Source organism: Pleurodeles waltl, chromosome 2_1 (genome assembly GCF_031143425.1).
Source record: "Pleurodeles waltl isolate 20211129_DDA chromosome 2_1, aPleWal1.hap1.20221129, whole genome shotgun sequence".
Taxonomy (NCBI): Eukaryota; Metazoa; Chordata; class Amphibia; order Caudata; family Salamandridae; genus Pleurodeles; species Pleurodeles waltl.
In genome coordinates this window covers 818,139,203-818,211,291 of record NC_090438.1, presented here as the reverse complement: position 1 = coordinate 818,211,291, position 72,089 = coordinate 818,139,203, and positions in this window count along the sequence as shown.

The following is a 72,089-nucleotide window of genomic DNA, read 5'->3' as shown; positions in this document are numbered from 1 at the left end:
CTGTGCATTTCTGAAAACTAGAGACCTAGGGGAATCCAAGATGGGGTGACTTGTGTGGCTCGGACCAGGTTCTGTTACCCAGAATCCTTTGCAAACCTCAAAATTTGGCTAAAAAAACACATGTTCCTCACATTTCTGTGGCAGAAAGTTCTGGAATCTGAGAGGAGCCACGAATTTCCTTCCACCCAGCGTTCCCCCACGTCTCCCGATAAAAATGATACCTCACTTGTGTGGGTAGGCCTAGCGCCCGCGACAGGAAACGCCCCAAAGCGCAACGTGGACACAGCCAAATTGGTGAAGGAAAACAGAGGTGTTTTTTGCAAAGTGCCTACCTGTAGATTTTGGCCTGTAGCTCAGCCGCCACCTAGGGAAACCTACCAAACCTGTGCATTTCTGAAAACTAGAGACCTAGGGGAATCCAAGATGGGGTGACTTGTGTGGCTCGGACCAGGTTCTGTTACCCAGAATCCTTTGCAAACCTCAAAATTTGGCTAAAAAAACACATGTTCCTCACATTTCTGTGGCAGAAAGTTATGGAATCTGACAGGAGCCACGAATTTTCTTCCACCCAGCGTTCCCCCACATCTCCCGATAAAAATGATACCTCACTTGTGTGGGTAGGCCTAGCGCCCGCGACAGGAAACGCCCCAAAGCGCAACGTGGACACAGCCAAATTGGTGAAGGAAAACAGAGGTGTTTTTTGCAAAGTGCCTACCTGTAGATTTTGGCCTATAGCTCAGCCGCCACCTAGGGAAACCTACCAAACCTGTGCATTTCTGAAAACTAGAGACCTAGGGGAATCCAAGATGGGGTGACTTGTGTGGCTCGGACCAGGTTCTGTTACCCAGAATCCTTTGCAAACCTCAAAATTTGGCTAAAAAAACACATGTTCCTCACATTTCTGTGGCAGAAAGTTATGGAATCTGACAGGAGCCACGAATTTTCTTCCACCCAGCGTTCCCCCACATCTCCCGATAAAAATGATACCTCACTTGTGTGGGTAGGCCTAGCGCCCGCGACAGGAAACGCCCCAAAGCGCAACGTGGACACAGCCAAATTGGTGAAGGAAAACAGAGGTGTTTTTTGCAAAGTGCCTACCTGTAGATTTTGGCCTGTAGCTCAGCCGCCACCTAGGAAAACCTACCAAACCTGTGCATTTCTGAAAACTAGAGACCTAGGGGAATCCAAGATGGGGTGACTTGTGTGGCTCGGACCAGGTTCTGTTACCCAGAATCCTTTGCAAACCTCAAGATTTGTCTAAAAAAACACATGTTCCTCACATTTCTGTGGCAGAAAGTTCTGGAATCTGAGAGGAGCCACGAATTTCCTCCCACCCAGCGTTCCCCCACATCTCCCGATAAAAATGATACCTCACTTGTGTGGGTAGGCCTAGCGCCCGTGACAGGAAACGCCCCAAAGCGCAACGTGGACACAGCCAAATTGGTGAAGGAAAACAGAGGTGTTTTTTGCAAAGTGCCTACCTGTAGATTTTGGCCTGTAGCTCAGCCGCCACCTAGGGAAACCTACCAAACCTGTGCATTTCTGAAAACTAGAGACCTAGGGGAATCCAAGATGGGGTGACTTGTGTGGCTCGGACCAGGTTCTGTTACCCAGAATCCTTTGCAAACCTCAAAATTTGGCTAAAAAAACACATGTTCCTCACATTTCTGTGGCAGAAAGTTCTGGAATCTGAGAGGAGCCACGAATTTCCTTCCACCCAGCGTTCCCCCACGTCTCCCGATAAAAATGATACCTCACTTGTGTGGGTAGGCCTAGCGCCCGCGACAGGAAACGCCCCAAAGCGCAACGTGGACACAGCCAAATTGGGGAAGGAAAACAGAGGTGTTTTTTGCAAAGTGCCTACCTGTAGATTTTGGCCTGTAGCTCAGCCGCCACCTAGGGAAACCTACCAAACCTGTGCATTTCTGAAAACTAGAGACCTAGGGGAATCCAAGATGGGGTGACTTGTGTGGCTCGGACCAGGTTCTGTTACCCAGAATCCTTTGCAAACCTCAAAATTTGGCTAAAAAAACACATGTTCCTCACATTTCTGTGGCAGAAAGTTATGGAATCTGACAGGAGCCACGAATTTTCTTCCACCCAGCGTTCCCCCACATCTCCCGATAAAAATGATACCTCACTTGTGTGGGTAGGCCTAGCGCCCGCGACAGGAAACGCCCCAAAGCGCAACGTGGACACAGCCAAATTGGTGAAGGAAAACAGAGGTGTTTTTTGCAAAGTGCCTACCTGTAGATTTTGGCCTGTAGCTCAGCCGCCACCTAGGGAAACCTACCAAACCTGTGCATTTCTGAAAGCTAGAGACCTAGGGGAATCCAAGATGGGGTGACTTGCGTGGCTCGGACCAGGTTCTGTTACCCAGAATCCTTTGCAAACCTCAAAATTTGGCTAAAAAAACACATGTTCCTCACATTTCTGTGGCAGAAAGTTATGGAATCTGACAGGAGCCACGAATTTTCTTCCACCCAGCGTTCCCCCACATCTCCCGATAAAAATGATACCTCACTTGTGTGGGTAGGCCTAGCGCCCGCGACAGGAAACGCCCCAAAGCGCAACGTGGACACAGCCAAATTGGTGAAGGAAAACAGAGGTGTTTTTTGCAAAGTGCCTACCTGTAGATTTTGGCCTGTAGCTCAGCCGCCACCTAGGAAAACCTACCAAACCTGTGCATTTCTGAAAACTAGAGACCTAGGGGAATCCAAGATGGGGTGACTTGTGTGGCTCGGACCAGGTTCTGTTACCCAGAATCCTTTGCAAACCTCAAAATTTGGCTAAAAAAACACATGTTCCTCACATTTCTGTGGCAGAAAGTTATGGAATCTGACAGGAGCCACGAATTTTCTTCCACCCAGCGTTCCCCCACATCTCCCGATAAAAATGATACCTCACTTGTGTGGGTAGGCCTAGCGCCCGCGACAGGATATGCCCCAAAGCGCAACGTGGACACAGCCAAATTGGTGAAGGAAAACAGAGGTGTTTTTTGCAAAGTGCCTACCTGTAGATTTTGGCCTGTAGCTCAGCCGCCACCTAGGAAAACCTACCAAACCTGTGCATTTCTGAAAACTAGAGACCTAGGGGAATCCAAGATGGGGTGACTTGTGTGGCTCGGACCAGGTTCTGTTACCCAGAATCCTTTGCAAACCTCAAGATTTGGCTAAAAAAACACATGTTCCTCACATTTCTGTGGCAGAAAGTTCTGGAATCTGAGAGGAGCCACGAATTTCCTCCCACCCAGCGTTCCCCCACATCTCCCGATAAAAATGATACCTCACTTGTGTGGGTAGGCCTAGCGCCCGTGACAGGAAACGCCCCAAAGCGCAACGTGGACACAGCCAAATTGGTGAAGGAAAACAGAGGTGTTTTTTGCAAAGTGCCTACCTGTAGATTTTGGCCTGTAGCTCAGCCGCCACCTAGGGAAACCTACCAAACCTGTGCATTTCTGAAAACTAGAGACCTAGGGGAATCCAAGATGGGGTGACTTGTGTGGCTCGGACCAGGTTCTGTTACCCAGAATCCTTTGCAAACCTCAAAATTTGGCTAAAAAAACACATGTTCCTCACATTTCTGTGGCAGAAAGTTCTGGAATCTGAGAGGAGCCACGAATTTCCTTCCACCCAGCGTTCCCCCACGTCTCCCGATAAAAATGATACCTCACTTGTGTGGGTAGGCCTAGCGCCCGCGACAGGAAACGCCCCAAAGCGCAACGTGGCCACAGCCAAATTGGGGAAGGAAAACAGAGGTGTTTTTTGCAAAGTGCCTACCTGTAGATTTTGGCCTGTAGCTCAGCCGCCACCTAGGGAAACCTACCAAATCTGTGCATTTCTGAAAACTAGAGACCTAGGGGAATCCAAGATGGGGTGACTTGTGTGGCTCGGACCAGGTTCTGTTACCCAGAATCCTTTGCAAACCTCAAAATTTGGCAAAAAAAACACATGTTCCTCACATTTCTGTGGCAGAAAGTTATGGAATCTGAGAGGAGCCACGAATTTCCTTCCACCCAGCGTTCCCCCACGTCTCCCGATAAAAATGATACCTCACTTGTGTGGGTAGGCCTAGCGCCGGCGACAGGAAACGCCCCAAAGCGCAATGTGGACACATCACATTTTTTCATTGAAAACAGTGCCTACCTGTAGATTTTGGCCTCTAGCTCAGCCGGCACCTAGGGTAACCTACCAAACCTGTGCATTTCTGAAAACTAGAGACCTAGGGGAATCCAAGATGGGGTGACTTGTGTGGCTCGGACCAGGTTATGTTACCCAGAATCCTTTGCAAACCTCAAATTCTGTCTAAAAAAACACATTCTCCACACATTTCGGTGACAGAAAGTTCTGGAATCTGAGTGGAGCCACAAATTTCCTTCCACCCAGCGTTCCCCCAAGTCTCCCGATAAAAATGATACCTCACTTGTGTGGGTGGGCCAGGTGCCTGCAACAGAATAAGGCCCAAAACTTGTAGAGATAGAGGGGATAGCACAGCAAGTTTATAAGGAAATATTCTTTTATACATCTTTAGACTGACTCTGCTTTGGGGACCCACATAAGTGAGGTGTCATTTTACTTGGGAGGCTGAGGGGAACACTGGGGAGTAGGAATTTTGTGCTGGAGTGGTGATCCTACGAAGAAAAGTCAGGCAAATATGCTTTTTTTAAGCACATTGAGGTTTACAGAGGAGTCTGGGTAAGAAAATGTTGGGGGATCCACGCAAGCCACACCTCCCTGGACTCCTTGGGGTGTCTAGTTTTTTAAAATGTCTGGGTTTGGTAGGTTTCCCTAGATGAAGGCCGCACACAGGACCAAAAACATAGGTGCCCTCTCCCCCCCAAACACAGGTAGTTTTGTAATATATCGTTTTGATGTGCCCACATACGTCCGTGATGTGCCAAACACAAACATTTTGAAAATAAACACAGTTAGGTTATGTGAAAAAGACCCCTCACCCACCAACCAAGTTGGTGGCATGCTTCATCATCGGGGTCCCACCTGAGGCACCTAGCGTGTCACAGGTGTGCTGCGACGCCTGATTACAGCGGAGCAGGTTTTGTCATTTTTACCACACATACTGGTTGGATTTGGCACGAGGGTGAGTGATGGTTCAGTGGATCAAATGTTACTAACAAGAGCTTTCACAAAAATGAAATGCACTGTTAGTAACTGAAAGGCAAAAAACTGAACCAATGACTCACAGCTCGTGAGCTGTAAAGCCGCGACAAGGCACCAACCGGTTTACAGTCCATTCACACAACTTTCATACATGACACACACAAGGCCATTCACACCGCCAGCCACGGGCCCAGCACATTACAACACTCACATCGACAGACAGCGCCACTCAAGGGCCCATCACTTACATACGCCCACGTGCCTGATACAACAATCACACCAGCTGATGGCAGTGTTTGGACTGGTGTTTTGCTGGCAGTGTGTTGCAGTAGCCAACAGCAAGTCAATATGTACACTCTCAGCCAAGCCCCACTCCACCCACAATGGCATCATTTTTTTTTTTTTTTTTAACAGAGGAACCCCTAACTAAGTAGAAAGAATTACAAAACTACAAACACAAAAGCTCTAACTAAGAACATGACAGAAATGCTAACCATGAAACTAAACACATGAAAATACAAAACAGACATGAGTTTACACTCATGGTTGTTCCCAGAAATTCTTCTGGGTGTGGTAATTCTTAAAACAAGCACCGACACACAGCCCAGGCTTTGAAGGACAATCCGGGCAGTACATTCGAGACTCCCTCCGGATACCTCTTCGAAAACACACTCTACATTTCTTAGCTGGAAAGTCTTTTTTGGGTGTGGGAGGAATGTGCTCAGCAAAGTGGCGATCTTTCAATCTAGCCACATCCTCCACCACTGCTTCTCTAGGAACTCTGGCCTGTTCCACCACAATAAGGCTCTCTATCACTGACTCCTGAAATTTCACAAATGTCATCTTTGACTCTGGAGACCTATCCCTAAACACAATAAAAGCATTGAAGGTTGCTAAGTGGAAGAGGTGAAGTGCTAACTTCTTATACCAAACGTAAGACTTACGAATAGCAGTATAAGGTTCCAACCTCTGGTCAACTCTATCTACACCTCCCATGTGCTTATTATAATCTAAAATGCACACAGGTTTGCGCACTTCAGCAACCTGGGCCCAAACAGTCACAGGGGAAGTACTCTCATCATGGATGGTACTTAGCATGTAGTCATCCCTCTTATCTGAAAATTTCAAAGCTAGCAGCTCCTCGTTCCGCAAGGCACAGCACTGTCCTCTCTCAAGTTTTTTACAGACAAGCTCCCTTGGATAGCCTTTCCGGTTAGAACGGATTGTGCCACAAGCAACTGTGTCCACTCTAAACAATTCCTTGAACAATTGCACACCAGTGTAGAAGTTATCTACATACAAATGGTGACCTTTGTTGAACAGTCGTCTACCAAGATCCCACACAATTTTCTCAGTAACTCCAAAAGTGGGAGGACAACCAGGGGGGTCAATATTGGAATCCCTACCAGTGTACACACGGAAACTATACACATATCCTGTCCTACTTTCAGACAGCATATACAATTTAATTCCATATCGTGCCCTTTTGCTAGGAATGTACTGCCTAAAAACCAAACGACCCTTGAAGAGGACCAAAGACTCGTCCACACTTATCTCTTTGCCTGGAACATAGACCTCCGAAAACCGATCTACAAAATGATCAAGGACAGGCCTAATCTTAAAAAGACGGTTAGAATCTGGGTGATCTCGTGGCAAGGCTAATGCATTGTCAACAAAATGCAGCATCCTAAGAAGAAGCAAATACCGATTACGACTCATGGTCGCTGGAAATATAGCTGTTGCCATCAAGGGACTAGTAGACCAATAAGAAGCCAGTGACGGCTTCCTTATCAACCCCATCAAAAAAGTCAAACCCAAAAACTTTTTTAACTCCTCCAAATTTGTGGGAATCCACTGGGCAGCTCTAGAGAGTGGCCTAAGTCTAGCAGCGTTGTCCCTCAAATGCTGCTCCGCATACAAATTAGTCTGCTCAACAATCTCTTCCAAAAACACATCATCCATGAATAACTCAAAGAAATTGATAGGCATAAAGTTCTCTGTATTGGCGTTACACCCCGGGAGACCAGTAAAGGCAGGCAACTCTGGCTGCTGCATGTTTGGGGCAACCCAGACATCAGGTCTTATAACGGGAAACCTTTCAGCCCCAGGTTGCTGCACTATTGGCACATCAATGTCCTCCTCTACAACAGGCCCTTCATCTGCACTGAGTGTGGCTTCATCATCAGAAGATTCCCCTCCAAGAGAAACATCACTGCCAGAATCTCTGACTTCCTCCTCTGCCTCAGATGCAGAGTCTGTCTCATAGTCATGATCAGACTGTGACTCAAAAAGCATACCAACCACCTGCTGAGCGGTCATCCTGCGGCTAGCCATGATATCTCCTGCTAAAATTAACTGGACAAATTCACCACCAACAACCAGCACTGTGTAAGACAAGTGACAAAGTGTAGCTTTGTTAGTAAGAGTTATAAACTCAAAAACTATACCGCTCACTTGCCTGAAAAAGCTTGATTCACCAGCAACTACACAGCAATCACCAATGAAATCCCACTAAAAATAAAGAAAGAAAGGCAAATTAGAAATAAGACAAAACAAATATCATTGTGCATAAACCTAAGGACAATTTCACACACAATCCTGCATTTAGTACACCCCCTACAAACATGTCATTCATGCATGGCAACAATACTCCTTTGGAGTAAATTGTTTTTACTTACCTAAAACATGCAACTGTGCAAACTGCAGGTCAACCACCGCCAAAACCGCAAGGAGCCACAGCAAATAAAGCAAAAGCTTTGAACTAGAACAAAAAGGAGGAAAACATTTTTTATCACAAATGCAAAGACTTCTTCAGTTGACAAACACCCCACCATCAAACATTTAGAAATTGGTGCCTAAGTGCATTCTGCCATAGGGGCAGATGGGCCTACTAATAAAATAGACCTGTCTACCCCAAGGAAGCCAGAAAATACCTTTAGTAGTGTGTCCCCATGGAGAGCGACCCTTGCCAAAGGGGACAGCCCTAAAAAAAAAAAAAAACACACACAACACTATCCCTGGTGCCTAAGTGGCTTCTGCCCCCCTTGGGGGCAGGTGGGCCTAAGAAAATAGGCCCATCTGCCCCCAGGGGGTGTAGAAATGGGCAACAGGTCAATGCCCCCCTTGGGGGGGCGCCCCGTGACCAAGGGGACGCCCCCCCAAAAAAATAAACAAATAAAAAAAAATCCCTGGCGTTCTAGTAGTTTCTGCCCCCCTTGGGGGCAGACCAGCCTAAAAATAATAGGCTGATCTGTCTCCAAGGGGTGCAGAAATGGCCTGGGTACATGTGCCCCCAAAGTGGGGGGCGACCCTTGCCCAAGGCCCCACCCATCCACTAACACACACACACACACACACACACACACACACACACACACACTATCCCTGGTGTCTAAGTGGCTTCTGCCCCCCTTGGGGGCAGGTGGGCCTAAGAAAATAGGCCCATCTGCCCCCAGGGGGTGTAGAAATGGGCAACAGGTCAATGCCCCCCTTGGGGGGGCGACCCGTGACCAAGGGGACGCCCCCCCACAAAAATAAACAAATTTAAAAAAATCCCTGGCGTTCTAGTAGTTTCTGCCCCCCTTGGGGGCAGACCAGCCTAAAAATAATAGGCTGATCTGTCTCCAAGGGGTGCAGAAATGGCCTGGGTACATGTGCCCCCAAAGTGGGGGGCAACCCTTGCCCAAGGCCCCACCCATCCACTAACACACACACACACACACACACACACACTATCCCTGGTGTCTAAGTGGCTTCTGCCCCCCTTGGGGGCAGGTGGGCCTAAGAAAATAGGCCCATCTGCCCCCAGGGGGTGTAGAAATGGGCAACAGGTCAATGCCCCCCTTGGGGGGGCGCCCCGTGACCAAGGGGACGCCCCCCCACAAAAATAAACAAATTTAAAAAAATCCCTGGCGTTCTAGTAGTTTCTGCCCCCCTTGGGGGCAGACCAGCCTAAAAATAATAGGCTGATCTGTCTCCAAGGGGTGCAGAAATGGCCTGGGTACATGTGCCCCCAAAGTGGGGGGCGACCCTTGCCCAAGGCCCCACCCATCCACTAACACACACACACACACACACACACACACTATCCCTGGTGTCTAAGTGGCTTCTGCCCCCCTTGGGGGCAGGTGGCCTAAGAAAATAGGCCCATCTGCCCCCAGGGGGTGTAGAAATGGGCAACAGGTCAATGCCCCCCTTGGGGGGGCGCCCCGTGACCAAGGGGACGCCCCCCCACAAAAATAAACAAATAAAAAAAAATCCCTGGCGTTCTAGTAGTTTCTGCCCCCCTTGGGGGCAGACCAGCCTAAAAATAATAGGCTGATCTGTCTCCAAGGGGTGCAGAAATGGCCTGGGTACATGTGCCCCCAAAGTGGGGGGCGACCCTTGCCCAAGGCCCCACCCATCCACTAACACACACACACACACACTATCCCTGGTGTCTAAGTGGCTTCTGCCCCCCTTGGGGGCAGGTGGGCCTAAGAAAATAGGCCCATCTGCCCCCAAGGGGTGTAGAAATGGGCAACAGGTCAATGCCCCCCTTGGGGGGGCGCCCCGTGACCAAGGGGACGCCCCCCCACAAAAATAAACAAATTTAAAAAAATCCCTGGCGTTCTAGTAGTTTCTGCCCCCCTTGGGGGCAGACCAGCCTAAAAATAATAGGCTGATCTGTCTCCAAGGGGTGCAGAAATGGCTTGGGTACATGTGCCAACAAAGTGGGGGGCGACCCTTGCCCAAGGCCCCACCCATCCACTAACACACACACACACACACACACTATCCCTGGTGTCTAAGTGGCTTCTGCCCCCCTTGGGGGCAGGTGGGCCTAAGAAAATAGGCCCATCTGCCCCCAGGGGGTGTAGAAATGGGCAACAGGTCAATGCCCCCCTTGGGGGGGCGCCCCGTGACCAAGGGGACGCCCCCCCACAAAAATAAACAAATTTAAAAAAATCCCTGGCGTTCTAGTAGTTTCTGCCCCCCTTGGGGGCAGACCAGCCTAAAAATAATAGGCTGATCTGTCTCCAAGGGGTGCAGAAATGGCCTGGGTACATGTGCCCCCAAAGTGGGGGGCGACCCTTGCCCAAGGCCCCACCCATCCACTAACACACACACACACACACACACACACACTATCCCTGGTGTCTAAGTGGCTTCTGTCCCCCTTGGGGGCAGGTGGCCTAAGAAAATAGGCCCATCTGCCCCCAGGGGGTGTAGAAATGGGCAACAGGTCAATGCCCCCCTTGGGGGGGCGCCCCCTGACCAAGGGGACGCCTCCCCACAAAAATAAACAAATAAAAAAAAATCCCTGGCGTTCTAGTAGTTTCTGCCCCCCTTGGGGGCAGACCAGCCTAAAAATAATAGGCTGATCTGTCTCCAAGGGGTGCAGAAATGGCCTGGGTACATGTGCCCCCAAAGTGGGGGGCGACCCTTGCCCAAGGCCCCACCCATCCACTAACACACACACACACACACACTATCCCTGGTGTCTAAGTGGCTTCTGCCCCCCTTGGGGGCAGGTGGGCCTAAGAAAATAGGCCCATCTGCCCACAGGGGGTGTAGAAATGGGCAACAGGTCAATGCCCCCCTTGGGGGGGCGCCCCGTGACCAAGGGGACGCCCCCCCACAAAAATAAACAAATAAAAAAAAATCCCTGGCGTTCTAATAGTTTCTGCCCCCTTTGGGGGCAGACCAGCCTAAAAATAATAGGCTGATCTGTCTCCAAGGGGTGCAGAAATGGCCTAGGTACATGTGCCCCCAAAGTGGGGGGCGACCCTTGCCCAAGGCCCCACCCATCCACTAACACACACACACACACACACACACACACACACTATCCCTGGTGTCTAAGTGTCCAAAGAAAATAGGCCCATCTGCCCCCAGGGGGTGTAGAAATGGGCAACAGGTCAATGCCCCCCTGGGGGGGCGCCCCGTGACCAAGGGGACGCCCCCCCACAAAAATAAACAAATAAAAAAAAAACCCTGGCGTTCTAGTAGTTTCTGCCCCCCTTGGGGGCAGACCAGCCTAAAAATAATAGGCTGATCTGCCCTCAAGGGGGGCAGAAATGGCCCTAAAAGACATGCCCCCCAAAGGGGAGCGACCCTTGCCCAAGGGGGCGCCCCCTCATCCACTACACACACAATCCCTGGTGCCTAAGTGGCTTCTGCCCCCCTTGGGGGCAGATGGACCTAAAAAAAAAGGCCGATTTGCCCCCAAGGGGGGCAGGAAAGGCCAACAGTTCTCTGCCCCCTTGGGGGGGGCGCCCCTTGCCCAAGGGGGCACCCCCCCCCACACAAATACACATAAAAATAAAAAACCCTGGTGATCTAGTGTTTTCTGCCCCCCTTGGGGGCAGATCTGGCTAAAAAGTAGCCAATCTGCCCTCAAGGGGGGCAGAAATGGCCCGAAAAGACATGCCCCCCAAAGGGGAGCGACCCTTGCCCAAGGGGGCGCCCCCCCATCCACTACACACACAATCCCTGGTGCCTAAGTGGCTTCTGCCCCCCTTGGGGGCAGATGGACCTAAAAAAAATAGGCCGATCTGCCCCCAAGGGGGGCAGAAAAGGCCAACAGTTCTCTGCCCCCTTGGGGGGGCGCCCCTTGCCCAAGGGGGCACCCCAACACATAAATGCAAAAAAAAAAAATAATCCCTGGTGATCTAGTGTTTTCTGCCCCCCTTGGGGGCAGATCTGGCTGAAAAGTAGCCAATCTGCCCCCAAGGGGGGCAGAAATGGGCGTAGTAATTGCCCCCCTAAAGGGGAGCGACCCTTGCCCAAGGGGCCGCTCCCCGCGTGCCAAAAACAGTAAAAAAACAATAAAGATAACAAATCCCTGGTGTCTAGTGGGCATTCCTGCTGCCCGATCGCAATGCGATCGGGCAGCAGGAATGCTCAAAGAGACACCGGGGAAAAGGAAAAGCCTTTCCTTTTCCCCGGTGCCTCTTTAGCCCCAACCCCCCACCCACCGGGAAGAGGAACTCACCTCTTGACTCGTCGCCGCACAGGAAGCAAATGGCTTCCTGTGCGGCGAGGATCCCATAATGAAGTCAGCGCGCGATTGCGCTGGCTGACGTCATTATGGGGAGGTGGGGGGGGGGGTCGGGGGTGGAAGAGGAAGGGCTTCCCCTTCCATCCCCGACTTTGGGGGATGGGAGGGAAGCACACAGAGGGAGCGAGAGCGCTCCCTCTGGGCTGTGTGCCGAGGACGTAGTGGTTACGTCCTCGGCACAGCAGCACTGTGCCGCGGGACGTAACCACTACGTCCGCGGCACAGAAGGGGTTAAAACACAGTTACATTTCTTTAAAAAAGTATTTTGAAAGGCAATCAGACTTGCTGGTCTTCTGACCCTACCCCTGTGATGGCCTCCAAAAGTAGTGACCCACTATTTGTGATCTACCTCATTAATATTCATGAGGAACATTGGATTCTGACCCACTACAACTGGAATTTTAAGAACTGCTCTATTAGTTCATGGGCCACTTCTTAAAATGATTCACTAGTCGCAAAAATACTGTCTGCAAATTGTGGCCACTGTTTAGCCACCGTACAATAGTACATCTGGCCTTATGAGGTTTAATATTGTCTAATTATTTTCTAGGCTTAAGGACCATAACTGTGGCAACCAGCCTCACATGGAAGTCTCACTACAGACTCCCAGGAGCCTTTCTATTAGTATACTAGAATATGTTTGGTAGAACTCTGTTGAGAGTTCATCCGGTCCGGGTTTGACCATTTTAGAAGTATAACGTAAACACAACGCAATTTGTCTGTGGCTCACTTTGAAGAGGAATAACACATGCCAAAGATTCTTTATTCCACCCAATTTGATTTACTCACAATGCTGTAGAGTGTTTCAGAGCACTCCCACATGAATATTTATCCCTGAAATCCTCAGGAACTAGGGAAGAAAATGTTTCCAGGATTACATCATCCCAAGAGGTAAGTTCCTTACAAAGGATGGTGGTCGATCATCCTCAGCTAGCATTATGTCATGTTTGACAAATGTGACCAGATAACTACTTTTATAATGTGCCATATATCACTCTCAGTTTGTATTTCCACACTATATAAACTTTATCAGGACAATTTACTTATCCATCTGGTGTTTCTAGCATCTACTCCTTAATAGATGTCAGGAGTAGATGCTCTTCGAGAGTCTAACAAAATGCTGTCACATCTGCTGCGCTGTCTAGAAGCACAGCAGCACATGTCCTATTCTACAGTAGGACTCTCATTCTCTGAGGCATGTACCTTCATTTTAGTGGTCAAGCCTACCACTTCTGTCTCAAGATTACAAAAGGATTATTGGTGAGCTGCCAGAGCTTGCAGGACCCCATCTAAGCAGCCATCTCAGCAGTCAAGGACCCGAGTATAAGACTTTGACATTTAAGCATTGTTTGCTACTTCAAATGTCTTAAATATTGTTTGGATTATACTTTTTAGTTGATTAGGAATGACCTGCAGAGTGTTTTTTTTCTTTCAGGTCTTTTGACATATTGTGTGCTTGGTTGTGTTTCATGGATGATTCTGAGGTGAGGAGATAATCAGAGGATGTGTGCTTTGTTATTCTTCTTTTTACTTATTTGTGATTTAATTAAAATCCTTATATTTTTGTCCATAGCCCTGTTTCTGTTTAGTTGATAGGACTCTGTTATTCAATTGTTAGATCAGCAAATTTTGCATCCTTTCAAGGTCAGAGACCTTGTATGATTCTCCTCAACTTATTCACCAACACAAGGTGTCATGAATACCTTGTCAATTCATTTGTGTGTCTATTTTCTTTGCTGGATATCCCTCAATTGTTCCTTAATTGTACTTTAATTGCTCTCCGTGTTGAAAATCTATCCTTTCTTTCATGTGTCATAAGTTAAATCATGTTGTCTTTTCTTTTTTTGAAGGAGCCAAAATAATTCCTTCATTTATAACAATTGACAGCTTTTTGGCAACTGATGCTTGTGTTTGCCTCTTTATCCATGGATTTTCTACCCTGTTTTCCCAATTATGGTGCCCGCATGCTGCTTTCTATATGCATGTTAGTGGTTAGCTTTTAGCATTCACCTGTCTGCATGGTCACTACTGGCAAGTAGCTAGCAGCAACACAGCAGATTTGCGTAAACTTTTTTTTCCCTCGCCTTTGTTGTCACCTGTGAGGCCAGGTCACCAGTGTCATAGGAAGTTATAAAATGGGAGTCTAAAGGCTCTAACTTTATAACTGAAGTGACCAGTTACACCTATATTCTCTCAAAGAGGCTGCATGTGAAGCCTCGGGCTGTTTTTCTTTAGCATGGATGCATCTTACCCCCATTACCAGCAGCATTATTCAGATATGCCCCTTCCCTTCACGTCGAAAACATTTGTTAAAGAACTTAACTCATCCAACAATCTATCTTCACAACACTTTAAGCCTTAATCCAAACCCTTTCTAGGATCCCAACCTGATTTGTTTAAAAATAACAACATATATGGATCCAACTCGGGGGGTATAAGCCACATTATTACTCAGAGTAGGTCTTGGACACTCTGACCTCAACTATGTCCATACCTCCTTTGGCATCTCTCGTCTAATCTAATACTCAGCATATTGAGCCACATGATTTTCTGAGGTCCGCCCCCGCCATAAAGGGTGCTGATTAAGGAGTGGATCAAACACATCCTCTCCAAAAGGATCTAATAATCCTTTAACCTTTACAACCCTTATTTGATCTCTCTTTTGTCTTTTCTGCTTAGTCTCTTCCTGATCTGAGTCCTCTACATCAGACAAGCAATTTATCTCCACATCACTACTACTCGATGTTTCATCACAAGCAAGTCCTTTGGGACCACTTTTATTGGCCTTTACAGCCTTCTCTAGCAACTCCGATTGAGTTGCTCCTTTTGACTTTTCACAAGGACCGTTATGTCCCATTAAAACATGGGTTTTATAACTTTTTCCATTCAAACGTTTCTTTTCCACGTTGCTATGTGCCCCTCATTAGACACACCTGCCCTTATGTGTGACTCCTCAACCGCCCAAAAACATTCTTCCTCCAAGCTATTAGCAGGTTTCCCTAAGGCAGGAACTGGCTTTTCCACACAATCATCCAACCTTTTCACCAGGTGAGATGCCAGTGATAAGAAAGTTTTATATACTGAGTCTGCCATTATGACTGCAAATAGACTTCTAAATAAGCCTGGCTGAAAATTGCTAGTAGGAAATCACCTCAATGCATAATGGCTAAAGTAATTCATCACTGTAATCCAAAGCTGATCTTTACTCATAAAAACTGTTCCCAAAATATGACCTTTGCCAATCTTCCTATTATCCCTTTTTGTGCGATGGATGGCCGATAGCCGTCCAACACAACAGTGCTCATGTGCATCGAACAGCTTAGAAAGTGCACTAGACACCAGGACTAATTTTATTTTTAATTTATAGGGGTGGAAACTGCCCAAAATGGACATGCCAATGACCCCATCCCAATATAAGTGTGCACAGTTTTTCTGCCCCCCTAGAGCAGTTGGGCATAAATTCCCCCGGTCTCCCCCCAGGGGGCAGAAAGGCCACTAGACACCAAGAATTTTCTTTAAAGAAAAGTCTAGGGTTGAGGGCTGCAAATATTGGGCCTGGCAATGCCCCACCCACCAAAAATGGAAACAGTCTTACTGCTGTTTGGTGTCTGATGTTAATAAGTAAACTTACAAGGGGAAAAGAATAGGTTGATTAACCTTTTGACTCGCAATTAAGATGATCCCACCATAACTCCAATACATGCAGATCAATAATCAATAATCAATCGACAATATCAATAATCAACAATAATCAATGACATTAATAATCATTGGAGTCAGTAATTGTCACACACCATGACCTTTCCGTTATGAATAACCACACCTTGTAGTAAAAGTTAGAATATTTATTTCCCTATATTAACAATGCTAACGTCATGTAAATTAATCTCAAAATCAAATGATACAAATACAGAAACAACACTGGCTGTCCAAATCGACCGAAGAACCACAATCTAATCAAAGCTTGAACTATTACACATTCTAAGGTTATGGTAAAAATTAATAACAAAAAAAATTGCTTAAACAATGTCACATACATTTAGATTCAGCAGAGAAATTCATCAAACATTATTCCGTATTAGCAGATTTTCATTAGTGAGGATCCTCATCTAACATCAGATTAGCATCGGCATGTTGGACTTCATGCAAAACAATTTAGTAACACAAATTTGGAAAACATCTAGCTATGGTTCTATGAAAACAGCACGGTTGGTACCTAGAAAGAAAAAAATGGGTACAATAATACCGCTCCTCAATTGGATCGGCAAGCTAAGATAATCTTCATCATCAGGACATCAGTCGGTAAGCAAAGCATCAGAAGTAAGCATCAACGTTCAGAAAAGGCAAAGGCCCATATTTATACTTTTTGACGCAAAACTGCGCTAACGCAGTTTTGCCTCAAAAAAATGAGCACCGGCTAACGCCATTCTGAAGCGCCATGCGGGCGCCGTATTTATTGAATGACGTTAGCCGCCGGCGCCGTCTGGTGTGCGTTAAAAAAAACGACGTACACCAGGCAGCGCCGGCGTAGGGGAAAATGGAGCTTGGGCGTCAAGAAATGGGGCAAGTCAGGTTGAGGCAATTTTTTCGCCTCAACCCGATTTGCGCCATTTTTTTTCACTCTCAACCCCCATAGAAATGACTCCTGTCTTAGCAAAGACAGGAGTCATGCCCCCTTGCCCAATGGCCATGCCCAGGGGACTTCTGTCCCCTGGGCATGGTCATTGGGCATAGTGGCATGTAGGGGGGCACAAATCAGGCCCCCCTATGCCACAAATTTTTTTACAAAAAAACACTTACCTGAACTTACCTTAATGTCCCTGGGATGGGTCCCTCCAGCCTTGGGTGTCCTCCTGGGGTGGGCAAGGGTGACAGGGGGGGTCCCTGGGGCATGGGAGGGCACCTCTGGGCTCCTTCAGAGCCCACAGGTCCCTTAACGCCTGCCTTTTGCAGGCGCTAAAAAACGGCGCAAAAGCGGCCGTACGTCATTTTTTTGGACCCGCCCACTCCCGGGCGTGAATTTTGCCCGGGAGTATAAATCCGACGCACATGCCTCGGAGTCGATTTTTTAGACGTGAACGCCTACCTTGCATCTCATTAACGCAAAGTAGGTGTCCACGCTAAAAAATGACGCAAACTCCATGGACTTTGGCGCTAGACGCGTCTAACGCCAAAGTATAAATATGGAGTTAGTTTTGCGTCGAAGTTGCGTCAAAAAAACGACGCAATTCCGGCGCAAACGGAGTATAAATATGCCCCAAAGTCTTTAAGCAACTCGAAAGAATAGAGGTAAACCCTCAAGAAGAATAGAGAATGGCCCCTGCACAATGGCAAACGCGCAAAGGAATGCTATCTTCTTTTCGGTGCAGTCCTGTTAAGTTAAATTCCTTAAAGCTAATTCCCAAGTCCCTATTGGTGAAGGGATCGCACGTTCACACTTTGTCCAATAAAACTAAAACTTCAAGTCTATGAATTCTACCACTAATCCGTTCACATGTCGCTGATTGGTTTCTCCTGCAAGGTCCTCATCATCCAGCTCGTCAGGTAACAATATTGTTGCTGCTTCTACTCCAGTCAGTGTCTCCATTGTTCTCCTCCTGGGAAAGTCAGTCTCACCCACATTACACACATATTGTTACATTTAGCAAGAACTGCATCTTCTAGCAGTCGGTTCTCATGAGAAAAACTTTTAGCTTCAAACACATTTACACAATACAATGGAAAATCACAGTTTAACTCTATAGGACAGCCATTTTATTAAACGTTAGGAGATGCAGCTTGGCATGAGGCCTGGCAACTAAGTCAGCCCCTCTGCTAATGTAAGGCCTACAATTAATAAATCTAATACATAATACATAACCCTTTATATGACACATTACTACATTAGTCAAACATATATTCAACATTTCATATTAACAGACTATTAATAAGTACACTTTATGAACATTGGTGGCCACTCATTGTGATCACATTTTCAAATGTGTGCATTATTTTACTATCATTATCACATTTTCTATGCAAATCCATTACTCAGAATACATGAACACTCATTAACATATTTGTATTAAAATAACTGCACTAGCACTGCCACCCATTGGCAGATAGGATAATTACCCCTGACCTGCCCCTCTGGCAGGCAGAAAGCCCACTATACACCAGGAATTGTTTTTTGTTTTGCTTCTTATTAAAAGAGGGGTGGGGCTGCCCACAATGGGCATGGCTAACCCCCACCCAAAATAAATGGAGATTTAAAAAATATAAAAGTCTAGGTTTCGGGGCTGCCCAGATTGGATCTGGCAATGCTCCTACCCCAAAAAAGGGCACAGCTTTTCTGCCCCCTCTGTGGGCAGAGGCGGTAATTACACATGATCTGCCCCACTGGGGACAGAAAGCCTGCTATACACCAGGAATCTTTTTTTAATAAAAGAAAGGTGGGACTGCTGACAATGGGCATGGCCATGCCCCAACCCAAAATAAATGGGACTCAAGTTTTCTCCACCCCCCCTCCCCCGGTCGGGCAGATGCAGCAGTAGCCTCTGATCTGTCCAGCTGGGGGGCAGAAACACTACTAGGCACCCAGGATTTTTTAAGAGACGTCTAGGGGTGAGCACTGCCCACATTGGTTCTGATGTGGTAATTACCCCCGATCTGGGATTTTTTTTATATAAAAGAGGGTTGGGGGCTGCCCACAATGGTTATAGCCATGCTCGCTTAAAAATAAATGGGTCCTAACCTAAGGCTTTTTTTTCACATGCACCCCACTCTATTTTCTTACCCACAATATCCTGCAAACCTCTAACTTTGCCTGAAGTCACACATTTTCCCTACATTTCTGCGATGGAAACTACCCACACAAGTGAGGCACCACTTTTATCAGGAGACTTGGGGGAACCCAAAATAGTAGAACAAGTGTTATTATCAGTTGTTTTTCTCTGCATTTGCGCCTTCCAAATGTAAAACAGTGTGTAAGAAAGAAGTAATTTTGCTAAATGCCCTCTAACTCACATGATAGTATAGATACCCACAAATTCAGAGATGTGCAATTAACCACTACTTCTAAACTCCATATCTTGTGCTCATTTCGGAAATACATAAGTTTCCTTGATATCTATTTTTCACTCTTTATATTTTACCAAACAACTTGCAGTATACGCTGCACACAATTAAAATCCATTGCAAGGTGTAGCTCAGGTATTGTTACCTTGGGTTCTTGTAGGACCTACAAACTCTATATATCCCTGCAACCAGAAGGGTCCATCAGATGTAACAGTATATTGCTTTCGAAAATTTGCCATAGTTAGAAGAAGTTACAGAAGAAACGTAGACAGAAATGTTTTTTTCAACTCAATTTCAATATTTTTTCATTTAAACTGTTACTTTCTATGGGGAAAACCTTGAAGGATCTACTCAAATTACCCCTTTCTGAATCCAAAATGCTGTTTACTTTTCAGAAATGTATAGCTTTGTGGGATCCACCACTGGTGTCACACCCATTTCTATCACTAACTGGAAGGAGGTTGAAAGCACAAAAATATGAAAATTGGGATATGTTTCAATAAAATGCCAACACTGTGATGAAAAGTTTGGATTTCTGATTCTGGTCTGCCTGTTCCAGAAAGCTGGGGAGATGGTGATTTTAGCACCGCAAACCCTTTGTTGATGCCATTTGCATGGAAAAAAGAGATGCTTTCTTCTGCAGCAATTTTTTCAAATTTTTCTCCAAAAAAACTAATTTTAGCCATGTTTTGGCTAATTTCTCATTCTCCTCCAGGGGAATCCACAAACCCTGGGTACTTTTAGAATCCCCAGGATGTTGGAAAAAAGGGCCCAATTTTGGCATTGATACCTTTTGTGGACAAAAAGTAAGGGTATCCTAAGCGTGAACTAGCCCAAATAGCCAAAAAAAGGCTGAGCATGGGGGGAGAGGCTTAGCAACGAAAGGGAAAAGACTACAGTTTGACCAAACCAAAATGACTGCCGCACGCACATCGAATGCACTCCTATTCAGCAGCCTGAAACAATCAAAATACTCCCTGGATACAGCCTACCATTGGCTGTAAATAAACAACAGTGTTCGCACTTAGGCGGTCAAATGGCTCCTAATCGCATGATATCAGCAGCTACCAGGCACTTGAAAACCAGCTGCTTGAACCTGTCAACCTCGAGCTTCATTCAAATTAAAAAATCACTCTCCACCAACTGCGAGTCTCATACAGACTATTTACAAATCACACACTCTCATGTATTTCCCCTAAAAAGTCCATAGGCTAAAAAAGGATTAGACATAAGTAAAAAAATGTAACACAAAATCATTCTTGAGCTAAAAGTAAAAACTAATAGTAATTCAAACCATCTTCTGAAATAACATGCTATTTATATTAACATTATGGACCTAATATAGGTATTGGCAGACGGGTTACTCTGTCACAATGGTGATGGATCCTGTCCATTTAAATTTAAGTTCTGTTGGACATAATGGGATTTAGATTTTGGTGGACCGGATATCCATCACCATTGTGCCAGAGTAACCCACCCACCTATATCTAAATCAGGCCCAATGTTCATTAAACATAACATACTTATTGAAAACCTGCTAAATCCCAGTCTAAAGCATCCAGAAACACCCAGACTCTAGCATAGTACTGATCTCTGCATGAGCAGCAACAAAGAAGGAAGATGGCTGCATGTTCTGAGTATTTTTTGCGTGTTTAGAAAGTTTAAGGTTATGATTCCAATTCAGTGTTCTATACTTCTTGCTACTGTGTGTAAGAGTAATGAAGGGGATAATCCATAATATAGGCCTTCATGCCATGCCATAAAGTTAGGTTAGACCTAGGCAGAATGACTAGGGTCACACCAGCAGGTTGCAAAGGGATATGTTCCCTTACTATTTACCAATATACAGCACATTCCTGTCCTTTCCTAGCACTGGTGAATCTTTGACTGCCTATCGCCATTTGCAAGCACCCTTGCATCATGGTGCAAAGATACCTGTGTTGTAGGCAGGGTTTTTTTTATGCAGGAAGGTACACCTTCCTGCACAAAAACAATCCTGAGAACATTTTCCTCATGTACACCACATGTAGAAATAGGAAAAATCAATGAGAAATAAATATATTTTTCCTCATTAAGCCTCAGCTAAGGAAGCGTAGCATTTTGACAAATTGCCAGGTCTACTACTATTGGTAAATCAGGAAATGAGCCAAAATTCATAGGTAGATGTATGGGAACACCCACGTTCCAACCCATGGAACGCCGGCCTGCCACAGAGTAACTCAATGCAGCAATTTGCACTGCCTTGCTTTACTCTAGATTTGTCAAGCCATGCAGGGCATCGCAAGGTGCACCTTGGTAGTAAACTCGGCCAGTCCATGCATACCCCGTTACCATCCGAGGGAGTCACTAAGGTGGCACCTGGAGTAAGTTATCCTAAGCATCATTCTAAATTTTAAAAGAATAATCGAAGGGCCAACCTAGGGCCAAATTGTAGCATTTAACAAAGGAGTAAGTAAACTCTTGCCTTTAAATAGCCAGTTAGAATAGGACTGTGCTGGCGTTCACATACATATTTTGAAATACATTAAACATGTAGATGATATTAGTAATTCAATTATGTCAATATTCGAGTGATTAAAAGCACTACGATTTTCATCTTCTTGTACAATTCTAATTGAGAAATAATACTAAAGATGGAAAGTTCATCACAAGACCAGTTAACTGAAAAATACCTTAATTTTAAAGAACATTACGATGCTAAAATAGAAAGAAAGAGCACAATTGTGCATGGTAGTTGTTTTTTTCAACACCAAATTCCGTATGTACTAGAATATTTTCCCTGGCATATTTTGAAGTTTTGACCTGCTCAAATTCATCAGGGGAAAAGTGCAGAATTGTGATCCCTGAGCAAAGAAGGATGTGCATCGCCATCAGAATTTAGAAGTCCACTTCTAATCAGGTCCTAAATCTCTGCTCCTAAAAAAGTCTTGGCTACTATTTGCTCTGAACAAAGAGACTATTGTCACATCCGCAGCTACGCAGGGTGACAGAATTCAGAGAATGTATTAAAAAGGTAAGTTTATTGGACACGACGATAAGTAGTTCATCTCAGGAGAAGAAACCCAGGGCCACTCTCAGCTCTTAGAATCTCATCCAAGGTATGGAACCTTGTATGAACTGGGATTCGAGCCAAGGTATCACAACAGTCCAGTCACAAACTATCTTAGCACGTGAACTACGTTTTCTCTTAATGTAGTGCAGTTCACTCTACGTCATGATCGTGGCCCATATTTCCAGGCAGTTCCACTTCAGTGCTATATACTGGTGTAATCGCAGTGGCCGACAGGCCTGTTGGAGTTTAGCGGGTTCCCTCTATCGGTAACAGGGAGGGCGAGTCTCACTCTGCTAACAGCCATGTCTTGGAATTCCATTCTTGCAGAATTATGTTCTGGTAGCCTTTGAACACCTGTTTTTAACAAAATGTAGTAAGTTAATTAATCATTTGGTCATGATTAATTAACTTGCTGCATTTTTTAGCTCAAGGAATACTTGTTAGCAATACAGTACCCTTTACAATATAAATTAGTAAAAAGGTTAAAAAAACAAGTGCTTCTGGAAAATCTGCCTCTTAATAAAGTGTTTCATGGCAAGCAGTATAGGTGTAAGTAAGTGCCAAGTTAAACTTATTTGCCATGTCTGTCCACTTTGCTTGTAAATAGTCCTGAGTTTTTAAAGCCAGGCAGAGACAGTTTTATGAGGGATAATAGAAGTACGAAGATGATGTAAAATCATAAACATTTCACATGAAAATACCAGACAGCAGCGAATGACATAAGGGTTAGAGTCTAGAGAGATTCAGCCACACAGATAACCCCATATGAATTACCTTCAAACGTGGACATTATCAGAAAAAGTAAAAAAGTTCAGATCACAATCAACCCCTTTGCACAAAACTGGGTTCAAAGTCCTTGCACGACAGTCGGATTTCGGTTCGAGAATAATTACTGGATTTCAAGTTTTTAAATCTCAATGTAAACAAAGTCCAGTGCCATCCAGATGCTAGCCAACAATCAGCAATAATACAACAAAGCATCCAAAAAGGATCTATAATCCTGAAAAGAAACTTTCAGTGCAACTTCAATATCAGTACTTGGGAAAAGTAACTGCTCGTTATCTGCCATTCTAAAGATGTATATTTTAGGAGGGAGAGAGGTGCAATGTATGTGGTAAAATATGCGATTTATATGGCCTGATTTATGTATAGGGTGGCAAAAAGCTAGAAGATGGAATTCAAGATGGCAGAGAGGTTGGGAGCTCCATCGTAATTCCTTAGACTGCTACCCCCTGGCACCGCTGACCCTATCCATAACCCTGGCATCCCATTTTGTCCTTCCGAGTGTTTTTCCCAGCACCTCACCAACAATCACCAGTTACCCTCAGACATCTGTTAGTGACCTGGTTACAAATGAAGACAACACGGACAACGTAGATATAGTCAGATCCCGCACTTAGATCTGTCGGGTGCTACGTGCTTCCTGCTGGTATGGAGGTTGGGTGCCTTGTGGATTGGTATGAGGCAGATGAGCAGCTCGCCTCCGGGTGCATAGAAGTGGTCCAGAATGCATGGGTGGTGTTGCTGCTGGCTCCAGAGGACTTCCCGAAAAAACAGTTCTCCATTCTAGAGACACAGGGCTAAAATATGCGTCGAATGCTACATCTGGAGGTCTCCCATTGCCTCTGCGTCCAAAGGATTAGAGCTTGCTAGGTCATCCTCTGCACCAAAGCCATAAATCATATTGTATCATTCCTGTGACGAGCCAGCTAGAGGATAGGACCCTACAACACTTACCAGGCACCGCCCTCCCTTCTATTACGAAACAGTATGAGAACAATGGGGCATATTTATACTCTGTTTGCGCCGGAATTGCATTGGTTTTTTTAACGCAAATTCGACGAAAAGCTAACTCCATATTTATACTTTGGCGTTAGACCCGTCTAGCGCCAAAGATCTTGGAGTTTGCGTCATTTTTTAGCGTGGACACCTACCTTGCGTTAATGATATGCAAGGTAGGCGTTCCCGTCTAAAAAATGACTCCAAGGCATGTGCGCCTTATTTAAACTCCCATGCAAAAATGACGCACGGGAGTGGGCGGGTCCAAAAAAATGACGTCCAGCCGCTTTTGCGTCATTTTTTAACGCCTGGTCAGGGCAGGCGTTAAGGGACCTGTGGGCTCGGAAGGAGCCCAGAGGTGCCCTCCCATGCCCCCAGGGACACCCCCTGCCACCCTTGCCCACCCCAGGAGGACGCCCAAGGATGGAGGGACCCATCCCAGGGAACTTAAGGTAAGTTCAGGTAAGTATTTTTTTTTGTGGCATAGGGGGGCCTGATTTGTGCCCCCTACATGCCACTATGCCCAATGACCATGCCCAGGGGACATAAGTCCCCTGGGCATGGCCATTGGGCAAGGGGGCATGACTCCTGTCTGTGCTAAGACAGGAGTCATTTCAATGGGGGTTGGGAGTAAAAAAAAATGGCGCAAATCGGGTTGAGGCCAATATTTTGCCTCAGACCTGACTTGCCCCATTTTTTGACGCCCAAGCTCCATTTTCCCCTACGCCGGCGCTGCCTGGGGTGGGTCATTTTTTTTTACGCACACCAGTCAGCTGCTCCGGCTAACTTCATTCCATAAATAAGGCGCCCGTTGGCGCAGTTGTGCGTCAAAAAGTATAAATATGGCCCAATGTGTGGCCCTATTAGATGGGGGGCTGTAAAATCATCACTGTGCTTCATCACACGCTGTCCAAATTCTACCTCAAAGCCAGAGGGAGCTAGAAAACCCTTAGTACTAGCAGGCTAGTGTAGCTTAGTTTTACAGCTGATCACATTACGTTCTAACATGCGCTTTGTTAAGTGTATATTATTTTGCATGTTGCAATACCTCAGAAAGTAACTATAAACGTTTAATAGCCATTTTGGTAATTAGCCCGTCACTATGTTTTAGTGTATTTGTATGCGTAATTAAATATAGTGCATATTTCATTTTTACAACAAACTTGGGTGAGCTTTAGTGTTTATTTTGTTTATTGTTTTAGCAGTGCTTGAATTGGAAAAATAGAAGTGCAGGTACTCTGTACCAGAGTACCTGCTTATTTCTGAGAAGTGCTGGTACTCTCCAATTAAAAGTATTACGTTTTAACTTCATAAGTGCAGGTACTCTCCCTCTAAAATAAAAAGGTGCTGGTAATCCGTACCGGACAGTACCGGCCTATTTAAGGCACTGGTTTTAGGTATTATAGGCACAATATGTGACTGCATTAGTGTGACCAGATGTCCGGGATTTCCCCGGACACTCCTGTTTTTTAGAGGACTGTTCCGGTGTCCCGATGCTTCTTTTAATTTTAAAGAAATGTCCCGGTTTTTGAGACAAAGGTCAGATCATTAAATAAATGTCCCGGTTTTATTGACAAAGGTCAAACCATCTAGGGAAGCATCATTTGAAGTTATGCTCTCCTTTAACAGCCTACAAAGTATTAAATAATTAAAGTGATTTATTTGTTACTGTCAAGCAACACAGTCCCTTGTCTGCTCCCCCCAGAGAGACAAAGTGGGGAGCAGAGAGAGGTGGGTGGGGGCAAGTTGGGGTACAGGGTGGGAGGTCAAGCCATAGCTAATTGTATACATGTGGACTTGTAAATGTGTGTGTAGATATGTATATATATATATATATATATATATATATATATATATATATATATATATATATATATATTGGTATATGCATACAGTTCCTCCAATGCTATGTAGAAGGATGCCCAGACAACAAATTGAGGTAAAAAATTACTTTAATACCAGTTGCTTCCTCCCATACAACGCTTTTCAGCCGTAGCCTTGCTCACGTACAGATTGGAAGTTTACTACACATATTAAATACCCATGCCTGACAAAACATAAACAAAGGACTACATACACCACCTGCCTGCAATTCATCAGGACATATGGGCGCCATATTTGAATGTCTAAAGGTACATTGTATAGGTCTTAAAAATACAATTCATATGCCATAATAAGAAGTTTTTAAAGACATTTAGGCCCTCAGTACAACATTGGCGGTAAATCCTGCTTACCGCTGTGCAGAAGACCGCCAACACACCGCCGCAGCCGCAGTATTCCGCCGCGGTCATTATGACCCACTGTTGGAATCTGCCAAAATTCAGACACCCACAGAAGTCCGCCACACTAAAGGTCAATGATATACTGACGAAAACAAAACCTCCACCGCCACGCCAGCAGAAATACGCCCACACTATCACGACACACGAATGCACGCAGCAGTCTTTTAACCGCGGTATTCCATTAGCGGTACACACTGTTGTGCTCAAAATACACACACATTTACAAAACACTACCACAGTGGACAATTCCAAATACACACACCTGATACACATACATACACCACTCCCACACACCCATTACAATATAAAACACACACCCACATCACCCACAAACCCCTACGACAAAATTACAGAGAGAAGGCCACAGAGAGACACTACAAACAACTACCAAGCATCCACAGGCACACAATACCATCACCCACATAACTTCCACGCATCTCACACAACACACCACTAAATATCACCCCACTTATCACTCCACACATCACCCACACCACCCCATGGCACGGCAAAGACACCCCAGGTTCTCTGTGGAGGATAGTGGACAGGGTTAACGCAGTGGGACAGCACCCAAGAAATAGGGATGACATCAGGAAGAGGTGGAACAACCTACGGGGGAAGGTGCGTTCCGTGGTCTCAAGACACCACCTTGCGGTTCAGCGGACTGGCGGAGGACCCCCACCTCCTCCCCCACAACTAACAACATGGGAGGAGCAGGTCTTGGCGATTCTGAATCCTGAGGGCCTCGCAGGAGTAGATGGAGGAATGGTAAGTAAAATCTTAACTATTACATCCCCCACCCTACTTGCATGCTATCACATACCCCCAGCCTCGCCCTCACCCCATCACTCCAACTCCTCACAAATGTTCCAACATCACAAACCACACATCCTAACACCAAGCCCTGCATGCAACAATAAAGCATGGACACCCATCACCAAAGCATTGCCACTGCACATACCCATACACCCCCTAAACCACCATCACACAAGGACCCACACAGGAATGCAAACACTGGGGTACACAGTCACCCACCCATTGCACACCATGCCACACACAGATGTAATAAACATCCTTTTATACCCCTGCAGGACCCCTACCCAACTTCACCGGACAGGAGGGTCCACACATGTCCACACCACCAACAGAAGAGGCCCACTGTGATGACAGCAGCTCTGTCCAGCTGGATCTAGATGACCAGCCCGGCCCATCAGGGACCTCTGGACAGTCGGTTCCCCTGACACAGTCACAGGCCACCACAGAGCTTCCCCCCTCTGGAAACACCAGCACAGCACCCACCCAGCGGGCCCATACCTCTGTCCCCAGGACACGTCAATCAGCAGTGTGTCCACCACTACAGGGAACCCAGGCTAACCCACCACCGAAACAACAACAGGGACCTGGGGGCAGTGGCAGTGGGCACACGGTCCAGGGCACGGAGGCCCAGGAACACAGGGGAACTGGGAGGGCTGCTGTGCGACAGGGGGAGGACAGGCCTAGGGAACCCACTCTCCACGAGGCCCTCTTGTAGGAAGTTGGCTCTGTATGCACTATTTCAAAGTAAGGAATAATATGCACAGAGTCCAAGGGTTCCCCTTAGAGGTAAGATAGTGGCAAAAAGAGATAATACTAATACTCTATTTTGTGGTAGTGTGGTCGAGCAGTAGGCTTATCAAAGGAGCAGTGTTAAGCATTTGTTGTACACACACAGGCAATAAATGAGGAACACATACTCAGAGACAATTCCAGGCCAATAGGTTTTTGTATAGAAAAATATATTTTCTTAGTTTATTTTAAGAACCACAGGTTCAAATTTTACATATAATACTTTAAATGAAAGGTATTGCAGGTAGGTACTTTAGGAACTTTGAATAATCACAATAGCATATATACTTTTCAAATAAATCACATATAGCTATTTTAAAACTAGACAGTGCAATTTTCACAGTTCTTAGGGGGAGTAAGAGTTTGTTTGTTCTTGCAGGTAAGTAAACCACCTACGGGGTTCAAGTTTGGGTCCAAGGTAGCCCACCGTTGGGGGTTCAGAGCAACCCTAAAGTTACCACACCAGCAGCTCACGGCCGGTCAGGTGCAGAGTTCAAAGTGGTGCCCAAAACGCATAGGCTTCAATGGAGAAGGGGGTGCCCCGGTTCCAGTCTGCCAGCAGGTAAGTACCCGCTTCTTCGGAGGGCAGACCAGGGGGGCTTTGTAGGGCACCGGGGGGGACACAAGTTAGCACAGGAAGTACACCCTCAGCAGCACGGGGGCGGCCGGGTGCAGTGTGCAAACACACGTCGGGTTTCCAATGTAAATCAATGGGAGACCAAGGGGTCTCTTCAGCGATACAGGCAGGCAAGGGGGGGGGCTCCTCGGGGTAGCCACCACCTGGGCAACGGAGAGGGCCTCCTGGGGGTCACTCCTGCACTGGAGTTCTGATATTTCAGGTCCTGGGGGCTGCGGGTGCAGAGTCTTTTCCAGGCGTCGGGATCTGGGAGTCCGGCAGTCGCGGTCAGGGGGAGCCTCGGGATTCCCTCTGCAGGCATCACTGTGGGGGCTCAGGGGGGGCAACTCTGACTACTCACAGTCTCGTAGTCGCCGGGGAGTCTTCCCTGAAGTGTTGTTTCTCCACAAGTCGAGCCGGGGGCGTCGGGTGCAGAGTAGCAAGTCTCACGCTTCCGGCGGGAAACGCTGTCCTCAGGAGTTTCTTGGTCCTTCTAGAGCAGGGCAGTCCTCTGAGGATTCAGAGGTTGCTGGGCTGGTCCTGGGGAAAGCATCGCTGGAGCAGTGTCTTCAGAAGGGGGGGAGACAGGCCGGTAGAGCTGGGGTCAAAGCAGTTGGTGTCTCCGTCTTCTCTGCAGGGTTTTTCAGCTTAGCAGTCCTCTTCTTCTTAGGTTGCAGGAATCTGAGGGCCATATTTATACTTTTTGACGCAAAACTGCGCTAACGCAGTTTTGCGTCAAAAGAATTAGCGCCGGCTAACGCCATTCTGAAGCGCCATGCGGGCGCCGTATTTAATCAATGAAGTTAGCCGGCGTTAGCCGCCGGCGCTGCCTGGTGTGCGTGGAAAAAAACGACGTACACCAGGCAGCGCCGGCGTAGGGGCCAAAAAATGGGGCAAGTCAGGCTGAGGCAAATTTTTCGCCTCAACCCGATTTGCGCCATTTTTTTCGACTCCCAATCCCCATAGAAAAGACAGGAGTCATGCCCCCTTGCCCAATGGCCATGCCCAGGGGACTTCTGTCCCCTGGGCATGGTCATTGGGCATAGTGGCATGTAGGGGGGCACAAATCAGGCCCCCCTATGCCACAAAAAAATAAAAAAATAAAACTTACCTGAACTTACCTTAATGTCCCTGGGATGGGTCCCTCCAGCCTTGGGTGTCCTCCTGGGGTGGGCAAGGGTGGCAGGGGGTGTCCCTGGGGGCTTGGGAGGGCACCTCTGGGCTCCTTCCGAGCCCACAGGTCCCTTAACGCCTGCCCTGACCAGGCACTAAAAAACGGCGCAAAAGCGGCCGTACGTCATTTTTTTTGACCCGCCCACTCCCGGGCGTGAATTTTGCCCGGGAGTGTAAATACGGCGCACATGCCTCGGAGTCAATTTTTTAGACGGGAACGCATACCTTGCATATCATTAACGCAAAGTAGGTGTCCACGCTAAAAAATGACGCAAACTCCATGGACTTTGGCGCTAGACGCGTCTAACGCCAAAGTATAAATATGGAATTAGTTTTGCGTCGGAATTGCGTCAAAAAAACCAATGCAATTCTGGCGCAAACAGAGTATAAATATGCCCCTAAATATGCCCCTGAGTTCCTAGGTTCTGGGGAGCCCCTAAATACTGAATTTAGGGGTGTGTTTAGGTCTGGGAGGGCAGTAGCCAATGGCTACTGTCCATGAGGGTGGCTACACCCTCTTTGTGCCTCCTCCCTGAGGGGAGGGGGGCACATCCCTAATCCTATTGGGGGAATCCTCCATCTGCAAGATGGAGGATTTCTAAAAGTCAGAGTCACCTCAGCTCAGGACACCTTAGGGGCTGTCCTGACTGGCCAGTGACTCCTCCTTGTTTTTCTCATTATCTCTCCTGGACTTGCCGCCAAAAGTGGGGGCTGGGTCCAGGGGGCAGGCATCTCCACTAGCTGGAGTGCCCTGGGGCATTGTAACACGAAGCTTGAGCCTTTGAAGCTCACTGCTAGGTGTTACAGTTCCTGCAGGGGGGAGGTGTGAAGCACCTCCACCCAGAGCAGGCTTTGTTTCTGTCCTCATAGAGCACAAAGGCTCTCACCGCATGGGGTCAGAAACTCGTCTCTCAGCAGCAGGCTGGCACAGACCAGTCAGTCCTGCACTGAACAATTGGGTAAAATACAGGGGGCATCTCTAAGATGCCCTCTGTGTGCATTTTTTTAAATAAATCCAACACTGGCATCAGTGTAGGTTTATTATTCTGAGAAGTTTGATACTAAACTTCCCAGTATTCAGTGTAGCCATTATGGAGCTGTGGAGTTCGTTTTTGACAGACTCCCAGACCATATACTCTTATGGCTACCCTGCACTTACAATGTCTAAGGTTTTGCTTAGACACTGTAGGGGCATAGTGCTCATGCACCTATGCCCTCACCTGTGGTATAGTGCACCCTGCCTTAGGGCTGTAAGGCCTGTTAGAGGGGTGACTTACCTATGCCATAGGTAGTGTGAGGTTGGCATGGCACCCTGAGGGGAGTGCCATGTCGACTTAGTCATTTTCTCCCCACCAGCACACACAAGCTGGTAAGCAGTGTGTCTGTGCTGAGTGAGGGGTCCCTAGGGTGGCATAAGACATGCTGCAGCCCTTCGAGACCTTCCCTGGCATCAGGGCCCTTGGTACCAGGGGTACCAGTTACAAGGGACTTACCTGGGTGCCAGGGTTGTGCCAATTGTGGAGACAATGGTACATTTTAGGTGAAAGAACACTGGTGCTGGGGCCTGGTTAGCAGGGTCCCAGCACACTTCTCAGTCAAGTCAGCATCAGTATCAGGCAAAAAGTGGGGGGTAACTGCAACAGGGAGCCATTTCTTTACACCTCTCCAACATCATGGGAGCCTACCACCATTCCCAGGAGATGATGGCAACAGTACAGGCCAAGTTTCAGGAGACCCAGCGCCTGCAGGAGGAACAGTATTTGGGCTTCAGGGAGGAACTCAGATCCATCAATTTCACCCTGGGCACCATTGTAGGGGTGCTGAAGGAAGTCCTCAACACCAGGAGGGACACTGTGGCACAACAAGGGGCCCCTGACACTAGCCTGGACGATGAACTGCCCACCACCTCTGCCGGCGCTAGTGGACAGGAGGCACTGCCACAGGACCACCACACCAGCACCCCACCCCCTGCAGAGGGTGAGAACGATGCCAAGACCCCTGCCAAGAAATGAGACCACCCTGAATGTCATCCTTCTGTCCCACTTTATCACCCTGTCCATCCTCAAACTGCCCCAGTCCACTTCCTATGCCCATTTGTGCATTGCACCTGTGAGACTAATAGACTGGACTCTGCCATGGACATTCCTCCACCATCACCCCTCACCATTTTACAACCCCCTCCACTATTGAGCACTTAAATAAACACTCTTGAAGCACAAAACAATCTGGAGTCAGTCTGTGATTTCGAAATAGTGTATTAGCAATTACAGTGTCAAAATGCTCTTTAAAATATAATGTCAACATACCTATGTCACACAGCTCTAGTCCATGAGGAATCAAAGCAGATGTCACACAGTGGGACCCACATCTGTGAAATCGTAAGGGAAAGTGACAACTCAGTGACCATACACTGGGTAAAAACGACAGACAGTTGAGAGGTAGTAGTGTTAAAGTACATGTAGTAAGCAGGTTTGTATTCTTACCTGTGTCTCACTGAAAATATTGCAGGATCACCAAGTTCCTGTTGTCGATGTCCTCTTCTTCTGCTTCCTCGTCTTCACTGTCCACAGGCTCCACAGCTGCAACAACACCGCCATCTGGACCATCCTCCTGCAGAAAAGGCACTTGTCGTCGCAAAGCTAAGTTGTGAAGCATACAGCAGACCACGATGATCTGGCACACCTTCTTTGGTGAGTAGAATAGGGATCCACCTGACATATGGAGGCACCTGATGCCGCCATCTCCTCACATGTCCCAGCGGACAGTGCCTATGAAGGACAACAGCGAGCACAGAGTCAACCAACTCAGAGGTACGTACCCACAGCTTACACAGAACACGAATCATAAATCGAAATTTGGCATGTATGAGTGTTGAGGCAAGGCCTAGGTATGTGTGATGCAGTTAAAATTTAAGCCATGTGGGACCCTGAGATGGCGGCTGCCTGACCTGTAAAGTGGGACAATGGGATGTGAGGTAACTGCACTGGCGTTGAACACCGTCGCGGTAGGCGGTCGAAGACCGTGGCGCAATTCTTCATTGGTTAACATTGGACCCTATGGGTCTCAGGAGCCAATGACGATGTACGCCGGCAGTGACGGTACGCACCGCCACGGACGTGACCGCCATTTTCTATCTGTTCAATCACTCTATACCTGATCTTCGACAGGAGAGGACCTACACTGCAAGTGCTGCTGTGACCTCGGTCTAGAAGAGACAATGGCTCGTGCGTCTGGGGAAAGGGCCCCTGCCTTCACAACGGAGGAGTTGGAGAAACTCGTGGATGGGGTCCTTCCCCAGTACACGCTACTCTACGGTCCTCCAGACAAGCAGGTAAGTACACTGGGAGCATGCTGTATGGGCTATGCCTGTGTGGAGTGGGGTGGATAAAAGATGGGAGGGGGAGATTGAGTCGTGCATGAAACGACGGTGAGTGCATGTGCCACATGGCAAGGGTAGGGATGGGGGCCAGTGACTGTGATGGTGCAGTTGGTAATAACTTTTCTTTTCTCCCTGTACAATTCATGTAGGTCAGTGCCCAGCAGAAAAAGGATATTTGGCGGGCCATCGCCAAGGACGTCCGGACCCTGGGGATCTACCACAGACGGAGCACCCACTGCAGTAAGAGATGGGAGGAAATTCGCCGGTGGAGCAAGAAGACGGCGGAGGCCCAGCTGGGGATGTCCTACGAACGTGGGAGGGGTGCCCGTCGCACCATGACCCCCCTTATGTTTAGGATCCTGGCGGTGGCGTACCCAGAGATGGATGGGACTTGAGGGCATCACAGAAAACACAAGGGGGTGAGTACACTCTCATTCTGCTGATTTTGCGTGCAGTGGAGGTGTCTGGGTGGGGGAGGTGGGCTGTGGGTTTCCCTAAGCCAGGGTGAGTGTGCTAGTTAGGTCCCCTTGTTCTGGCAGACCCTGTGGCACCCCACCCCACCTGTGTACATTGCCAAGTACACCTAGTCAGGCTCCTGTGTCATCCATGTGTGCATATGTCGGCCATAGCCTTGTAGGCCATGTCCCAGGGATTGAACAGTGGAGCCCAAGTGCTCGGCGTAGTGCAGGGGGCTTCTGTGTCTGTCGTGTCTGCCAACGGTAGCGGTGATGCATGCACTCAACATGTCTTTCTTCTGTCGCCCCCCCTTTTTGTGGTCTCCCTGTTCTTGTGTGCATTAGCATCATCAGGCGGAGGAGCAGTGGCACCGGAGCAGGAGGGATCGGCATCCCACATGCCCTGGAGAGCGAGACAACGGACTCGGAGTTCACCAGTGGGACGGAGGGCGAGGGGAGCTCCACGGTGGAGACAGGAGCTGAGACCAGTGATACGGACTCGTCCTCTGATAGGAGCTCCCTTGTGGTGGCGGCCACATCTGTGCCCCCGCATCTACAGGTACAGCCGCCACCCCCCCCTACCAGCACCGCCCTCCCAGCAGCCCCTCAGCCTTTGCCCCGTGCCCGCTCACCCAGGAGGGTGGGCATCACCTTCGCCCCAGGCACCTCAGCCCCTAGCCCAGTCACCCCTGCTGCCCTTAGTGAGGAGGCCATTGACCTCCTCAGGTCCCTCACTGTTGGGCAGTCTACCATTTTTAATGCCAGCCAGGGTGTAGAAAGGCAGTTGCAAAAAACATATGCATTCCTGGAGGGCATTCATTCTGGTCAGGCGGCCCTTCAGCGAGCTTTTCAGACTCTGGCCTCAGCACTGATGGCAGCTATTGTGCCTGTCTCTAGCCTCCCCCCTCCAACTTCCTCCACCGAGGCCCAATCCCCTCTACCTCAGCCTATCCCAAGCACACCTTCAGACCAGCATGCACACACATCAACACACAAGGGAAGCTCTGGCAAACATAAGCACTACATATCCCACAGGCACTCACGCAAGCATCACACACATGCAGACACACCAACATCCACTGCCTCCACTGTGTCCCCCTCCTCCTCGTCTCCCTCCTCCCTCCCAGTCTCGTTTACACTCGCACCTGCATGCACTACATCTACAGCCACTACTTGCATCACCAGCACACACACCACCACACCCCGCTCACTTCCCGTCACCACCCCACTGCCATTCACACTTCCCCTGTGTCCTCTCCCAGTGTGTCTGTGACGCCAACTCCCAAGATACACAAACGCAGGCACACACCCACCCAACAGCCATCCACCTCACAACAGCCTCCAGCACATGCACCTTCACCCAAAGTCACCAAACGAACACCTCCTACAACCACAACCTCTTCCTCCACTCCCAAACCCCCTCCAGCTACCCGTCCCAGTGTTCCCAAGAAACTTTTTATGTCCAACCTTGACCTCTTTCCCTCACCTCCCCCACCCTATCAGTCTCCTAGGGCCCGACTCTCCAGGTCCCAACCTAGCACCTCAGCCACAGCATCTCCGGGACCAGTGGTGCCAGTAGTCACCGGAATCTGGAGTGCACCGGGCAGCAGGGCACCCAGTGTGGCAGGGAGCCACAGCACGGACAGTCCCCCACCTGTGAAGTATCAAAAGTTGGCCAGTGCCCGGTGGGAGAGGAGGAAGACTCCAGACATCAAAGCCGCTTCCAGGGGTACAGGTGGGAGTGTGGAGTCAGCTGCGACACCTTCCAAGGTGGGGAAGGGCCACAAGAAAGTCAGCAAGTCTGGGAAGAGCAGCACGGCGGAGAAGACCGCCATCATCCCTGCTACCCAGGAGGCCACCGCCATCATCCCGCTGCCCAGGAGGCCACCGTCATCATCCCTGCTGCCCAGGAGGCCACCGCCAGCACCAGCCCTGCTGCCCAGGAGGCCACCGCCAGCACCAGCACCAGCCCTGCTGCCCAGGAGGCCACCGCCAGCAACAGCCCAGCTGCCCAGGAGGCCACCGCCAGCACCAGCCCTGCTGCCCAGGAGGTCACCACCAGCACCAGCCCTGCTGCCCAGGAGGCCACCGCCAGCACCAGCACAGCTGCCCAGGAGGCCACCGCCAGCACCAACCCAGCTGCCCAGGACTGGACCGCCAGCACCAGCCCAGCTGGGCCAGACAGGACCGCCAGCACCAGCCCCGCTGGGCCAGACAGGACCGCCAGCAGCTGAGTCACTGCCAAGGACCCCGCCGCCACAAGCACCGCTGAACAGGACACCGCCACCACAAGCAGCGCTGAACAGGACACTGCCGCCACAAGCACCGCTGAACAGGACACTGCCGCTACAAGCACCTCTGAACAGGACACTGCCGCCACAAGCACCGCTGCCAAGGACACCGCCACCACAAACACCGCTGCCAAGGACACCGCCGCAACAAGCACCGCTGGCCCATGAGTGCCAAGGGCACTGACGCTACTGAGTCCGTCACGAGCAGGATGAAGCACTCTGGGCACAAGGCCCCCTCCAGAACCAGTGGAGAGATACATCCACTACCTCTGTCCTTGGCAGGAAGAAGCACTCTGGGCACAAGGCCCCCTTCAGAACCAGTGGAGAAAGGCATCCACCTGAGAGACCGTGTCTTTGCACTCCCTGGGATAATGCAGTGGGCAACCCACCCACTTGTGAGACTTGAGAGACTGTGGCTTTGCACTTCCCAGGATAAAGCAGTGGGCAACCCACCCACTTGTGACACTTGAGAGACTGTGGCTTTGCACTCCCCAGGATAATGCAGTGGGCAACTCACCCCCTGGAGAGACTTGAGAGACTGTGGCTTTGCACTCCCCAGGATAAAGCAGTGGGCAACCCACCCACTGGAGAGACTTGAGAGACTGTGGCTTTGCACTTCCCAGGATAAAGCAGTGGGCAACCCACCCACTGGAGAGACTTGAGAGACTGTGGCTTTGCACTCCCCAGGATAATGCAGTGGGCAACCCACCCACTGGAGAGACTTGAGAGACTGTGGCTTTGCACTCCCCAGGATAATGCAGTGGGCAATCCACCCACTGGAGAGACTTGAGAGACTGTGGCTTTGCACTCCCCAGGATAAAGCAGTGGGCAACCCAACTACTGTAGAGACTTGAGAGACTGTGGCTTTGCACTCCCCAGGATAAAGCAGTGGGCAACCCACCCACTGGAGAGACTTGAGAGACTGAGGCTTTGCACTCCCCAGGATTTAACAGTGGGCATGTGGCCCCCTCGTGGATTTGGCGTTGTGCACTCAACCGGTTCCCCCCTTCCCCTTCTCCCTGAGGTGCCTGTTTTATTGCTATCTGATGCCTCTGCAGTGTTCTCTCCATCATGATCGGGGATTGAGTGTGGGCCTCGCCCATGCCGTGTGGGCCCAGTGTTCCACGGACTTCAATGGAACATTTCCTGGACTACTATTCTTGGTGTATATATTTGTTTATAGTGTATATATATTTGAGCGTCCTGGATTTTAATATATTACAATGGTTACACTTGTTTGCTTTTGTCTTTGCATTCTTTCGGGGGGTTTAGGGGGTGTAACTGTAATGTATCATGCTGTATTAGTGTGTGTGTTGTAGTGGGTGAGGGTGGGGGTGGGGGTGTTGCGTGTGTGTGTCCCTGTTTTTTCCTCCCCCCTCCCCTGTGTTATAGGTGCAGTACTCACCGTTGTCTTCGCCACCGGCGTTCGTGCGAGAGTAAAGTATTTAGTCCTTCTTTTATGTCTGACCTGTCCCGGTTTTTGCTCCTCAAAATCTGGTCACCCTAAACTGCATTTATGCACCAAAACTGTTTTTAGGGAGGACACTCTCTAACATGGACTTGAGCTGGGGAACAAAATTCCACTAGTCCGACAGTTGCTCTTGGTACACAAAGACGGCTCCTCTGTGACTTTCCAGAACAGTGGAACTCTTTATGATGCCAAAGGGAATAGCTTAGCAATAATGAGGAGTTGTGCTTAGCTACAGCATCCTTCAACATGGGTAACTGCATCTCAGATTGTCTGACCCTGTTTGGGGGTGCCAAGAGGCAAGCAATTGTTACATTTCCTGAACCATGTTGGTTGAGGTCATTTGCCTCTTGTTAGACCTGACAGCCCTAGGGTGGTCACCCCTAACTTTTTGCCTGCCTCCCTTACGTTTTTGGACACTGTTTTTGCTGGTTTTAGGACTCTGTGCACTTTACCACTGCTAATCAGTGAAAAAGTGCATATGCTCTCTCCCTTAAAACATGTTGATATTGGTTCATACCCAATTGGCTTATTTAATCTACTTGTAAGACCCCAGTAAAGTGTGCTATATGTGCCTAGGGCCTGTAGATTAAATGATAATAATGGGCCTGCAGCACTGATTGTGCCACCCACGTAAGTAGCCCCTTAACCATGCCTCAGGCCTGCCATTGAAAGGCCTGGGTGTGCAGTTTCACTGCACTTTGACTTGGCCTTTAAAAGTACTTGTCAAACCTTAAACTCCCCTTTTTCTATATATAAGTCACCTCTAAGGTATGCACTAGGTAACCCATAGGGCAGGGTGCTATGTAGGTAAAAGGCAAGACATGTACATGTGTACTTTATATGTCCTGGTAGTGTAAAACTCCTAAATTTGTTTTTCCACTACTGTGAGTCCTGCTCCTTCCATAGGCTAACATTGGGGCTACCCTCCTATACTGTTTGAGTGGTAGATTCTGACCTGAAAGGAGTAACCAGGTCATATTTAGTATGGCCAGAATGGTAATACAAAATCCTGCTGACTGGTGAAGTTGAATTTAATATTACTGTTTAGGAAATGCCACTTTTAGAAGCATTTTTCTGCACTTAAATCCTTCTGTGCCTTACAATCCACGTCTGGCTGGGTTAGTTGACAGCTCCCTTGTGCATTCACTCAAACAAACCCAAACACAGGATGCTCAGTCACACCTGCATACATCTGCATACTGAATGGGTCTTCCTGGGCTGGGAGGGTGGAGGGCCTGACACTTACATGTCAAAGGACACCGAGCTGTCCTTACACAATGGACTGCCACACCCCCCTACTGGGACCCTAGAAGACATAATGAAACTGAAAGGGGACCTTGTGCACTTCTAAGCCACGCTTTGAAGTCTCCCCCACTTCAAAGGCAGATTTGGGTATTTAAACAGGGCCTCTGACCTTAACAACTCAGATACTTCTGAACAAGATACTAGTGGGGAAGAAACTCTGAACCAGAACCTGTAACCTGCCAAGAGAAGCTGCCTGGCTGCCCAAAGGACTCACCTGACTGCTTTGCTGAAAAGGACTGCTGCCTTGCTGTTGCCCTGCTGCCTTGCTGCCCTCTGGCTCTGCTGAGAAGTGCTCTCCAATGGCTTGGATTCAGCTTGCCTCTGGTTTTCTGAAGTCTCAGGGCCAAAAAGACTTAGGGGATCATTAGAACCTCGCAGACCGCCGAGGTTGCAGGCGCCAGAATACCGCCATTGCTGGCGGTATGGCTGGCTCCCTATTTTGACATTTCCGCTGGGCCAGCGGACGGTAACAGAGTTACCGTCCGCTGGCCCATCGGAAAAGTCACATCAACATTGCAGTTCATTCGGGCAGTGAAATGTGCGACGGGGCTCTGCCTGGGGGCCCCTGCACTGCCCATGCCAAGTGCATGGGCAGTGCAGGGGAACCCAGGGGCCCCCTGAGTCGCCTTACCGCCAGCCTCTTCCTGGCGGTGCAAACCGCCAGAAACAGGCTGGCGGTAGGGGAGTCATAATCCCCAGGGCAGCGCTGCCCTGGCGGATTATCACCGCCGGGGCTAAAATGGCGGAATGCCGCCGGCCCCGGCGGTGCGACCGCGGCGCTACCGCCACGGTCCAAATACGCCAGGAGGCACCGCCAGCCTGTTGGCGGTGCTCCCGTGGTTTTATCCCTGGCGGTCAAAGACCGCCAGGGTCATAATGACCCCCTTAGTGCTGCGAAATTTAGATGCACAGCCTGCCATAAACAACGCACAGCCTGCATCGCAATGAGAAAATCACCACATGCCGAACCAGAACAACACAGCCCTGCTCCCCGAGTGGAGATCGATGCAGCACCAGCGTTGCGACCGGAACATTGGACGCACGGCCCACTGGATCGATGCATAGCCGAACAGGAACGACGCAGCCTGACTTTCTGTTAGAAGAATCAACACAGCGCCTGCTGTGCAATAGAAATTACCCCTCATCGCCCAGCGGATCAACATAGCTCCTGTGACTTCATCCTGCACACCCAGGATTTCTCTGCATTGTCCCCGGGCCGTGCAAATACCCCACAACCCAAAGAGGATCCAAGTCCGCGCACTGGAAATCAACGCCCGGAGAAACTGACTCACACCTCCCTGTTTTCCACGTATCTCCTCCTCTGCAGTCCCTTGTGGATAATTTAGATGCAAAAAGTTACTTTGTGCTTGTAAGAGACACTCATTGCTTTTAAGAACTTAAGACTCATTTTCTAAAGTGATATTTCAAAGTGTACTTATCAAATCTTGATCATTTTGCCCTGCATTTAATCAGATAAATATTCTATATTTTTCTAAACCTGTGTGGTGTATTTTTGTGGTGTTTATACTGTGTTAATGCATGATTTATTGCACAAATACTTTACACATTGCCTTCTAAGTTACGCCTGACTGCTCAGTGCCTAGCTACCAGAGGGTGGGCACAGGATAATTTGGATTGTGTGCGACTTACCCTGACTAGAGTGAGGGACCTTGCTTGGACAGGGGGTAACCTGATTGCCAACCAAAGTCCCCATTTCTAACACCTCTGATGTCCATGAGTCTGTAATATTATGGCTCTGAAGAAGGGGGAAAGTGCAATAGTTGAATTTCAGTGGTAGCAATGACAAGCAGTTAAGTGTCTCTGAATGAATTGGAGTGGTGGTGCTTGAGCTCAGCACTTAAAAACCACACTGCGTAATCAATGATTGCCCACAACTATGCATTACTTTCAAGGTGAAAAGTACTTTAGTGTACAATAGAAATAAATACTACATGCACAACATGAACATGATGCATCTTATAGCACTGGGCACTCAAGGTTGCCTGAGATATTTCTCGCTATTGTCTCTGTTCTCCCCTTATGGTCCAGGTGGTCCCCTCCTAGGGTGAATGTCAAGTGTTATTAGGGTCAGGTGCAGAGTACCCCCATACTCTTTCAATGCACACAGTCTCTCTTACAGTTCACTTTATGTTAAGAAGCGAGGTTTCTCAGTCTGTATTTGGGGTGGCACACTTGGGCAGCTGACCAGCAACTCCTCCGATCATCTACTCTCCTGCATCAGAGAGCATAAGTTTGAAATTCTTTTTTAGGGTATCTTTAGACAATTGCATCTCTAATGAGTAAGATGTTCCATGTCCTCAGGTAACTGGGGCAGCTCTTTCCAGGATGGGACAGCTGTTCCAGGAGACTTTGGATCACACGTGGGCTAGGTAAGGAGGTGCTTACAGATCTGTAAAGCCCCAATTGGGCTAATTTGGGCCCGGAATGGTGTGGCCACACACATGGTGCTCTTAAGATAATGTGGCTATGCATCGCCTAGTTTTTGGTTGATGGAAAGGCCCAGTACAGGCCTCACTCTCATGAGTATGTGGCTCAGTTAAAGCTGCAGTTTTGTCTCTGCGTGCAGGAGCTCAGGTAGTGCCACAGCATCTTTGTTGGCACTGCCGTTCAGGTCATGCCGAAACTTCTCTTCTGGCACAGTGGCTCAGGTCACACCATTAAGAATCACAGCCACAACTAGAACCACCAATAGAGAGACTTCTGCCCACCAAGGCACACTCACATTAGTCTCAGCCTCAGCAATCTTTCTCTTCTGGTAGACCCCACAACATCAGGACCACACTGCACCTCACTTCTCCTGGACACTACTCCTGCAGAGTTCCCTTTCTCATATGGCATGCTGTCTTCTAGGTGCCTCAATTCAGGTGAATAATAGTTCTTAGAACAAAGGGTAGACTCAGGTGATGTCACCTCAGCTCTGGTAACACAAGAGTCCTCTGAATACTCTGCAGAGCACTCCCTTCCTAGGTCATAGTAAAATTGGATTTGGAACACAAGGTCGGCCAGTAAGGCCCACTTGCATTGAATAATTGCACGCTGGAGATGTGCATTCACTGTCTACACTTTCAGAACCAGTTGGAGGTGGTTCTCCTTTCAGGTGGCCTTTCCAGGCTGTTCTCCAGACACAGACACAAAGATGATTGCACAACAGGGATGTCTACTATATGCCTGCATGAAATTTAAAATACCCTGGCATCATTCGTGTAGCTCTGGGTGTTTTGGGTTATGCCTCATATACACAATTTCCAAATTTACACCATTATGCCAAATTGTGTAATTGTGTAATTAAGAGCTATATGGGGAAATATTTACTGTGCATACCACAGTTTACAATAGAAATGCACCATGAACACACAGAAAAAAAAGAACATGAGTGGAAGTCGTTCGTGGTGCTTTTTAAATGCATCCTCATGCCACGGATTGATGCAAGGATGCATTTTGCACTAAAATATAGCACAAAATGACAGAATTGTATTTAGCATAATTACACATACTTTCACATCATTTTGCCACAATTTTGTTTGATGACATGCATTTACAAGGCCTTTGTGCTACCGTTGCACTATTTTCTTTGAGAAAACGGTGGCGCAAGCAGTGCTTTACATTGCTCCATATTTACAAACTGATGCATTGGACCCAATGCATCAGTCTGTAAAGCCTTGTGTCACATTATACCTGATCCAGATATATTGTTTGGAAGACAAATGTTCCCTGGAGAAAGCCACACAGAACTGATGCAGTGAAATTTACATTTCACTACATCCTTCTGCAACTTCACTGCTTTAGAGTTTTAACGCCTGCTCAGAGCAGATGCTAAACTGAAGCAGGGCTTTTCTCCATGGAAACATTCCTCGCATTGCTGGAGTAGAGTCACTGTTTTGCCACTAGTCCAGCAATGACGCATCCGAATTTCTGACCAATCTGTGAAAACGTGGGCCATGAAGCTCTGTGTAGTAAATACAGTGCATCCATGGCATCATTAGGGAATTGATGGGCAGTGCAAGAAATCTAACGCATTGGGCCGATGCGTCAGAGTTTTGTAAATGAGGCCCACAGTCTCAACATGGAGCACCGAAAATAGAGACACAAAGAGGTATGAACTTTCTGCACCTAGATGTCAGCAGCCAAACAAGAGCATGATCAAGAAAAGACAAAAGGCTAGGCATCACTTCAGAGTCAATTTCATCCTACAAAATAGAGTCTGCAGTCCCTCCATTCACCTCCAACATCTACCAAATGGGAGTGCTTTAGGTAAATGTAGAAGTAGCTACTTGCTCAGCAAAAGCCTTATTTGAATTTTTACCCTCAATTCATAGACTAGGCCTCCACCCTCCAACTTCAGGGATGCTACCATTAATATGCTTTTGCTGCCTGGTAAAACAACCTCATCTCCATTTTGTGCAGCAAATCAGACTTGTGGCATTAAAATGGATCCCACAGTCTTCCACTACTCGTACTCACTTAAACTCACCATGCATGTACCATGTTGACCACATAGACAAAACATGCACACATACATTTGGAGTTAGCACTAGGATGTTGTAAAGTGGATAGAAGTGGAACTTTACACGGGTGGACCAGTAAGTCTCCACTTCAGAAACAAAAGTCTAATCACAACTATAGATTGGTGAATCAAAACCACTAGCACTAGAGCCAGGAGCATCAGCTCTTGACTGCCTGCCAAGGACAGAGAACCGTGTGAGGAGGAGGAGAGTGCCTGCATTAAGTGAGGTCCACTGTGGATCCTGTAGAGTACATCCCTGAAGTGGAGTGAGATTCTGTGTCTGCATTGAGAATATTTCCACTCATCGGGCAGCCGTATGCCAGGTGGGGGCTGCAGAGAAGATTGAGGACTGTGGCACCTACTAGGCAGCCCGCCCAAGTGCTGCTGTTGTGACACCCATTAGCCAGGTGGCGATTGCGGTAAAGAAAAGGACCGTCGCCTTAGCACAACCCTGTGGTAATACAGATTACTGTCCATGAATTGCTGTGACCTGCATGATGTGTACTCTTCTCAACTTCAGTATGCCAGGTGAGGACCACGGTGAAGAGAAAGTCCATCGTCCTGGTGCAGCGCTGTGACAAGAAAGAGGTAAGTCGCTCATGTGCAGTATTGTGACCCCAAGCAGCCATTGCCCAGTGAGTACTGTTCGCAACTCACTTTTGCCAGGAGGGAGCTTTGGTAAACATAAGGGCCATCACCGTGGAGCACCATACACCAGAGAAGTGTAGCAGGTTGTGACCAGTGGGAGAAGTGCATTAATTTAATCACCTGAAGCCAGGAGCACCCAAAACTCGGTGCCGGATTCAGGAAAAATAACAATATTATCGGAAGAGGATTGTGGACACCTGCTACCACGACCGCAGCATCCAGATTTCTACAAACTGCCGGCCTGCTGACACTTGCCAGGGCCTGCCAAACTGCAGCTAGCGAGTAAGATTGATTGTGGAGTCATCGAGTCTCTGTGGGAACTTGCATTTGACTAAAAGTACTACAGTGCTGTCACACTTTGACTTTTAAGAAGCCATCATGGAACATCTAAGACGTGTATCTATTAGCATGGCCTAACCTGAATGATCACCGGATGTGAATGGGGAATTATCACCGTCCTTGCACAAAGAAGTGTGACTCAGGGACTTTCCTCAGTTAAGTCTAGATTCCCCGTCCTTACAAAGGCTTTGTGTATATTTTGTTCTATGCCATATTTCACCTTATGTTCCTACATAAATACCACTTTTTCTTTAAAAGTAGTATCTGGCTGGACATTCAGTTATTGGAGTTGCTGTACATGTTTTGAGGTCTGAGTCAGAGTACACCTCACATCTACCTCTCCAAGTCAGAATGTTTGGCCTGCTCAACCTGCGCTATTACTGAGAGTCAAGTGCTGAAAGGGTAGTACTTGCCCCAGTTACTCAGGACCCATAGTAACTCAGGCCCTGGGATACCAGGGGTTAAAGGCCTCCACCACCATGTTGGGCCCAGTACCTCCAGCTTGCCTCATGGCTCTCTGAAACAGGTTCTGACTAGGGGTGGGCAAAGAATTCCCATCAGCTGGCAAACTTTTCGGAGTTCCAAAAAAACTTGCAAAGTGACGCAGAGTTTATTTTCTTGTGTGGCTCGCCAATGTTAGGTTGGCGAGCGTGAGAAATCACGTTGGCAAGCGAGTTTGCTGAACGCAGGTGGTCGTGGCAGGTCGCTACTGCTCACATTGAGAAAGCTGCTGCTCACATTGAGTAGAAAATAAGTTAGCTCCCTCTGGTGCTCTGTGTGATGTCATTCATGCTGATTTTACAGCACAGGAGAAACCCCTGATGCTGAAAATCAGCGTGAACAGCACAACTTACCAAAACTCCGCCGCTTGCGGAACTCCACATAGCACAGCAGAGTTTTTCTGCATTTCACAGAGTTTGCATAGCAGAACTCCACATGCTCCACTGAGACCTAGTTCTGACATATACAATTTATTTATTTTATATTGTCATTTTCGGGTAGAAGGACAACCTTCTAAACAGCCTGGGAAATACTCTTTTTCATGAAAGAACCCATAAGTAGCAGATATAATTATTCTATAAGTAGTAATCTAAGTAAAAAATGTATTCTGCGGGCAGATCATAAGAACACTCTGGATAGAAATAAAAAATGAAGCTGGCACCTCATTGGAGCAATGCGAAGGGATCATAAGTATCAAATCTTATCATTCTTGTCACCTTTAGAAAAATAAGCCAAATCAGAGGGAGTAGTCCAGATCTTTTAACACCCTTAGGCCCTCATTCTGAGTTTTTCAAAATCCAGGTGCTTTTTATTGTACTTGATAATTAACAAAGGTGGCATAAATAGCACAAATTGCAAGCGTCTGAGGAATAACATGCTGATTTTGGTACCTACTGTGACAGTATCCGAAAGGTATAGTAAATACTGTACACTTTTTCCCTGTAAAATTCCAACAGGTTCAACCTGCTAAAATTTAACAAAGGGTGAAATATTTAATGCACCTAGTAATTATGCGATATGATACATACCACCCAACTTGTAATTCCAACCCCTGCATAAACATTCGTTTACAAATGATTTGGAAAACTCCGCTCTACTCATCATCGGTGTCATTGTATGGTATGAGATAACAGAAGACCTAACTCTTACTAGCTCATCTTGTAATGTACCTGATTCTGAAAGACAGTGGGACTCAAAAACGCCCAAGAAAACGTCATCTATGTGCAGGGTAATTCTGACGCACATGATAGCTAAAATATATACAAAGTGTAATGTATTTAATGACATGCCCCCAGCACTTTAAAACATGTCAACATGTTAGCAGCAGCAGTTTCTTCTCAAGGGCGGGGGAGCGTCACCTCCCCGCCAGGTGCAAGCTATGCTGGCAAAAATACAATGGTAATGGAAAAATTTCATTGCCATTTTATTTTTATGGATGTGCTCAGTGTGCACTGCAGCAGCCCAGCGACATGCTTGGCATGTCCACACAGAACTGACTGGATGCTCCAAAATGCGCATGTCACTTTGGTTGGCTGTTCTGCACCAGACAAAGTGACATGCACAGTTTGAAGCTCTCCACTGAGTTGTCTTAACACAGCTTGGTGGAGACCAAGCACAGGCCTCCAGGGCTTGAAGGAGAGTCCAGCCAGCCCGCTGGCCCCAAAACAGGCTCTTCTCTCATGCTGGTTAACAGCATGAGAGCAGTGTCTGGATTGGTTAGTGGAGCTCTTCTTCTATTGGACAGCTGAAGAACACTGAGGAGGACATGCAGCCTCTGGGTAAGTGTTTTTTATTTTATTTCAAATGTGTAATGCATGTATGTATAGTAGTGGTTGTGTATATTCTGTAGTTAACGTTATTGTTTATTTGGGCTTTTGGAGAGGGGTATTTTATTTTGGGCTTTTTTAGGGATGTGTGGTCTACTTTGGGGTTTTGCTGGCAGGGTTTTCTCCTTTTTTCTTTTTTTTTGGTAAGTGCTGGGGCCCTTTACTCGTCCCACCACTTTCAAAGGGCACCAGTTGGCCCTGCATATTAGGACCAATTAATAATGTCATGTTGACATGTATAATTGCCAAACAAAATTTACAGCAAATTCAGCAAGAAAATGAGGACTGAATTGCTGCCTTCATTGATTAATTGACCCAAAAAATGTAAAGAATACCAGGTCTGCCAAAAGATATGAAAGTGCTCCACATGAAGGGGGGTAGTAAATATATTTTAGTGCTGCTTCCAAACGCTGCCTGGGGATTCAACAAATCCCCTAGACATGCCTAGCCAACTCTAGCCTGGTTGAACCATCCACAGCCAGGGTTCTCATCAGCACAGTTTAGGCCTGATATTACAGCTAGGGGAGACAGCTCAGGGCTTACTGGGTGTCTTAAAGGCCTACCTTCATGGTTCACTATGGGCCTCCTCTCTACTTGTGGAGCTGTCTGGGGATGAGCTGGCCTACTGGGGGACAGGAGAGATGAAGGATCTTTTCCTTGTCACCCTGTTGGGCTTACATGAACTGTGCCCTGCCACACAAGGAGTGCTCACTTGCTGATGCCTCAGCGAGGGCTGTGGACTGGCCAGGAGGGACTGCCTCTGGTGAACCCGCTGGAGGCTAATTTCCCCGCAGGTGAGGAGGCCGGCTTGGATTTCCAATAGGGGATCCACAAAGGACCATTTTTGCTGCATGGTCAAGGCCTTTCTTCACACTTACTACTGTGCCCATGTGCAAAGAGTACTGCGTGGGGCCTGATTGGCCTGGAGGGCTGAGGCTTTTCCCCTTCCGCAGCTGTGCCTCGACAGTCTGCATGGGCAAGGGTTGCACCTTTCCATTGTTGCCCTTACTCTGTCATCGTCCCCACCATGTGTCCACATCATTGTCTCCCTTTTTGTTGGACACTGCACTTCAACCCCCCTAATCCAAGAGGACCACCCAAGGACTGCCAATGGCTGGGACCGGCAGTGAGTGATCCAGTGTTCATCCTTCTAGAGGGGACAGCCCACTGCTCCTTGCCGACCAGTGCCTCTCCATCATTCTTCCAGGGCTTTGACCTTGCCCACTGGACTATTTAGCTGTGTCCCCTCAGTTCCCTGGGTATTCTAGATCTATTGCTATCTGACCAATTTCAAACGGGACTATGCCACATATTGAAATCAGAATGGTTGTGCTGTATTTCTGTGGGGCCTGTACTGGTCCTGTTGGTTTATCAAACATGCTTATGCACACTCAATAAGACATACTCAGCACAGATCTTTGATCTCAATCCCTTGGCCGGACTCTAGGTGACCCTTCCCCTAACCTCGCCTTAATTAGTATTTAACAGCCGCACCACCATGGGGGAATGAAATCAACATGCTCTATGGCTCCCACAGTAGACCTTCCTCCCCACCACCAGTGGGTACCACACCATCTTTAAGCCGAGCCAAGTTCAATACACTCCACGAGGTCATCAACTCATCACACATCACACATCACCATTTAAGCAAAGGAAGACATTGGGGGTCATTACAACATTGGCGGTAAAAGTCGCTTACCGCCGTGCAGAAGACCGACAATACACCGCCGCGGCCGCGGAAATCCGCCACAGCTATTATGACCCACATCTCGGAATCCGCCGAAATTCAGACACCCACACAAGTCCGCCACACCAAAGGTCAGTGATAAACTGGCGAAAACAAAACCTCCACCGTCACGCCAACAGAAACACGCCCATGCTATCACGACCCACGAATCCATGCGGCGGTCTTTGAACCGTGGAATTCCATTGGCGGTACACACCGCCGCGCTCAAAATACACACACATCTCCAAAACACCGCCACATTGGACAATTCCAAATACACACATCTGATACACATACACACACCACTCCCACATAATCAATACTGTATAAAACACACACCCACATCACCCACAAACCCTTACGACCAAAAATGTAGATGAAGGCCAGAGAGACAGCACAGCAGAGACAACCCCACCACACAGAGGCACACAACACCATCACCCACACAATATCCACGCACAAAACACCCCACACCACTACACATCACCACACTCATCACCACATACACCGCCCCACACATCACCTACACCACCCCATGGCACGGCAAAAACACCCCAGGTTCTCCGAGGAAGAGCTCAGGGTCATAGTGGAGGAAATCGTACGGGTAGAGCCACAGCTATTTGGATCACAGGTGCAGCACACCTCCATAGCTAGGAAGATGGAGCTATGGTGAAGAATCGTGGACAGGGTCAACGCAGTGGGACAGCACCCAAGAAATCGGGAGGACATCAGGAAGAGGTGGAACAACCTACGGGGGAAGGTGCGTTCCGTGGTCTCCAGGCACAACATTGCGGTACAGCGGACTGGCGGTGGACCCCCACCTCCTCCCCCACAACTAACAACATGGGAGGAGCAGGTCTTGACCATCATGCATCCTGAGGGCCTTGGAGGAGTCGGTGGAGGAATGGACACTGGTAAGTCAAATCTTAACTATCATATCCCCCACCCTACCTGCATGCTATCACAGACCCCCACCCTCACCCCCTCCCCTATCACTCCAACTCGTCACTAATGTACTAATAACACAAACCACCCATCCCAACTCCAAGCCCTGCATGACACCACAAAGCATGGTCACCCCTCACTAAAGCATGCCCAGAGCACATACCCATAACACCCCCCCCAACCATCATCACACAAGCCCCCACACAGGAATGCTAGCACTGGGGTACACGCTCACCCACCCATTGCACACCATGACACACACAGATGCAATAATCATGCTTTTATACCCCTGTAGGACCACTACCCAACGTCACCAGAAAGAAGGGTCCAGACATCTCTACCCCACCCACAGAAGAGGCCCACAGTGATGACAGCAGCTCTGGCCAACTGGATCCAGATGACCAGCCCGGACCATCGTGGGCCTCGGGACAGTCGGTTCCCCTCACACAGGCACAGCCCAACACTGACCTTCCACCCTCTGGAAACACCAGCAGAGCACCCACCCAGCGGGCCCATACCTCCGTACCCAGGACACGTCAATCAGCTGTGTGTCCACCACTACAGGGAACCCAGGATAACCCACCACCCCAACAACAACAGGGACCTGGGGGCAGTGGTAGTGGGCACACGGTCCAGCGGACGGAGGCCCAGGAACACAGGGGAACTGGGAGGGCTACTGTGCGACAGGGGGCGGACAGGCCAAGGGAACCCACTCTCCCCGAGGCCCTCTCCTCCATCATGGGAGCATACCACCACTCCCAGGAGACGATGGCTACGGTCCTGGCCAAGTTTCAGGAGACCCAGCGCCTGCAGGAGGAACAGTATTTGGGCTTCAGGGAGGAACTCAGAACCATCAGCTCCACCCTGGGCACCATCGTAGGGGTGCTGAAGGACATACAGAACACCATGAGGGACACCGTGGCACTCCAAGGGGCCCCTGACATTAGCATGGACGAACAACTGCCCACCACCTCCGCTAGTGGACAGGACGCCCCGCCACAGGACCACCACACCAGCACCCCACCCCCTGCAGACGGAGAACCACCCCGCAAGCGGTCCCTGAGATCCACGAACAGGACAGAGCACGATGCCAAGACCCCGCCAAGAAATGAGACCACCCTGATTGCCATCCCACTGTCCCACTTTGAAACCCTGTCCATAATGGAACTGCCCCAGCTCCACTTCCTATGCCCATATGGGCAGTGCACCTGTGAGACTAATAGACTGGACTCTGCCATGGACATTCCTCCACCATCACCCATCACCATTTTACCACCCCCTCCAATAATTAGCACTTCAATAAACACCCTTGAAGCAAAAAACAATCTGGAGTCAGTCTGTGATTTTGAAAATGTGTATTAGCAATGACAGTGACAAAATGCGTTTTCAAATGTAATGTCAACATACCTATGTCACACATCACAAGTCCACGGAGGATGCAAGCAGATGACACACGTTGGTAACCACACCTGTGAAACCGTAATGGATATGTACAACTCAGCTACCAAATACTGCTCGAAATAGACAGACAGGATAAAGGTAGAAGTGTGAAAGTACTTGTGGTAGGCAAGAATGTGTTCTCACCTGTGTGTCACTGGAAATATTGCTGGATGACTGAGCCCCTGTTGTCAATGTCGTCTTCCTCTGCTTCCTCCTCAACACTGTCCACAGGCTCAACAGCTGCCACAACACCGTAATCTGGACCATCCTCCTGCAGAAAAGGCACCTGGTATCGCAATGCTAGATTGTGAAGCATACAGCAGGCGATGATGATCTGGCACACCTTCCTTGGTGAGTAGAATAGGGAACCACCTGTCATATGGAGGCACCTGAACCTGGCCTTCAGGAGGCCGAAGGTGCATCCGATCACCCTCCTAGTCCGCCCATGGGCCTCATTGTAGCGTTCCTCTGCCCTGGTCCTGGGATTCCTCACTGGGGTCAGTAGCCATGACAGGTTGGGGTAACCAGAGTCCCCTAATAGCCACACCCGGTGCCTCTGGAGCTGACCCATCAGATAAGGGATGCTGCTATTACGCAGGATGTAGGCATCATGCACAGAGCAAGGGAACATAGCATTTACCTGGGAGATGTACTGGTCTGCCAAACATACCATCTGTACATTCATCGAATGATAACTCTTCCGGTTCCTGTACACCTGTTCACTCCTGTGGGGCGGGACCAGAGCTACATGGGTCCCATCAATGGCACCTATGATGTTGGGGATATGTCCAAGGGCATAGAAGTCACCTTTAACAGTAGCCAAGTCCTCCACCTGAGGGAAAACTATGTAGCTCCTAATGTGTTTCAGCAGGGCATACAACACTCTGGCCAACACGTTGGAAAATATAGGCTGGGACATCCCTGATGCCATGGCCACTGTTGTTTGAAAAGACCCACTTGCAAGGAAATGGAGCACTGACAGCACCTGCACTTGAGGGGGGATTCCTGTGGGATGGCGGATTGCTGAAATCAGGTCAGGCTCCAACTGGGTACACAGTTCCTGGATTGTGGCACGGTCAAACCTGTAGGTGATGATTAAATGTCGCTCCTCCATTGTCAACAGGTCCACCAGCGGTCGGTACACCGGAGGATTCCGCCATCTCCTCACATGTCCCAGCTGACGGTGCCTAGGAAGGACAACAGCGACCACAGAGTCAAGCCACTCAGAGGCATGTACCCACAGCTACACAGAACACGAAACATAATCCAAAAAGTTGTCTGTATGTGTGTTGAGTCCAGGCCTAGGTATGTGTGACGCAGTTGAAAATGAAGCCATGTGGGCCCCTAAAATGGTGGGTGCCTGACCTCTAAACTGGGACAATGAGATGTGAGGTAACTGCGCTGGCGTTATACACCGTCACGGTAGGCGGTCGAAGACCGCTGCGCAATGCTGCATTGGTTAACATTGGACTCTATGGGTCCCAGAAGCCAATGACGAAGTGCGCCGGCGGTGATGATACGCACCGCCGCGGACGTCACCGCCATTTTCTATCTGTTCAATCACTCGATACCTGATCTTCGACAGGAGAGGACCTATACTGCAAGTGCTGATGTGACCTCGGTCTGGAAGAGACAATGGCTCGTGCGTCTGGGGAAAGGGCCCCTGCCTTCACTGCACAGGAGTTGGAGAAGCTCGTGGACGGGGTCCTCCCCCAGTACACGCTACTCTACGGCCCTCCAGACTAATAGGTGAGTGAATAGGGTGTAAGTTGTATGGGCTATGCCTGGGTGGAGAGGGCTGGTTGTAAGAAGGAAGGGGGCAGAGTTCTGCGAGCATGAAGGACTGTAAATGCATGTGCCACATGGCAAGGGCAGGGATGTGGGCCACTCACTTCGACGGTGCAGTTGGTAATGACTTCTATTCTTCCCCTGTACATGTCATGTAGGTCAGCGCCCACCAGAAGAAGGCTATTTGGCATGCCATCGCCAAGGACGTCCGGACCCTGGGGGTGCACCAGAGACGGAGCACCCACTGCCGTAAAAGATGGGAGGACATTCGCCGCTGGAGCAAGAAGACGGCGGAGGCTCAGCTGAGGATGGCCTCCCAACGTGGGAGGGGTGCCCATCGCACCATGACCCCCCTGATGTTCCGGATCCTGGCGGTGGCCTACCCTGAGTTGAATGGGCGCTTGAGGGCATCACAGCAGACACAAGGGGGTGAGTACAACATCATTCTGCGGACTTTGCGCGTAGTGAAGGTGTCTGGGTGGGGGAGGAGGGCTGTGGGTTTCCCTAGGCCAGGGCGAGTTCCGTAGGCTAGGCCCCTCCATAATGCAGGCCATGTGGCACTCCACCCCACCTCTGTAGAGTGCCAAGTACAGATATACATGCCCCTGGGTCATCTATGTTTGCTGATGTCCACCATAGCCATGTAGGCCATATCCCAGGAACTGCATCAGTAGAGCCCAACAGCGCGGCGTAGTGCAGGGGGCTGCTGTGTCTGTATTGTCCGCCAATAGTAGCGGTAAGCCATGCACTCAACCTGTCTTTCTTCTGTCGTTCCCCCCCCCTTTTTTTGCTCTCCCTGTTCTTTTGTGCATCAGCATCATCAGGCGGAGGTACAGTGGCACCGGAGCACGAGGGAGCTGCATCCCACATGGCCATGGAGGGCCACACCACGGACTCTGAATACACCAGTGGGATGGAGGGCGAGGGGAGCTTCACAGCGGTCACCGGATCAGCAACCAGCGACACAGACTTGTCCTCCGATGGGAGCTCCCTTGTGGTGGTGGCAAAATCTGTGCCCCCCACTTCTACAGGTACAGCCGCCACCCCCCCTACCAGCACCACACTCCCAGCAGCCCCTCAGCCTTCGCCCCGTGCCCGCTCACCCAGGAGGGTGGGCATCACCTTCGCCCCAGGCACCTCAGCCCCTGCCCCTGTCACCTCTGCTGCCCTCAGTGAGGAGGCCATTGACCTCCTCAGGTCACTCACTGTTGGGCAGTCTACCATTGTGAATGCCATCCAGGGTGTAGAAAGGGAGTTGCAACACACTAATGCATTCCTGGAGGGCATTCATTCTGTCAGGCTGCCCATCATCGAACCCTGCAATCTCTGGCCTCAGCACTGATGGCAGCCATTGTCCCTGTGTCTAGCCTCCCACCTCCAACTTCCTCCACCCAGACCCAATCCCCTGTACCCCAGCCTATCCCAAGCACACCATCAGACCAGCCTGCACACACCTCAACACACAAGAGAAGCTCAGGCAAACATAGGCACCACACATCCCACAGGCACTCACACAAGCATCACCCACATACAGACACAGCAACATCCACTGCCTCCACTGTGTCCCCCTCCTCGTCGTCTCCCTCCTCCCTCCCAGTGTCGCCTACACTCTCACCTGCATGCACTAGCACTACAGCCATTAGGACCCGCACCAGCACACCCACCACCACACCCAGCTCACCTGCACTCACCACCCCCACTCCCATTTACACGTCCCCTGTGTCCTCTCCTAGTGTGTCTGTGACGCCCCCTCCCAAAGTACACAAACGCGGGCACACACGCACCCAACATCCATTCACCTCACGACAGCCTCCAGAACATGCACCTGCACCCAAATCATCAAAAGTTACACCTCCTACAACCACCTCATCTTCCTCCACTCCCAGACCCCCTCCAGCTACCCGTCCCAGTGTTCGTCAGAAACTTTTCCTGAGCAACGTTGACCTCTTTCCCACCACCCCCCCTCCAATTCATTGGTCCTAGCACCTCAGCCAAAAAATCTCCGGTACCAGTGGTGCCTGTTAGAGGTATGTGGAGTGCACCAGGCACCAGGGCAGCCAGTGTGACACGGAGCCAAAGCACAGCCAGTCCCCCCCCTGTGAAGCACCAGAAGTTGGACAGTGCCCGACGGGATAGGGGGAAGACTCCAGCCGGCAAAGCCACTCACAAGGGTCCCGGGGGGAGTGTCGAGTCAGCTGTGACTACTCCCAAGGTGAGGAAGGGGCAGAAGAAAGCGCCAAAGTCTGGGAAGAGCAGCACGACGGAGAAGGCTGCCATCATCCCCGCTGCCCAGGAGGCCACCGCCAGCCCGATCGTCACTGGTCAGGAGACCACCGCCAGAGTCAGTGCCCAGGAGGGCAGTCCTGTCGTCACTGGTCAGAAGACCACCGCCAGAGTCAGTGCCCAGGAGGGCAGTCCCATTGTCACTGGTCAGGAGACCACCGCCAGAGTCAGTGCCCAGGAGACCACCGCCAGAGTCAGTGCCCAGGAGGGCAGTCCCGTCGGCACTGGTCAGGAGACCACCGCCACAGTCAGTGCCCAGGAGGGCAGTCCCATCGTCACTGGTCAGGAGACCACCGCCAGAGTCAGTGCCCAGGAGGGCAGTCCCATCGTCACTGGTCAGGAGACCACCGCCAGAGTCAGTGCCCAGGAGGGCCCTGGCAGCCACAGCCCCGCTGGGCAATGAGGGACCGCCATGGCAAACACCGCTGCACAGGTCAGAGACAGCAAAGTTGAGCACCGCTGAACAGGGCAAGCACCGCTGAACAGGGCAAAGACCAACATGGCAAGCACCGCTGAACAGGGCAAGCACCGCTGAACAGGGCAAAGACCGCCATGGCAAGCACCGCTGAACAGGGCAAGCACCGCTCAACAGGGCAAGCACTGCTGAACAGGTCAGAAAATGCACACTCAAGCACCGCTGAACAGGGCAAAGACAGCCATGGCAAGCACCGCTGAACAGGGCAAAGACCGCCATGGCAAGCACCGCTGAACAGGGCAAGCACTGCTGAACAGGTCAGAAACTGCACACTCAAGCACGGCTGAACAGGGCAAAGACCGCCATGGCAAGCACCGCTGAACAGGGCAAGCACTGCTGAACAGGTCAGAAACTGCACACTCAAGCACCGCTGAACAGGGCAAAGACCGCCATGGCAAGCACCGCTGAACAGGGCAAAGACCGCCATGGCAAGCACCGCTGAACAGGGCAAGCACCGCTGAACAGGGCAAGCACTGCTGAACAGGTCAGAAACTGCACACTCAAGCACCGCTGAACAGGGCAAAGACCGCCATGGCTAGCACCGCTGAACAGGGTAAGCACCGCTGAACAGGGCAAGCACTGCCAACTCAAGCACCGCTAGCCCATGTGCGGCAGGGGCAGTGACGGAACTGGGACCGTCACGGGGAGAGTGATGCACTCTGGGCACCAGTCCCCCTCCAGAACCAGTGGAGAACAGCATCCACTACCTCAATCCTTAACAGGATGAAGCACTCTGGGCACCAGTCCCCCCCCAGAACCAGTGGAGAACAGCATCCACTACCTCAATCCTTAACAGGATGAAGCACTCTGGGCACCAGTCCCCCTCCAGAACCAGTTGAGAACAGCATCCACTACCTCAATCCTTAACAGGATGAAGCACTCTGGGCACCAGTCCCCCTCCAGAACCAGTGGAGACTGTCATCCACTTGAGAGACTGTGACTTTGCACTCCCCAGGATTGAACAGTGGGCCCACCACCCACTGTAGAGACTTGAGAGACTGTGGCTTTGCACTCCCCAGGATGGAACAGTTGGCAAACCACCCACTGCAGAGACTTGAGAGACTGTGGCTTTCCACTCCCCAGGATGGTACAGTGGGCAAACCACCCACTGTAGGGACTTGAGAGACTGTGGCTTTGCACTCCCCAGGATGGAACAGTGGGCAAACCACCCACTGTAGAGACTTGAGAGACTGTGGCTTTGCACTCCCCAGGATGGAACAGTGGGCACACCACCCACTGTAGAGACTTGAGATACTGTGGCTTTGTACTCCCCAGGATACATCAATGGGCATGGAGCCCCCTTGTGGATCTGGCGTGGTGCTGTCATCCGGCTGAGGTGCCCCCCTTCCCTTCCCCCTGAGGTGCCTGTTGTATTTCAATCTGATGCCCCTGCAGTGTTCTCTCCGTTTTACTCAGGTATCTGATGTGGGCCTCGTCCATGCATTTTGGGCCCAGTGGTCCACGGACATTGAATGGTGCACACCTGCACTACTAATCGTGATGTATACTTTGTTGAATGTGTATATATCTGTATATATTTGGTTACTGTATTTTGATACATTACAATGGTTGCACTCATTTCCTTTTGTCTTGGCATTCTTCCGGGGTTTTTTGGGGTTGTTACTGTTATGTTTGGATCTGCATTGGTGTGTGTGTTGTAGTGGGTGAGGGTCGAGGTGGGGGTGTTGTTTGTGTGTCCCTGACTTTTGCCTCCCCCCTCCCCTATGTCTTAGGTGCAGTACTCACCGTTGTCTTCGGCGCCGGCGTTGATGATGATCATACAGAAGCAGGAAGACTATCGCAGGGAGTATTTGGAGTTCCGGCTCCATGGTGCCCTCGTTCCTCGTGGAGTGTGTGGAGGTGAGCGTTGTCCCATTGAAATGGCTGTTTCCGCCGTGTTTTTATCCACGGTGAATCCGCCCCGGAAAAGGTGGCGGATTGGTATGTTGTGATACTGTGGGTGGTACTTTGTCTCCCGCCTGTCTGTTGGCAGTGACCACCGCGCTGCTTGTCTGTACCGCTGTGGCGGTCGGAGTGTTAAAGTGGCTGTCTTTGTTGGCGGTTTCCGCCACGGTCATAATTCCTATTTTTTTTAAGCCAGCCTGTTTGCGGTCTTACCGCCGCTTTAACACCGTCCGCCAGGGTTGTAATGACCCCCATTGACACTATAGCCACTTCTCAAAAGAAACTAGCCAAGTAAGTTATACAAGTAGAGTTCATCATTGAAGAGATTACCCCAACTGAGCAAGATCATTGCCTCCAACTCCAAGATCTCACTGAACAGATGTGCTTTCTTGAGGGTCAGGCAGATGATATGGAGGTTTACTCCAGGCCGAACAACTTGTGGGTGGTTGGCCTTCTGGAGAGTGCCGAGGCGATAACGCTGGTGGAGTTCATAAAACAGTGATTCAAGACTTTCATGCCAGCCCAATGCTTGACTCCCTTTTTCTAAGTAGAATGGACAATTCGTATCCCGGCAAGGTGTCTCTCTCAGGGCCCCTTCTGTGTCCTTTCCTAGCTCAGCTGCTACATTACAAGGATAGGGATGAGATATTCTGAGTTGCTCCTCAGGCTGATTGCACTGAATATGAGAACTACCAAATACTGCTGTTTTTGGATTACACATTTGCAGGCCAGTGTCACTGTGCTCCTTCTTCGGCGTCAAACGAAAACTCAGGGACATGGGAGCCAAGTACTCTCTTATTTGCTCCGCAAAACTCACATTTATATCAGACAATAAGATGCACTTTTTCTTGGACATGATGGTGGCCTGGTATTGGACCGATGGCCAACTGTTCTCTTCTCAGCATTCATAGGAGCATCCATGGCAGGCTGGCCCTCAGGTCCCCAGCACCGCTCCTATAGACTAGGGGTGCTTGGATCCTCGGGATTCACCTTGGCCCTTTCCCCGGCACAGGCTTTGGACAATAAGCAGATGGCCTTGGCATCCTCCTTCTGTGACCTGCCCCCGTATCCACCACTTCATACTCATCTGATGATAAAAAACCCTCTTCAGACCATTCCCCATCTAGAGGCCAGGGAACACCTCTGATTGTGCTTCCGTAGACTGCAGAGAACCTTAAGCCCACTTTTGAAGCCCCCTTGTTCAGTCCTGTCACAGGTTCCACTCCTATTTCCAGAGGGCTCCTCTATCGGAGTGGTCATCTTGTTCTGTCCTTTTAAAACTGACCATCTTCTACTGGTTCACTAAAACTGGGTAGGCAGTCAATGTTGTGTTCCTCTTCTGTACGGATCAGCTTACCACCACCTTCAATGCAATCACCACTACTATTTTTAAAGTTTGGGTTGTTCGCTGTTGTGTGCTGCCCTGTTTGGTTTCAACTTCTTCCCTCTCCCATTCCTCTCTATGCCCACCCCCTGTATTGCAGAGAACAAACGTTAGATTTCATAACCATTGTACAGATCTGTCAATGCCTTGGTTGCTCACCCCACTTGCCAAGCGACCTTTGGCCCTAGTCCCTTCCTTGGCATTAGATCTTCAGATTCCTGTCCTACTGGCTCTAATCTAATTTCATGAAACATAAGGGGCATGCATACACCAACTCCATACTACAAAATGCACTAATTCCTCCCCTGCAATATGGCTCATTTCTCCTTCCTGCAAGGAACTCATTTTGTCCCAGTGGATGGCCCTAACTTACAGAAGCGCTGGTAGTGACAGGTTTTTACCACAAACTATTCAAGCTGCACCTGGGGTGCTATCATTTTGGTCCATTCTGGTGTTCCTTTCTCTATGATTTCCACCATTGTAGACTCCAAGTGCAGATTTGTGCTAGTAGAGGACACCCAGGTTGGTTTGCCATTGGCTTTAGGTAGCACATATGCCCCGAACTCCAATCAACCCACATTTTTGGAGTGCGTATCTAGCCTCCTTGTTCTTTGGGTTCTTCTCCCTTGAATACTGGGTGGAGACTTTAACACTGTTTTAGACCCTAATGTGAATAGATTTCACCCTCCTCTTCCACAGGCTCCAACGGTATCAGTGCATGGTTTGTAAGTAACTGGTTGGGTCATTTGGCTCAGGTAGATGTATGAAGACCACACAATCCAAGTCTCCAGCTCTGCTCCTTCTACATGCCTCCCAATGACCTCTATGTACACCCAGACTGCATCACTCTGCTCATCTTTCACATACACAGATTACCTTGGCAGGCATGTATCAGGTAATAGTCCTATCATAGTGACAATACAATGGTGCTGGCCAATCATCCCTTTTAATCACCTGCAGGGGGCGATACTTGAGGACCCTCCCTTCAATGATACCCTGACATTTTGTATCAATGACTACTTTGAATTCAATAGAGGAGGTGCCAGATCCCACTCCACTGAGTGGGATGCACTTAAGGTCATGGTGCATGGTCACTGCATCCATGAGTCATGGCTGCCCTTAGGCAGTTGGGGAGAAACCTTGACAAGGCTGAGGATGAGATCAGAGTGCTTGAATGACGATGTGGGGTGGACTTGTCTCACGCAGAGGCCCTCAGGGCAACCCAAGTCATGGAGGCCTTCTTGTGGAAGAGGCTACATCAATTTGACTATGGTGGTCATTACAACCCTGGCGGTTGGTGTTAAAGTGGCGGTAAAACCGCCAACAGGCCGGCGGAAAAAAAATTGAATCAAGACAGTGGCGGAATCCGCCAACATAGACAGCCACTTTAACACTCCGACTGCCACGCCGGTACAAACAAACAACGCGGCAGTAACCACCAACAGACAGGCGGAGGACAATGTACAGCCCACACTATTACAACCCACCAATCGACCACCTTTTCCGGAGTGGATTCACCGTGAACAAAAACACGGCGGAAACAGGACTTCGAAGGAAAAACGCTCACCTCTACACACCCCACGAGGAATCAGGACGCCATGGAACCCGAGCTCCAGATTCTGCCAGCCTTTATCTTCCTGCTCCTCTACCTGGAGCACGAACGCCGGCGGGGAAGACCACAGTGAGTACTGCACCTACGACACAGGGGAGGGGGGAGGGAAAAAACAGTGACACACACACGCAACACCCCCACCCCCACCCTCACCCACTACAACACACACGCTAATACATATTGATACATTACATTTACACCCCCCAAACCCCTTGGAAGAACGCAAGGACAAAAGGAAATGAGTCGAATAATTGTGATATATTCAATTACATACATCAAAAATATTTACAAATACATACATTTATACTATATACAATTATATACACCAAGAACACAAGTCCAAGGGATTCCACCATCATAGTCCGTGGATCACTGGGCCCAAAAGGGATGGGCGAGGCCCACACTCAATACCCGAAGAAGACGGAGAGAGTACTGCAGGGGCATCAGTTAGAAATAAAATAGGCACCTCAGGGGGAAGGGAAGTGGGGGGCACCTCAGCCGGTTGAGTGCACAACACCAGATCCACGAGGGGGCTCCATGCCCACAGTTCAATCCTGAGGAGTGCAAACCCACAGTCTCTCAAGTCTCTACAGTGGGTGGTTTGCCCACTGTTCAATCCTGGGTAGTGCAAAGCAACAGTCTCTCAAGTCTCTACAGTAGGTGGTTTGCCCACTGTTTAATCCTGGGGAGTGCAAAGCCACAGTCTCACAAGTCTCTACAGTGGGTGGGTTGCCCACTGTTCAATCCTGGGGAGTGCAAAGCCACAGTCTCACAAGTCTCTACAGTGGGTGGGTTGCCCACTGTTCAACCCTGGGGAGTGCAAAGCCACAGTTCTCCACTGGTTCTGGAGGGGGTTTTGTGCCCAGAGTGCTTTATCCTGCCAAGGACTGAGGTAGTGGATGTCTTTCTCCACTGGTTAAGGAGGGGGCTCTGTGCCCAGAGTGCTTCATCCTGCCAAGGACTGAGGTGGTGGATGTCTTTCTCCACTGGTTCTGGAGGGGGCTTTGTACCCAGAGTGCTTCATCCTGCCAAGGACTGAGGAAGTGGATGTATCTCTCCACTGGTTCTGGAGGGAGATTTGTGCCCAGAGTGCTTAATCCTGCCAAGGACCGAGGAAGTGGATGTATCTCTCCACTGGTTCTGGAGGGGGATTTGTGCCCAGAGTGCTTCATCCTGCCCGTTGCGGACTCAGTAGCGTTGGAATCATTGGCGCTGACTGGCCAGCGTTGCTGCTGGCGGCGGTGTCCTGGGCAGCGGTTCACCTGGTGGCGGTCTTGTCCTGGCCTGCGGTGCTGCTGGCGGTGGTGTCCTGGACAGCGGTTCAGCTGCTGGCGGTCCTGTCTTGGGCAGCGGTTCAGCTGCTGGCAGTCCTGTCTTGGGCAGTGGGGCTGCTGGCGGTCGTCTCCTGGGCAGCAGGGCTGCTGCTGGCGGTCCTGTCTTTGGCAGCGGGGCTGCTGGCGGTCATCTCCTGGGCACTGGGGCTGCTGCTGGCGGTCCTGTCTTTGGCAGCAGGGCTGCACCTGGCGGTCCTGTCTTTGGCAGCGGAGCTGCTGCTGGCGGTCCTGTCTTTGGCAGCAGGGCTGCTGGTGGTCGTCTCCTGGGCAGCGGGGCTGCTGCTGGCGGTCCTGCCTTTGGCAGTGAGGCTGCTGCTGGCGGTCCTGTCTTTGGCAGCGGGGCTGCTGCTGGCGGTCCTGTCTTTGGCAGCAGGGCTGCTGCTGGTGGTCCTGTCTTTGGCAGCGGGGCTGCTGGCAGTCGTCTCCTGGGCAGCGGGGCTGCTGCTGGCGGTCCTGTCTTTGTCAGCGGGGCTGCTGGTGGTCGTCTCCTGGGCAGTGGGGCTGCTGGCGGTCTTCTCTGCCGTGCTGATCTTCCCAGACTTGCCGGTTTTACTGTGCCCCTTCCCCACCTTGGATGTGTAGCAGCTGTCTCCACATTCCCAACTGTACCCCTGAGAGCGGCTTTGGTGGCTGATTTCTTTCCCCTCTCCCGCTGGCCACTGTCCAACTTTTTATGCTTGACAGGTGGGGGACTGTCTGTGCTGTGGCTCCTTGCCACACTGGCTGCCCTGCTGCCTGGTGCACTCCATAATCCGGTGACTACTGGCACCACTGCTCCCGACGATGTTGTGGCTGAGGTGCTAGGTTGGGACCTGGAGAGTCGGGCCTCAGGAGACTGAAGGGGTGGGGGAGGTGAGGGAAAGAGGTCAAGGCTGGCCAGGAAAAGTTTCTTAGGAACTCTGGGACAGGTAGCTGGAGGGTGTTTGGGAATGGAGGAAGAGGTTGTGGTTGTAGGAGGTGTACGTTTGCTGACTTTGGGTGAAGGTGCATGGGCTGGAGGCTGTCGTGAGGTGGATGGCTGTTGGGTGGGTGTGTGGCTGCGTTTGTATACCTTGGGAGGTGGCCTCACACACACACTGGGAGAGGACACAGGGGATGTGTGAATGGTAGTGGGGGTGGTGACTGCACATGAGCGGGTGATGGACGTAGTGGCTGAGGATGTAGTGCATGCAGGTGTGAGTGGAGACGAGACCGGGAGGGAGGAGGGAGATGAGGAGGAGGGGGACAGAGTGGAGGCAGTGGATTTTGTTGTGTCTGCATGTGTGTGATGCTTGCATGAGTGCCTGTGGGATGTGTGGTGCTTATGTTTGCCAGAGCTTCCCTTGTGTGTTGAGGTGTGTGCATGCTGGTCTGATGGTGTGCTTGGGATAGGCTGAGGTACAGGGGTGTGGGTCTGGGTGGAAGAAGTTGGAGGGGGGAGGCTAGAGACAGGGACAATGGCTGCCATCAGTGCTGAGGCCAGAGTCTGAAAAGCTCGCTGAAGGGCTGCTTGACCAGAGTGAATGCCCTCCAGGTATGCATTGGTATGTTGCAACTGCCGCTCAACACCCTGGATGGCATTCAAAATGGTAGACTGCCCAACAGTGAGGGACCTGATGAGGTCAATGGCCTCCTCACCGAGGGCAGGAGGGGTGACTGGGACAGGGCCTGAGGCGAAGGTGATGCCCACCCTCCTGGGTCAGCGGGCACAGAGCAAATGCTGAGGGGCTGCAGGGAGGGCAGTGCTGGTAGGGGGGGTGGCGGCTGTACCTGTAGATGTGGGGGGGCACAGATGGGCCCGCCACCGCAAGGGAGATCCCATCAGAGGAGGAGTCCGTATCGCTGGTGTCAGCTCCTGTCCCCGCCATGGAGCTCCCCTCGCCCTCCGTCCCACTGGTGAATTCGGAGTCCGTAGTCTCGCCCTCCAGGGCCATGTGGGATGCAGCTTCTTCCTGCTCCAGTGCCACTGCTCCTCTGCCTGTGAATGCTAATGCACACAAGAACAGGGAGACCACAAAAAGGGGGGGGGACAGAAGAAAGACATGTTCAGTGCATGCAATACCGCTACCGTTGGCGGACACGACAGACACAGAAGTCCCCTGCACTACGCCATGCACTTGGGGTCCACTATTCAATCCCTGGGACATGGCTTAAAAGGCTATGGCCAATTTCTGCACACATGGATGTCACAGGAGCCTGACTAGGTGTAGTTGGCACTGTACACAGGTGGGGTGGGGTGTCACAGGGCCTGCCTGAAGAAAGGAACTTAAGTACCAAACTCGCCCTGGCCTAGGGGAACCCACAGCCCACCTCCCCCACCCAGACACCTACAATGCGCGGTGAATCAGCAGAATGAGAATGTACTCACCCCCTTGTTGCTGCTGTGATGCCCTCAAGTGCCCATCCAACTCCGGGTACGCCACCGCCAGGATCTTGAACATCAGGGGGGCATGGTGCGACGGGCACCCCTCCCACGTTGGGAGGCCATCCGCAGCTGGGCCTCCGCAGTCTTCTTGCTCCAGCCGCAAATGTCCTCCCATCTTTTCCGGCAGTGGGTGTTCCGTCTGTGGTAGACCCCAGGGTCCGGACTTCCTTGGCGATGGCACGTCAGATGTCCTTCTTCTGGTGGACGCTGACCTACAGAAATTGTACAAGGGAAAAAGAGAAGTAATTACCAACTGCACCGTCACAGTCATTGGCCCGCATCCCTACCCTTGCCATGACGCATATGCACTCACCATCATTTCATGCACGCCTCATTCTCACCCCCACCTATCTTTCATCCACCCCACTCCACACAGGCATTGCCCATACAGCATGCTCACAGTGTACTTACCTGTTTGTCTGGAGGACCGTAGAGTAGCGTGTACTGGGGGAGGACCCCATCCACAAGTTTCTCCAACTCCTCCATGCTGAAGGCAGGGGCCCTTTCCCCAGACACACGAGCCATTGTCTCTTCCAGACTGAGGTCACAGCAGCACTTGCAGTGTAGGTCCTCTCCTGTCGAAGATCAGGTATTGAGTGATTGAACAGAGAGAAAATGGCAGTCACGTCCGCGGCGGTGCGTACCGTCACCGCCGGCGTACATCGTCACTGGCTCCTGGGACCCATAGGGTCCAATGTTAACCAATGCAGAATTGCGCTGCGGTCTTAGACCGCCTACCGTGACGGTGTACAACGCCAGCACAGTAACCTCATATCCCCTTGTCCCACCTTACAGGTCAGGTAGCTGCCATTTCAGGGGCCCACATGGCATCATTTATGACTGCGTCACACATACCTAGGCCTTGCCTAAACACTCATACAGGCAAATTTTGATTTATGAATATTTTCAGAGTAAGCTGTGTTTATGTACCTCAGAGTTGGTTGACTCTGTGCTCGCTGTTCTCCTCCATAGGCACCGTCCTCTGGGGCATGTGAGGAGATGGCGGCATCCTCCGGTGTACAGACCGCTGGTGGACCTGTCAACAATGGAGGAAAGACATGTGATCATCACCTACAGGCTTGATCGTGCCACAATCCAGGAACTGTGTGACCAGTTAAAGCCAGACCTGATGTCAGCTATCCGCCATCCCACAAGAATCCCCCCTCAAGTGCAGGTGCTGTCAGTACTCCATTTCCTAGCAATTGGGTATTTTCAAACAACAATGGCCATAACATCAGGGATGTCCCAGGCTATGTTTTCCAGCGTGTTGTCCAGAGTGTTGTCTGCCCTGCTGAAACACATGCGGAGCTACATCGTTTTCCCTCAAGTGGAGGATTTGCCTACAGTGAAAGGTGATTTCTATGCCCTGGGACATATCCCCAACATCATAGGTGCCATTGATGGGACACATGTGGCCTTGGTACCCCCCCCCGCAGGAGTGAACAGTTGTACAGAAACCGGAAGAGTTACCATTCCATGAATGTGCAGATGGTGTGTTTGGCAGACCAGTACATCTCCCATGTTAATGCAAAATGCCCTGGCTCAGTGCATGATGCTTACATCCTGCGGAATAGCAGCATCCCTTATGTGATGGGGCAACTCCAGAGGCACCGGGTGTGGCTATTAGGTGAGCACATGGACCCAAATCAGTGGGAATAGTTGTCTGGGTCTGTGGATGTCCCTATGAGTTGGTGTGTGTCTAACAGTTGTCCCTCGCCATTTGCAGGTGACTCTGGTTACCCCAACCTGTCATGGCTACTGACCCCAGTTAGGAATCCCAGGACAAGGGCAGAGGAACGCTACAATGAGGCCCATGGGTGAACTAGGAGGATTATAGAGCGGACCTTTGGCCTCCTGAAGGTCAGGTTCCGGTACCTCCATATGAAAGGTGGTTCCCTCTACTACTCACCAAATAAGGTATGCCAGATCATCGTGGCCTGCAATATGCTTCACAACTTGGCTTTGCGACGACAGGTGCCTTTTCTGCAGGAGGATGGTCCAGATGGAGTTGTTGTGGCAGCTGTGGAGCCTGTGGACAGTGAAGACGAGGAAGCAGAAGAAGAGGACACCGACAACAGGAACACGGTGATCCTGCAATACTTCAAGTGAGACACAGGTAAGAAGACAACACTGCCTGCTACATCTAATTTAAATCTAATACCTCTCTACTGTCGGTCATTTTCACCCAGTGTATGGTCACTGAGTTGCCACTTTCCCTTACGATTTCACAGATGTGGGTCCCACTGTGTGACATCTGCTTTGTTTCCTCATGGACTAGAGCTGTGTGACATAGGTATGTTGACATTACATTTGAAAGAGCATTTTGGCACTGTAATTGCTAATACACTATTTCGAAATCACAGACTGACTGCAGATTGTTTTTTGCTTTAAGGGAGTTTATTTAAGTGCTCAATATTGGAGGGGTTGTAAAATGGTGAGGGGTGATGGTGGAGGAATTTCCATGGCAGAGTCCAGTCTATTAGTCTCACAGGTGCATTGTCTAAAGGGGCATAGGAAGTGGAGCTGGGGCAGTTTAAGGATGGACAGGGTGACAAGGTGGGACAAATGAATGACAATCAGGGTGGTCTCATTTCTTGGCGGGGGTCTTGGCATCCTTCTCTGTCTTTGTCCTGGATTTCAGGGACCGTTTGCGGGGTGGTTCTCCTTCTGCAGGGGGTGGGGTGCTGGTGTGGTGGTCCTGTGGCGGTGCCTCCTGTCCACTAGCGCCATCGGAGGTGGTGGGCAGTTCATCGTCCAGGCTAGTGTCAGGGGCCCCTTGTTGTGCCACAGTGTCCCTCCTGGTGTTGACAAGTTCCTTCAGCACCCCTACATTGGTGCCCAGGGTGGAATTCATAGATTTGAGTTCCTCCCTGATGCCCAAATACTGTTCCTCCTGCAGCCGCTGGGTCTCCTGAAACTTGGCCAGTACCGTTGCCATTGTCTCCTGGGAATGGTGGTAGGCTCCCATGATGTTGGAGAGGGCCTCGTGGAGATTGGGTTCCCTGGGCCTGTCCTCCCCCTGTCGCACAGCAGCCCTCCCAGTTCCCCTGTGTTCCTGGGCCTCTGTCCTCTGAACCGTGTGCCCACTGCCACTGCCCCCAGGTCCCTGTTGTTGTTGGTGTGGTGAGTTAGCAAGGGTTCCCTGTAGTGGTGGACACACTGCTGATTGACGTGTCCTGGGGACAGAGGTATGGGCCCGCTGGGTGGGTGCTGTGCTGGTGTTTCCAGAGGGGGGAAGCCCTGTTGTGGCTTGTGCCAGTGTGAGGGGAACCGACTGTCCCGAGGTCCCAGATGGGCCGGGCTGGCCGTCTAGATCCAGTTGGACAGAGCTGCTGTCATCACTGTGGGCCTCTTCTGTGGGTGGAGTGGACATGTCTGGACCCTCCTGTCCGGTGATGTTGGGAAGGGGTCCTGCAGGGGTGTAAAAGCATGATTATTGCATCTGTGTGTGCCATGGTGTGCAATGGGTGGGTGACCCTGTACCCCAGTGCTTGCATTCCTGTGTAGGACCTTGTGTGATGATGGTTTAGGGGGGTGTATGGGTATGTGCAGTGGCCATGCTTTGGTGATGGGTGTCCATGCTTTGGTGTTGCATGGCATGCAGGGCTTGGTGTTGGGATGGGTGGTTTGTGATATTAGGACATGTGTGAGGAGTAGGAGTGATGGGGGTGAGGGCGAGGTTGGAGGTGGAGTAGTGAAAGAGTCCATTCCTTCAACTACGCCTGTGAGGCCCTCAGGATGCAGAATAGCCAAGACCTACTCCTCCCATGTTGTTAGTTGTGGGGGAGGAGGTGGGGGTCCGCCGCCAGTCCTCTGTACCGCAATGTGGTGTCTGGAGACCACGGAACGCACCTTCCCCCATAGGTCGGTCCACCTCTTCCTGATGTCATCCCATGTTCTTGGGTGCTGTCCCACTGCGTTGTCCCTGTCCACGATTCTTCGCCATAGCTCCATCTTCCTAGCTATGGAGGTGTGTTGCACCTGTGATCCGAATAGCTGTGGCTCTTCCCGGATGATTTCCTCCACCATGGCCCTGAGCTCCTCCTCAGAGAACCTGGGGTGTCTTTGCGGTGCCATGGGGTAGTGTGGGTGATGTGTGGGGTGGTGTGTGTTGTGATGTGTGGGGTGATATTTAGTGGTGTGTTGTGTGAGGTGCGTGGATGTTATGTAGGAGATGGTGTTGAGTGCCTGTGGACGCTCGTTTGTAGATGGTGGTGTCTCTCTCTGGCCTTCAATCGCAATTGTTGTCATAGGGGTGTGTGGTGTTTTGTGCATGGATGTGTATGTGTGATGGTGTTGTGTGCCTCTGTATGCTGGTGTTGTCTTTGCTGTGCTGTCTCTCTGGCCTTCATCTACATTTTTGGTAGTAAGGGTTTGTGGGTGATGTGGGTGTGTGTTTTATATTGTATTGGGTGTGTGGGAGTGGTGTGTGCATGTGTATCAGGTGTGTGTATTTCGAATTTTCCAATGTGGTAGTGTTTTGTAAATGTGTGTGTATTTTGAGCGCGGTGGTGTGTACCGCCAATGGAATACTGTGGTTGAAAGACCGCCGCGTGGATTCGTGGGTCGTGATATTGTGGGCGTATTCCTGTTGGCGTGATGGTTGAGGATTTCTTATCGCCAGATTATCACTGACTTTTAGTGTGGCGGACTTGTGTGGGTGTCTAGATTTTGGTGGATTCCGGCCTTTGGGTCATAATGACCGTGGCGGAATTCCGCGGCGCTGTGTTGGCGGTCTTCTGCACGTCGGTAAGCGGCTTTTACCGCCAATGTTGTAATGACCCCCTATGTCTGTTCTACTTCCTTAGTACATTTTGTAGGGGACAATTTAGGAAGACTGCTTCCCTGGCCTACGACTCACAACACTTCTCAAACTCACTTGACGTAGCTCACATCCAAATGTGGTGCCCTGGTCTGTACTCAACATGAGTTCCCACTTGGCTTCCAGAATTACTACACACCTCTGTGGGGAATCCTGGGTTGATACAGTCCCCCATATTGCAGTTTTTCTTGCAGATCTTCCACTCCCTCAAGTTCCTCCCCTGGATTGCGAAGATCTTCAAGCCCCAATATCCTCACAGGCAAGTAAATCCTCAAGCTGGTACCTCCCAGAGGTTAAGTAGCTGGGAATGAACAGACTCCCAATGGACTTTTAACATAAGTATTCAGGGCTAATTGCCCCTAAGTTAGTTGAGACTTGTTAAAAAGGCATCCTCCCAAAGATAAGCCCTTTTGGTCCTTTTACTGCAGCCTTTGCCCCCCTAAATGATTAGTCCTCCTACAGACTCACACCAATCCCAAACTCTAATGATAAGATACTAAGGCCCAGATTTCTAAAGGGCCTTGCACCAACTATCACCAAGTTAGCATAATTTTTTTACACTAATGTGGCAATAGTGTGGCAGAAACACCTTGCCAAATTTACGAAGTGGCATTTAAAAGGAGCCACACCATTATTTAGAATGGACTTCTATGTACTTTGCAGGATTAGCGCCAACATTTGTAGTGCTAATCCTGCAAAGTACAACAATAGTATAGAAAATGATGATGTAATTGTCTCCAACCTGCGCCATGATGCTTTGTATGTTAGGGGGGGCGTAATAGGCTGCAAGAAAAGTGGCGCTTCACATTATGAAGAACCACTTTTCTTAAATCAGGGCATAAGGGTCTGATTTAGATCCTAGTGGAGAGTGTTTCTCAGTCACAAACATGACGGATATCCCCTGTGCTGTATTACGATCCCGTCATGGCCTATGGGGATCATAATACGACGGATGGGATATCCGTCATGTTTGTGATTGACAAACCCCTCCGGCGAGATCTAAATCAGGCCCTAAGTGAGGCCTTAGACACTCGAATCCTTCCACTACTCCATCATCTCATCCATTCTGACCAAATGGGTGTATTCCCTCTAGAAACATATCTAAAAAATAGGGGTTTACTTATCAAGAATAAAAATGCACTAAAACAACTGTTATACAAAAACACAAAATAATTCATACCATGTATATTATAAAAATGTGTATTACATTTTTTTATATTTATTAAATACAATTAATCAAGCCGTCATGTGTTTATATTAAAAAACATTTAACAAATTCTCCATATTCGTCATTCCATCATAAACTTTACACATAAAACTCCCTTTTCCATAAATACAAATTATTGAAAAGAGGTATCCTTCCAACTAAAGTATGGGGATTCAATTAATTAAATGCCCTCAGAGACTGACCCTACATCTGGGTCACATTACCCTCAACCTCAGTCACTATAAGTTTTCAATAAGACTTCAAAAGGGAACTTACTGTGACAGAACAGACATTTACTCATCAATATGTATCTCTACTTCTCCAGGTTGTGTATCTGAAAGTGAAGATGAGTGCATTTAGACAAAAGAGCCCTATACGTTACAGGGATCATAATTAATCCGCACTGGGTTAACTTTCCCTGGGTTACATATGTCTGTCTCACTCTTTAATTCTAATTAACATGAATTGACCTATTCATATTATGGGTCCACTATGATTTATTGGCCTTGCACCACTTTGGTTCCTAAACCTGCTGATTACTTCAGATCTTCTCCACTTGCCCAGTGTTCATTGGTAGATCAGACTATGGAAAGAAAATATAACACGGGCCTGATATAAATATCACAGCCTCAACGTTCTCATGATAGAATTTCCCAAAGTTTTTTGAAAGTCTCTATGCCGAATACATCTTCTCATTGGCTTTATAAACAACATCATCAACTACTCATCCCTTCCCCAAACTGCAGTGCTAAACAGTCCTGCCTTTCCCTTACCACTGTCGTTGTTTTGAGACCAACCTCCTATATAAAAGTCACCACAGATATGATAAGTAAAATTGAAGGAATGACGTTTGATTTGGATAATGAATTATCAGTTTAACTAGATATTAAGGCCCTATACACAAATATAGCGCAGAATGATGTGGTACAAATGATGAGAGATTTCACAGGATAAGGAAGGAGATCTATCACGCTATGCAAGCTTCATTACTGAATATGTAGAAATCATCTTGAAAAACAACATTTTCTTGCTCAATGGGGATTTTTATTGCCTGACTAAAGGGACCAGTATGGGTGCGACCTGGGCTCCAAATCTGGCCTGTTTATACGTGGCCACCTTTGAGGATAAACATATATATAATCAGATGGCCCCTTTTTATGAAAATGTAACACACTGGTCACGATTTATAGAAGACATGTTATTTATTTGGCTTGGCAGCAGAGAAGATTTGATCTTCTTTATTGAGTGGCTGAATTGCGGGGATCCAAATTTGAAATTTACCTCAGCAATTAGTAAATCGGAATGTGACTTTCTGGATATGAAGATTAAGGCGGTGGAGGGGAAGTTGGAGGTTGAATTATTTATGAAACAGACAGATTGCAGCACATTACTCCACTATACAAGTAACCACCCAAGTTGCCAGAAGGATGACATACCTTTTGGACAATTTCTTCGATTATGGAGTACTTTACTGATTGAGCAAAGTATGAGGTGCATGCAAGAATGCTATCACAGAAATTATTAAACAGATGATATCCCAAAAGAATAATTAAAAGAATGTACAAAACAGCCAAATATTATAATAGGAAGTGCCTGCTGGAGGGAGGAACTATAGAATAAGGTAATAAGAGGACAGTGTGTGTCACTAACGTTTCGAATGTGAACAACAACATTGGTCCATATAAATTTGTCACTCTTAAATACAGCCCAGAGTGAGACTATAGAGAAGCTTCTTTTTACATATAGGAGAAATATGACAATAAGGAGCCATTTAGTAGACACATACAAGGAATTCAAAAGGACACATCAGATTAGTATAATAGTTGTAACAAAATCACACGGAACTTCCCATGTGGTACATGTGTGACCTGTGGGACAGTTATGAAAGGGAATAGTAAAGAATTGAATGGAATAACCCATAAGGCGAATAATATTGTGAACTGCAGGACAAGAAATGCAGTATACTTAATTGTTTGTTCATGTAACAAGGGTTATATTGAGAAACAAGTAGAGAAATGCACCTTAGGCTAAATGAGCATAGATCAGCAATTATAACTACAAGAAAAACGCTCCTTTGGTAGAACATTGGAATGAACAGAAACATAATGAAAATGAATTAAGATGGTGTATTGTAAAAAGTATGAAGAACACAATGAGTGATGGAGATATGGAAAGGGAAAGGAAAAAAGAGAGAACAGTTTTATATGAGTAAATTTGGTGCTTATAAATATGGGTTGAAATAACACAGAGGAATGGGGACGGTTAATACATTAAGGATTGAATAAGGGGGTCTCAGATTATA